Source organism: Oncorhynchus keta, chromosome 13 (genome assembly GCF_023373465.1).
Source record: "Oncorhynchus keta strain PuntledgeMale-10-30-2019 chromosome 13, Oket_V2, whole genome shotgun sequence".
Classification (NCBI taxonomy): Eukaryota; Metazoa; Chordata; class Actinopteri; order Salmoniformes; family Salmonidae; genus Oncorhynchus; species Oncorhynchus keta.
The window spans coordinates 38,019,557-38,072,440 of NC_068433.1; the positions used below are offsets into that span (position 1 = coordinate 38,019,557).

The 52,884-nt window shown below is 43.4% G+C and overlaps 2 protein-coding genes across 3 annotated transcripts; one reads left to right on the forward strand and one right to left on the reverse strand.

Moving 5' to 3' along the window:
* Positions 1 to 1,288: 1,288 nt before the first annotated feature.
* Positions 1,289 to 21,904, forward strand: LOC118392773 (transportin-3). Its single transcript, XM_052460090.1, has 23 exons — positions 1,289 to 1,563; positions 4,634 to 4,834; positions 5,198 to 5,271; positions 5,491 to 5,647; positions 6,195 to 6,338; positions 6,593 to 6,768; positions 6,983 to 7,121; positions 7,207 to 7,353; positions 7,556 to 7,663; positions 7,769 to 7,860; positions 8,043 to 8,182; positions 8,455 to 8,646; positions 14,871 to 14,962; positions 15,098 to 15,174; positions 15,326 to 15,386; positions 15,654 to 15,794; positions 18,657 to 18,773; positions 18,887 to 18,981; positions 19,184 to 19,340; positions 19,618 to 19,785; positions 20,083 to 20,195; positions 20,795 to 20,886; positions 21,056 to 21,904. Exons 1-22 carry the CDS (start codon positions 1,450 to 1,452, stop codon positions 20,853 to 20,855), a joined length of 2,766 nt encoding a protein of 921 aa, XP_052316050.1. The 5' UTR covers positions 1,289 to 1,449; the 3' UTR covers positions 20,856 to 20,886; positions 21,056 to 21,904.
* A 2,352-nt stretch (positions 21,905 to 24,256) lies between these two features.
* On the reverse strand, positions 24,257 to 34,698 carry LOC118392283 (interferon regulatory factor 6-like). 2 transcript variants are annotated; one of them, XM_035784102.2, is made up of 10 exons: positions 34,300 to 34,698; positions 30,978 to 31,211; positions 27,293 to 27,479; positions 27,072 to 27,097; positions 26,925 to 26,952; positions 26,316 to 26,777; positions 25,770 to 25,825; positions 25,436 to 25,646; positions 24,930 to 25,051; positions 24,257 to 24,850 (listed from the first exon to the last, which is right to left on the reverse strand). In XM_035784102.2, the coding sequence occupies exons 2-10, from the start codon at positions 31,149 to 31,151 to the stop codon at positions 24,680 to 24,682; spliced, it is 1,437 nt and encodes a 478-aa protein (XP_035639995.1). In that variant the 5' UTR covers positions 31,152 to 31,211; positions 34,300 to 34,698; the 3' UTR covers positions 24,257 to 24,679. The 2 variants fall into 2 exon arrangements, with proteins under 2 accessions (XP_035639995.1, XP_035639994.1); XM_035784101.2 differs by having other exon boundaries at positions 25,436 to 25,825; positions 34,300 to 34,695.
* Positions 34,699 to 52,884: the final 18,186 nt, after the last annotated feature.

Consider the following 52,884-nt stretch of genomic DNA (forward strand, 5'->3'; position numbering starts at 1 on the left):
AGCCGCGAAGTGGTAGATCACCATGCATAATGCCAAGCGTCTGGAGCAGTGGAAACGCATTCTCTGGGGTGATGAATCATGCTTCACCATCTGGCAGTACGACGGACGATCTGGGTTGGCTGATGCCAGGAGAACACTACATGCCTGAATGCATAGTGCCAACTGTAAAGTTTGGTGCAGGAGGAATAATGGTCTGGGGCTGTTTTTCATGGTTCACACTAGGCCCATTAGTTCCAGTGAATGGAAATCCTAACGCTATAGTATTCTATGATATTTTCGACAATTCTGTACTTTCAACTTTGTGACAACAGTTTGGGGAAAACCATTTCCTGTTTCAGCATGACAATTACCCCATGCACAAAGTGAGGTCCATACAGAAATGGTTTGTTGGAGAACTTAACTGGCCTGCACAGAGCCCTGACCTCAACCTCATCGAACACCTTCAGGATGAATTGGAACGCTGAGTGCGAGCCAGGCCTAATCACCCAACATCCGTGCCCGACCTCACTAATGCTCTTGTGGCTGCATGGAAGCAAGTCCCCGCAGTTGTGGCTGTTGTAGGAGCAAAGGGAGGACCATCTCCATATTAATGCCCATGATTTTGGAATGAGATGTTCGACAAGCAGCTGTCCACATACATTTGGCCATGTAGTGTACTTACACCCATGAAACATGCCAATAGTTGCCAGGAGTTTTTCTAACCATGTGACCTGACCAGGAACAATTTGGGGTCCAATGTCTCCTTTGCATCAGGTTACTCTCCTGCAGGGAAACTATTGACAATTGCTTCAAGGACGCAAACCTGTAATGACCCACTATCTGGTTTGATTGTTGTAAGTGGTTTTCAACCTTTTTTGGTTACTATAATCACATCTCGCTCAATCTGAACTGAAGTACCCCCTCATGTCCATCTGATAGTTAAGCAAATGTTATTATGCATATTCCCAAATACCCCCTGTGGATTGGCCAGTTTAGGTACCCTCAGGGGTACTCCTAGCACAGATTAATAGGCATTTTTGGTACTAGTACCGCAGTTTGAGAACAACTGTAAATCATGCGCTTTGCTGACATCTAACGGTCTTTCGGTGTATATTGGGGTTCTCTTACAATTTTTTTTGTACATACCGCATAGCAACATAGTTATACATTGTAACCATTCATTAAATTCAATTGATATGGTGTTTCTTGTTTTTACAATAACAGTAAAAGAGACCCGCCCATTGTGTCTCTCGAATATGTGAAGCTTTTAGTGTGTACAGCTTTTAGTTCCTGTATCTATATTTCTAGACGGGGGCGTTTGTCGGCGACACACGGGGAGCCTGTGTTCGATTGAGATGGCGGTCGGAACAGCGAGCACAAGGAACGAATAAATATTACCCCGTCTAAACATAATCTGTGGAACCTGTAGCGCCTTCACATTTACACTAAACTGTAACGTAGCATAGCGCTATGGAGAAACCGACAGTCGCACTTGTGTATCAAGCTGTGCAGGCTCTTTATCATGATCCGGACCCCGCCGGTAAAGAGCGAGCTTCGGTGTGGCTGGGGGAGCTACAGAGATCGGTAAGTAAACTCGAGAGATGGGGGGGACTTGGAATGGGCCTAGAACAAGACATGGCTAGGCAGGTCGTGTGAGGCCGAAAACAAAACATTGCATCAGAATGCGTAATACCATGGTGATAAACATGTATTTGTATATGCTAACCCAACTATGAATGAATGAACATAGATTCACACGCTAGCTAGCAACAAACTGCATAGCATTATCTAGTTAGCTTAGTTAAGCTAGTTTGGTAGATAGCTAGCAAACTAACTACTTAGCATTAGCCGCACAGTTGCTCTTTCCACTACTAGCCTGCTCGTAACTGTTAAATGGAAACTGGTATAGATCTATGGGGATTCCTATGTGCAACGAAGATAATAAAGCTAACACAAGCTAGCTTTCTCTCGCGTGTAACGTTAGTCCTTTAAACAATCCATGGCGTTTGACAATGCTAGCTAGTTAGCCACACAGCAGATACAGTAACTAGTTTAACATCCATGTATTGCTATTTAGCTTATGTAGTTGCCTCGGGTTAACTAAACTACAATCTTGACATAATCAGTAGCTCGCGCTAATGACAGTTACGTTAGCCGGCCATAGCACAGGAAGAGCGCGAGGCAAGGGTGGCCACCATGCTAGCGTCCATTACTTGCTAGCAAACTTGCCGTTTTAGCCACATAAGGCTAAATTGCTTAGTAGAGGGGCGTGTTGCCTCGCTAGCTAAAGTTAGCTAGCGGGCTAACGATATTGCCAGGGGGGCTTTTGCATTGAGTTAGTCAGCGAACGTTAACCTGGCTAGCTACACGAACAACTTCCATTTGTGTTGATTATGTTGGTTAAATGGTGTGCCACTTAAAGTTGTTTGCTGTTGGTTAACGTTAGCCGTTTTATTTCCGCATTTGTTTTTTGTTTTTTTTCCTCCATTGGTGCTGCGTCGGTCTGGTTTCCGCATATTCATTGGTTACTGCCTTAACTACTGCAGGAAATGTAATCGTTGTCTGTCATCGGACAATCAATTATCTGAAATACGGCCCACTTCATGTTGCCGCTACGTATTCCTACCAACTTTAACGTATTATTGTGATAACTTCTATGATAATGGCCTTCCTACAGGTTGCATTGAGAGACACAGCCTCAGGACAGCTATTTCTCCCCACTATCATGCAGTTCCCACAGAAAGGCCTCACAAAGCCATGTGTTGATACCCTAAGAAAAAATGAAATGTTGCATAACATGTTTTAAAACACTTTAGACTGTGACAAGCAACTTCCTGAGTTTGCTGGCACTTGGATCTGAACAGTCTAAATTGGGAGAGTAGGAGCCATCTGAGTGATGAGCACTGTGTGTGTGCTCTGTGCTGTCAGCAGCTTTTTCACCCTGGCTGCCAGGACATACTGGACACTGATGAACAAATGGGGAAGGGGCTTGGCTGTTTCACTTTGTAATATAAATTCTCATACACATTTTTACCAGGTTTTACTTTATACCATAATCCAGGATATCTAATAGCTGGCCAACTGTTGGTTAAGGCAACAACGTCTATGAAGGCAGCTAGCAACAGACACCTGATGGTGTTGCATAGGAAGGATATCAGATTTGGCCTACTGCATTTTTTAAATGGGCCTACTCCCTTTGGGTGTTTGTGTGATTAGTGTGGTTTTGAAATAATTTGAGTAGGTTGGAACCCAACCCTGAGAATGTAAGCAAAGTAATCCATTTACTGGGAGGTGCTTTTTTTTGTGACTGTTCAAGTTCTCACCTTATTTTTTTCCCCATTTGAGAACAAAATATCTTAAATTGTTTACATTTTTATGTAGGACTATGCCAACAATGCATAATGTATCATAACCATTACATATAACAATTCCTAATTTAAAAGCAAGTGAAGTTATTGAAACCTTAATGTCAACTGATTATATTGTGGAACACAATCTTCAAAAAGGCAGTAACCTCAGCAGTGGCGCTTACTTGTAGAAGCCTATGGCTGTGCAATTGCATAGCCTTGCATTGTTAATTTAGCAGACACAACACTTTTTCCCCCGAGCCCTTATCACAGTCAAGACACTTATTTTTATTATAAAAAAAAGACAACAACAAAAAACATGAATATAACAGAATTTTAAAAAAAAGTTGCTGGTGCGATGTGATGCGCATCTGAAGTCTGCAACAGTTATCCTCAGTGATCATTTGAAACTGGGCTCTATTTGCTTCGTTGAAAGACATTTTTCCCCCCAGGATTATAGACCAAAATCTGTCTTTTTGATATAAAGATGTTCAATTTAGTTTATTCTGCCTTTTCTTTGGAATTTTCTAAATGTATTAACAATTCCATCTCTTTTGTGAGTAGGTCTTTTATCAAACTAATGATTGTGTATTTTCAGTGTGGATCCAGTCTGTTTAGGGGGTTATAGCCTAGGCTAATGGAGTGGACAAACATGGACAGGTAGCCTACTTTTTGTAGTGAATTTTTTTGGACAATCGGCGTAACATGTCTGACTATTTTTAGGGGCCTAATAGATAAGACATGCCATTTTAATGCCAATAATGTATTACCATTTAATGTGGCATGAACACAACCAGTCATGATTTCTTCTGATTGTCAACCAAATCACATGAAAAAGTACTAGATTTTTAGAAATAAATCTAAAACTGTGCACTGTGCACCCATTTGATAAATGGAAAGAGACGTATGTTAAAAAAAACACCAAAAGGTGTAATAACAGTCGGTGATTGTCATGAGGTCTACATTCTTGTAGCCTGAATTAATTGATGCGTCTCGCTGACAAAAGGTCCTTTTTTGTAGAAAGAAATGACGTGACACTTGAAAAGGGCCTGAAATACGGCACTGTCGGGATGACAAGTGCAGCCACATGGGAAAATGGTTTAAACAATGAAACGGAGGTGGGTTTATTTGCTTCATTTGGAATGGGCTTTGAGTTTCATATTTACCGCTGTAGCAGGGGCACATCTCTCATTCAGGACGGTTCCGCACCAGTATCCCTGTTTTTGACTTCCTTGTTTCTGTAACCTTCCTGCCTGAATAAAGTTAAAGTTGGCGCTAACTGTTCTCCCCGTATCCCCTCCCCACAGATGTACGCGTGGGAGATGGCAGACCAGCTCCTCCAGCTGAAACAGGACGTGGAGTCTTGTTACTTTGCCGCCCAGACCATGAAGATGAAGATCCAGACGTCGTTCTTTGAGCTCCCCCCAGAGACCCACATCGCCCTCCGAGACTCCCTGCTCTCACACATACAGAGCCTCAAAGACCTCTCCCCCATCATCGTCACTCAGGTAATGGCCTCCTCGCACATTGATATAACCTAGGGTAACGCTCCTTCCATCCAATTATTGTCCATCCGGTATCCCCCTCTGTCAGTGACCACTGACTCTCTCGGATGACTTGGATTTCTGTCTTAGCCTTTATGCTCTTAGAATGCTCTCGAGGAATGTCCCACTGACCATCGAAATGTCCCAAAGGCTTAGCAATGCACATGGCACAGTAGTAATAGAACTCTGGCATTTACCCCAATGTACCACCACAGGGGTGTAGCTGTGGTACAATTTAACAAGTACAGTATTACGTGGCATTAAGATACTCTAATCCTTACAAGTTGTTCCTGATTTCTTGTCTAATTTCTCTCCTCCCTCTCTCAGCTTGCTCTGGCCATTGCAGACCTCGCCCTACAGATGGCCTCCTGGAAGGGCTGTGTCCACACCCTCATTGAAAAGTAAGACCCCTGTCGTTCAACCACTCATCTCAGATCACACCTGTGGGTAACAGAATGCCAGAGTTACAGGATATTAGACTGGGTGGTTCTATAAAGTCAAACGCCATTGTAAATAGTTGTTATTTTTGAGGTGACGTTAAGCTTCAAATACATCTCCTTCATGCTAATTTTCTCATTACTGACTGCTTCCGTCTCTGCTCCACTCTCCTTGCCTCTCAGGTATAGCAATGATGTCAGCTCCATGACGTTTCTGATAGAGATCCTTACAGTGCTCCCCGAGGAGGTCCACAGCCGCTCCCTACGCATCGGAGCCAATCGCAGGACAGAGATCATCGAGGACCTGGCCTATTACTCCAGTACTGTGGTCACCCTACTGGTGAGAGTTCTCTCTCTGTCCGACACGCACACTATCCATTCATCTTTCTCTCGCCAATACTCACATACTAGCCTATTTTACCCACCTGATTTCAGCTGGTCTAAACTAGAGCACCTGTCACCACTCCCCCTTACTGGTTAAGCAGACACCCCCCATGGGTTCATCCTCTCATTATAAAACCCTGTGATGTACAGCCTCATTATCACAAAGCTATTCAGCTACTACCACTACCTTAAGAGGGACAAACTGAACCACTCACTTTGTAGTATAATTTTCTCTGCAGTGATCCAAGTTTGACTGTAGATGTTTTTGAGGATTAAGTGTAAGGATGTATGAGTTGTCCTCCCAAAACCAACAGAAAAGAGACAGAACTATACTGCTTGTGTTGGGGGTTACCTCAACCTACAATCAACAATTTTCCTTGAGTCAATAATACCTGTCGTGACTCCTGTTTCGTTGGGTGAACTTCCTCGTGCGTTTGGCTTCAGACACAGCGTTGTGTTTTTGATAAGGATCAGTGTTGTTAGTGCAAGTGTGTTGTCTCTAGATGACATGTGTGGAGAAGTCTGGCAGCAATGAGAAGATGCTGATCAAGGTGTTCCGCTGTCTGGGAAGCTGGTTCAACCTGGGAGTCCTGGACAGCAACTTTATGGCCAACAACCAGCTCCTGATGGTCCTTTTCCAAGTGCTGGTATGTCTCTTCCTCTCACTCTCTCTCATGGCATTTTGGAAGCACAAATGAACAGTGCTAGTGACAAACTCTCCCAAATTCTCTCGAAATATTAGAGCAGCATTCGTTCCAAACCCTTATTTGTGCAACATCCATAGGGGGCGGGGCAATAATTTATGCCGGTTTTAGAATGCTAATCGCTTGTATGCATAATGCATGGGTTTCAGCCACCGAACATCTCTTTGGCATACTGTTATTTTTTGTCTGTTTGGCAGCAAAGAGACGAGACATCCACTAACCTGCACGAGGCTGCGTCCGACTGTGTGTGTTCTGCACTGTACGCCATCGAGAACGTGGACACACACATGCCCCTGGCCCTGCAGCTTTTTCAGGGCGTCCTCACGCTGGAGACGGCCTACCATATGGCTGTGGCACGGGAGGACCTCGACAAGTATGAACACACTACTCCCCTTTACATACATACACCAAGATCACCTATCCAATCACCACACTCCTTCCTGCCCCAAACCTATCCTTCCTCCATTGCTCTTGATGTTGAACTCGTCTGACTCTTCCCCACTGTCTGTGGAAGAAAATAATGATAACTTTTATCCACAACTCTCTCCTTCCTTAACTCTCTCTCTCCTTCTCCCTTGTTCTGTCAGAGTGTTGAATTACTGTAGGATCTTCACTGAGTTGTGTGAGACGTTTCTGGAGACCACAGTCAAGAGTCCAGGCCAGGGCATGGGAGACCTGCGAACGCTTGAGCTGCTGCTCATCTGTGCAGGACACCCCCAATATGAGGTACACAACACAAGATATGCCCACACACACACACTCTGTTTTTGGTGAATTTCAAGTGTGTGCGTTCTCTTCTGGTGAATCTCAGGTTGTGGAGATTTCCTTTAACTTCTGGTATCGTCTGGGAGAGAACCTGTATAAGACCAACGACCCTGCCCTCCACGGCATCTTCAGACCCTATATCCAGAGACTGCTGCACGGCCTGGCCCGCCACTGCCAACTAGACCCCGACCATGTAAGGACCACCAACACATGACAAGGAGTCCTTAACCAATTCCAGTGATGCCAACCATACTCCCCAACACTCTGCTTATGTCGTATCTGATTGTAGAATCCCTTAACCATGTGCACGTATTACCAAGTACTTCAGTACATCATTTGGCTTTGGTAGTAGAGTATCCTTCACTCATGGTCTCCACTTTTGTGTTGATCCACAGGAGGGCATCCCAGAAGATACAGATGACTTTGGGGAGTTCAGGATGAGGGTGTCTGATCTTGTGAAGGATGTCATTTTCCTTGTGGGCTCCATGGAATGTTTCTCCCAGGTAGCAACCTTTTGGAAATTGCAAGTTCAAATGATGTCATTTAGATGACAAGATATACCGACTGTCTTCTCCTGTTTTTCCTCTTTCTCCCTCTCACTCTCTCAGTTGTACTCCACTCTAAAAGAAGGCAACCCTCCCTGGGAGGTGACCGAGGCTGTTCTCTTCATCATGGCCGCCATCGCCAAGAGTGTAGACCCGTGAGTGTCCTCTGCACGTCATTCCTCATTAATAGAATGAATTATGACTAAATCCCTTCCCCTCTGTGTAGAATGTGTACAACTGCTGTAGATTTGTATATTCCCCCCCAGGGTGTTTGTGTAACGTTTCAATCTTTAATTTGTGCGTAATGTATAACGTGTTAATGCTTTCCCCTTGTCAGTGAGAACAACCCCACCCTGACAGAGGTGTTAGAGCAGGTGGTGCTGCTGCCAGAGACTGTCCATATCGCCGTGCGCTACACCAGCATTGAGCTGGTGGGGGAGATGAGTGAGGTCGTTGACCGCAACCCGCGGTTCCTAGGTAGGTTCAGTGTTCACGTTACAGTCAATTGCTTAACTCGGGACCTGAGTGATTGAGTTAATAAATTTGGAGGTTCATCTTCATCTGTGTGTTAGTGTGTATAACTCTAGTTTTGAGCACGTCTGTTTCCTTGTAATTTTTAACTGTTTTCCATTCCTTTTTCCGTCCTGTGTCAAATGCCTGTTTCACTCTGTTTTGTTACACCTCTGCCTGTGCCCCTCTTGGTTGTATACTCTGGATGTGTGTATGACCTTCGCCACGCTCTGACACAGACCCTGTGCTGAACTACCTGATGAAGGGCCTGAGGGAGAAGACCCTGGCTTCCGTGGCGGCCAAGGCGATCCATAACATCTGCTCTGTGTGCCGGGACCACATGGCCCAGCACTTCCAGGGCCTGCTGGACATCGCCCGTGCCCTTGACTCCTTTGCCCTGACCACCGAAGCCGCCGTAGGCCTCCTCAAAGGTAACGTTATGCCACCCTTATTTTTGACACTTTTTATGGGGTAGATCAGTTTTAATATGGCAGATTGTGGCTTCTATCAGTGTCGTCTGCATTTTCAATCCCACTTTTTATTTTATTTTTATGTTTCTTATTTTCCCCCTAAACCTACTACCCCTCCCCTAATTGGAGTAAACTAATGGACCAAAATATTTATGCTTCCACTTCCATCTCATAAATACTATATATATATATATATATATATATGTATATGTATATGTATATATATATATATATGTGTATATGTATGTATATGTATATGTGTATATATATGTATATATATATGTATGTGTGTGTGTATATGTTTTACGGACACAATTATATTTTACATGGCTTATCTTTTGTTTATTTTAGTCCCATCCTTCAACTACTCTCAACCCCTCCCATCTATCTCTGAAGACCATCTAGTTTTGATTTCTAGCTGCCATATATTTTTCCACTGGTGTTTCACAAATGTTTTGAAACTTTCTATTCTTGTAATTACTACAGATTGTAAATTTAAAGTTAAAAAACCTTTGCTAAGAGTATTATTTGACTGACTTACAAAATTTGTGGAGTTAGATTCCAACATTTACCTGGAGCTTTCAGCCATTCCTGAACCTGCGACCAAAAACAAGCAACAGTACATATGGGCAGTACCAAAACAAGTGATCTAGTGATTGGTTCTTCACAGTCGAGTCTGCAGAGCTGGGATGGTTGTATCTTGTGTGTTTTTTTTTTTTGTTGTTTTTTTTACACAATGAGTACCAGTCAAAATGTTTGGACACAACTATTTATTCAAGCATTTTTCTTTATTTATACTTTTTTCTATGTTGTAAATAGTGAAAATATAAAAACTATGAAGTAACACATGGAATCGTGTAGTAACCAAAAGTGTTAAACAAATCAAAATATATTTTATATTTGAGATTCTTCAAAGGAGCCAGCCACCCTTTGCCTTGGCAGTTTTGCACACTCTTGGCATTCTCTCAACCAGCTTCACCTGGAAGGCATTTCCAACAGTCTTGAAGGAGTTCCCACATACTGAGCACTTGTTGGCTGCTTTCCCTTCACTCTGTGGTCCAACTCATCCCAAACCATCTCAGTTGGGTGATTGTGGAGGCCAGGTCATCTGATGCAGCACTCCATCACTCTCCTTCTTGGTCATATAGCCCTGACACAACCTGGAGGTGTTTTTGGGTCATTGTCCTGTGGAAAGACAAATGATAGTCCCACTAAGCGCAAACCAGATGGGATGGCTTATCGCTGCAAAATGCTTTGGTAGCCATGCTGGTTGTGTGCCTTGAATTCTTAATAAATCACTGACAGTGTCACCAGCAAAGCACCATCACACCTCCATGCTTTACGGTGGGAACTACACATGCAGAGATCATCTTGTCTCATTAGACCAAAGGACAGTTTTCCACCAGTCTAATCCGTTGCTTGTGTATTTTGGCCCAAGCAAGTCTCTTATTTTTGGTGTCCTTTAGTAGTGGTTTCTTTGCAGCAATTTGACCGTGAAGGCCTGATTCATGCAGTCTTTTCTGAACTGAAGCATTTATATGGGCTGCAATTTCTGATGCTGGTAACTCTAATGAACTTATCCTCTGCAGTACAGGTAACTCTGGGTCTTCCTTTCCTGTGGTGGTTCTCACGAGAGCAAGTTTCATCATAGTGCTTGATGGTTTTTGCGACTGCACTTGAAGAAACATTTAAAAGTTCATAATGTTCTGGATTGACTGACCTTCGTGTCTTAAAGTAATGATGGACTATTTCTCTTTGATTATTTGCACTGTTCTTGCCATAATATGGACTTGGTCTTTTGCCAAATAGGTTTATCTTCTGTATACCAGCCCTACCTGGTCACAACACAACTGATGGGCTCAAACGCATTAAGAAGGAAAGAAATTCCACATTCACTTTTAAGAAGGCACACCTGTTAATTGAAATGCATTCCAGGTGACTACTTCATGAAGCTGGTTGAGAGAATTCCAAGTGTGCAAAGCTGTCATCAAGGCAAAGTTTGGCTACTTTGAAGATTCTCAAATATAAAATATATTTTGGTTTCACACTTTCTTGGTTAAAACATGAGTCCATATGTTGTCTTCACTATTATTCTACACTGTGTAGAAAATAGTAAAAATAACCCTGGAATAAATAGGTGTAAACTTTTGACTGGTACTGTGTGTGTGTGTGCGCACTATCGCAATTTTATATAATTGAAATTCTATGTTTTTAATCTGGTGTCGTTTTGTCTATCAGTTCACTAACCATGTGCCAGGGAATCGGTACATCGCAAATCTCCTGACTACTTTGTCAACTTGTATGGCGCAGCTGTAAATGATTTTGGTCTTCATGTAGGGACAAAAGACAAGTTCCTTACCTTCTTCCACTTGACTCCTCCATTTGTGCAGTAATGCTGCAATCCGTTGGTTGTGATTTTGGTTAGAGCAAGACATTTCCATATGTTTTTGTTAACTGCCAGTGCGAACTCCACCATTCATATTTATATAATTTAGAAGATTATACATTTTAAATTATTTTTCTCCAAAAACACTTTTTTAATCAATTTGTGTATTGGAGTTTAATGATAATATTTGTTCTGTCTCTTCTGGTGGATTAAACTGAAATTGCCAACAGTTTTCTATGTCTTGTGTTAAAAATAACCAAAAGTGAGAGGTTGTAATCTGAATGAAGAGAAAAAGGCCATTCTTGAATACTAGGTGAGCCATTCTTACTAATCTGCTAAAGAACCAGTTTGGATATATGTAGTTTTTGTATGATTTGAAGCATTTAAGTGAGAGGTCTAATGCTTTAATATTTAGTCATTTCTGCCCTCCGAATTCATAATCATTATATGTATAGGCCCATTCCAAATAAAGTAGAATAAAATATTGTTAGAAAGTTGTGTAGGCAGGGCCATAAGTAGGTTGCAGTTATTATTTAGGTTGTAGTTATTATAGGACTATTTCCCTCTCTACCATTTGTATTTCATATACCTTTGACTATTGGATGTTCTTACATTTACATTACATTTAAGTCATTTAGCAGACGCTCTTATCCAGAGCGACTTACAAATTGGTGCATTCACCTTATGACATCCAGTGGAACAGCCACTTTACAATAGTGCATCTAAATCTTTTAAGGGGGGGGGGGGTGAGAAGGATTACTTTATCCTATCCTAGGTATTCCTTAAAGAGGTGGGGTTTCAGGTGTCTCCGGAAGGTGGTGATTGACTCCGCTGTCCTGGCGTCGTGAGTTTGTTCCACCATTGGGGGGCCAGAGCAGCGAACAGTTTTGACTGGGCTGAGCGGGAACTGTACTTCCTCAGTGGTAGGGAGGCGAGCAGGCCAGAGGTGGATGAACGCAGTGCCCTTGTTTGGGTGTAGGGCCTGATCAGAGCCTGGAGGTACTGAGGTGCCGTTCCCCTCACAGCTCCGTAGGCAAGCACCATGGTCTTGTAGCGGATGCGAGCTTCAACTGGAAGCCAGTGGAGAGAGCGGAGGAGCGGGGTGACGTGAGAGAACTTGGGAAGGTTGAACACCAGACGGGCTGCGGCGTTCTGGATGAGTTGTAGGGGTTTAATGGCACAGGCAGGGAGCCCAGCCAACAGCGAGTTGCAGTAATCCAGACGGGAGATGACAAGTGCCTGGATTAGGACCTGTGCCGCTTCCTGTGTGAGGCAGGGTCGTACTCTGCGGATGTTGTAGAGCATGAACCTACAGGAACGGGCCACCGCCTTGATGTTAGTTGAGAACGACGGGGTGTTGTCCAGGATCACGCCAAGGTTCTTAGCGCTCTGGGAGGAGGACACAATGGAGTTGTCAACCGTGATGGCGAGATCATGGAACGGGCAGTCCTTCCCCGGGAGGAAGAGCAGCTCCGTCTTGCCGAGGTTCAGCTTGAGGTGGTGATCCGTCATCCACACTGATATGTCTGCCAGACATGCAGAGATGCGATTCGCCACCTGGTCATCAGAAGGGGGAAAGGAGAAGATTAATTGTGTGTCGTCTGCATAGCAATGATAGGAGAGACCATGTGAGGTTATGACAGAGCCAAGTGACTTGGTGTATAGCGAGAATAGGAGAGGGCCTAGAACAGAGCCCTGGGGGACACCAGTGGTGAGAGTGCGTGGTGAGGAGACAGATTCTCGCCACCTGGTAGGAGCTACCTGTCGGGTAGGACGCAATCCAAGCGTGGGCCGCGCCGGAGATGCCCAACTCGGAGAGGGTGGAGAGGAGGATCTGATGGTTCACAGTATCGAAGGCAGCCGATAGGTCTAGAAGGATGAGAGCAGAGGAGAGAGAGTTAGCTTTAGCGGTGCGGAGCGCCTCCGTGATACAGAGAAGAGCAGTCTCAGTTGAATGACTAGTCTTGAAACCTGACTGATTTGGATCAAGAAGGTCATTCTGAGAGAGATAGCGGGAGAGCTGGCCAAGGACGGCACGTTCAAGAGTTTTGGAGAGAAAAGAAAGGGATACTGGTCTGTAGTTGTTGACATCGGAGGGATCGAGTGTAGGTTTTTTCAGAAGGGGGTGCAACTCTCGCTCTCTTGAAGACGGAAGGGACGTAGCCAGCGGTCAGGGATGAGTTGATGAGCGAGGTAAGGTAAGGGAGAAGGTCTCCGGAAATGGTCTGGAGAAGAGAGGAGGGGATAGGGTCGAGCGGGCAGGTTGTTGGGCGGCCGGCCGTCACAAGACGCAAGATTTCATCTGGAGAGAGAGGGGAGAAAGAGGTCAGAGCACAGGGTAGGGCAGTGTGAGCAGAACCAGCGGTGTCGTTTGACTTAGCAAACGAGGATCGGATGTCGTCGACCTTCTTTTCAAAATGGTTGACGAAGTCATCTGCAGAGAGGGAGGAGGGGGGGAGATTCAGGAGGGAGGAGAAGGTGGCAAAGAGCTTCCTAGGGTTAGAGGCAGATGCTTGGAATTTAGAGTGGTAGAAAGTGGCTTTAGCAGCAGAGACAGAGGAGGGAAAATGTAGAGAGGAGGGAGTGAAAGGATGCCAGGTCCGCAGGGAGGCGAGTTTTCCTCCATTTCCGCTCGGCTGCCCGGAGCCCTGTTCTTATAGGCACTTTAGTATTGCCAGTATAACAGTAGCTTCCGTCCCTCTCCTCGCTCCTCCCTGGGCTCGAACCAGCAACACAACGACAACAGCCACCATCGAAGCAGCGTTACCCATGCAGAGCAAGGGGAACAACTACTAGAAGGCCCAGAGCGAGTGACTTTTGAAACGCTATTAGCGCGCGCTAACTAGCTAGCCATTTCACTTCGGTTACACCAGCCTCATCTCGGGAGTTGATAGGCTTGAAGTCATAAACCGCGCAATGCTTTTGACTCACAACGAAGAGCTGCTGGCAAAACGCACGAAAGTGCTGTTTGAATGAATGTTTACGTGCCTGCTTCTGCCTACCATGCTCAGTCAGATGCTTGTATGATCAGTCAGATTATATGCAACGCAGGACACGCTAGATAATATCTAGTAATATCATCAACCATAACTAGTGATTATGATTGTTTTTTTATAAGATAAGTTTAATGCTAGCTAGCAACTTACCTGGGCTTACTGCATTCGTGTAACAGGCAGTCCCCTTGTGGAGTGCAACGAGAGAGAGGCAGGTCGTTATTGCTTTGGACCAGTTAACTGTAAGGTTGCAAGATGGATCCCCCGAGCTGACAAGTTGAAAATCTGTCGTTCTGCCCCTGGACAAGGCAGTTAACCCACCGTTCCTAGGCCGTCATTGAAAATAAGAATGTGTTTTTAACTGACTTGCCTAGTTAAATAAAGGTGTGTATATATATATATATATATATATATATATACTTTTTTTAAATTAGCGCCCAAAAATACCGATTTCCGATTGTTATGAAAACCTGAACTCGGCCCTAATTAATCAGCCATTCCAATTAATCGGTCGACCTCTAATGGCAATAGTTGACGTGTTTTAACTCCTTTTGACAATTTTAATACTTTCTGAGAAGTGGCCATTATTTACTATTATACATAACTTTAACCCATTTGTATAAGAGATTCTCCAAAATGAATGTAGTCCAGGCATGTATACATACCATGCCACTCCATTTCTTTCAGCAACTTGTTCTCTCTGGACTGTGGGTCCAGTTTTTATTTGATTACCTAATGAGTTTTATTTGTATTAAACAGTGGTGTTGCTCTGTCACCATGGTAATGCTTGTTGTTTTGCAATACAGGTACAGCCCTGGTCCTGGCTCGTCTGCCCCTGGAGAAGATTGCTGAGTGTTTGAGTGACCTGTGTGCTGTGCAGGTCATGGCCCTCAAAAAGGTGTGTTTTTCTGCCATTTGTTTACGTGCAAGTTTGGTTGTAGGTTGTGTGTAACCCACTACAATAGTAGTAGTTTTGTGGATTGGGTATTTGTGTGATTACCAACAGGTTTGCTTATTTGTCTCCTATCTTCAGCTTCTCTCTCAGGACCCCAGCAATGGGAAAGCCGCTGACCCCACTGTCTGGCTGGACAGACTAGCAGTAATCTTCAGGTACACTCAACTAATTTATAACACATTGTGCTATATATACATATCCTGGTTGCACAGGCCACGAACTGTCTAATGTAGCTATACTGATATGATTTGGGCTGATTAATATTTTAAGCAGAAATGTTTGGCTTAATGTTTTTTTCTCCCCCAGACACACAAACCCAATTGTAGAGAATGGACAAACACACCCATGTCAGAAAGTCATCCAGGAGGTAAAGCAACTGGCATTTTTTTTTTCTTCGCCCTCTACATTTGAGATTTTTGTTGTTGTATTTGGACGAAGCTACCATTTGCATACAACCTGCGTTCAACACATTAATTGGACTAAGTTGTTTTAATGAACTATTTTGGTGCTCAACTACCTTGGTGCTTTTCTCCTTTTCAGATTGTAATTTCAATTTGAGGCCATGATTGCGTACAGACATTCCCACAGTTTCTCATGCTAAACCTATATTTGGTGTTTCCTTGGTTCTCTGTAGATCTGGCCGGTCCTGTCACAGACTCTAAACACACACCAGGCTGATAACCGCATTGTGGAACGCTGCTGTCGCTGCCTGCGGTTCGCTGTGCGCTGCGTGGGCAAGGGCTCTGCCTCTCTACTACAGCCACTCGTCACACAGGTGCGTGTTCCTGTGTTTGGGTCACAATACGCCCCATATGCAGATGGGTTAATCTTTGTTGGCGTGTCTGTTATTTGTGTATACAATGTCCATCGCCACTGGGTGCTTGTTGAGTCCAGGGCAGGCAGCTGGTGACTTATGACAAAGTTAGGCTGAATGTACAGTATAGGGTTGCAAAATTCCAGTAACCTTTCAAAACTCCTGGGTTGACAGAATCCCTTGTTTCCTGATTATTCCCTCTTCAATCTAGATTTCTGTGAATCTGTGAAAAGTTACTGGACATTTTTTGACCCTAATATAGGGTCACTCGTGACTGTTGGGCTGAGCAGCCTAAACTTTAATGACAATCTTTACAGTTTTTTTAATATACTAAAGATGCTTAGTCATGGCTGGTTCCACCCCTCCCAAAAAAGGTTGGGGGCACCATTAGCCACTTTGGATTTATCCTGTGGTCATCCGCACAGTTTTTATTTTAACCCCCAACCCGGCTTAGTTTCCCAGATGCCTGGAAGATAAGACAATGAGTGATTGTTCTAAACTCTTCTAGGCGATCTCTATCTGGGTTACACACACCACATCTCGTCTATGGAATGCCGGCTTTAGGTTTTTATCACCAAGTCATTGTCAGCTCAAGCAATCTCTAGCAAAACCCATTTCCCTTACCATACTCTCATATTAACTGCATGAAGTTAGTGGAAACCATCCCTTCACAGAAAATCAACATTTAAAAGAACAGAAATGTCTTACTATAGTTAAGTATATCATCGTTAACTATTAATATCAAACAAATCAGGTAAATATGTAATTCTATCACATAGGCAAAGTGGTCAATCAATCAAGTCGCAAGATGTGTTTTTGAGGTCTAAGGGATCCGCGTTTGCACATTTGTTGACGATAATTGCTAGTAAGCTATTTCCCAGTTATAGCACATTTTTGGTCAACAATAAGAATCCTGTGCATCAGCTGTGTGCCAGTTTCCAGAGGGAGGGAGAGCGAGACTGAAGTACATTTGCAAAATAATGATATGCAGAAGACTAACTAGATAACCAGCCAAACTACACTGCTTTGAATTTCAATCTCGCTAGTTAACTGTAAGTATGCATTAAATGTCATGTCCGACCAACTAAAATAACTTTCCACAGGAACTTGTGTATTGCCGCAAATGGCAAAAACACATTTTGATATGGGTGCGCAGTTGATGAAACTGATACTTCATACTCCGGTTGTAAAACCATCTCTACAGCGCTCAATTGGCTAGGATTCTCCTCTATTCAATACTGGCCATGTAATTCTGACAACGTTAACAAATCTTCTTAGAATAGCCCAATTGACAAGTAACTCCTTTGCTGTAATGATCTCCCCTGAACACTGAATATTTTAACCTTACAAATAGAAACTTTTTAGTAGGCTACCTCGCCCACCTTAATCATTTTAATCCCTGGTTCATTAAATGAGTGAAATTATTTTATAAAGACATAAGGATTTGGTTGTAATTAGTGATACACCAAAATTACATTTTTGGCAGATTACGATATTTTCCTTGCCCAAAAGAGATTTTTGGTGCCTTTTATGCATTCTAGTACAGTTAAATAGTTCACACACACACAGCGGTCTAAGGAACTGCATCTCAGTGCGAGAGGCTGTAATTGGGAGTCCCATATGGCGGCACAAAATTGGCCCAGCGTTGTCCGGGTTTGGCCATCATTGTAAATAAGAATTTGTTCTTAACTGACTTGCCTAGTTAAAGGTCACACACCATACGGACCAAAAAAGTTATATTGTCGGCATTTACATATGTCCCCATTACCAGTAAAACATAATCAAAACCTATTTCTCTCACCTACTTGCTGTGCTGTTTCGTAAAGTTGTTTCATTCTCAACCAGGATTTCTATGGAATGCCATTTTGGGTCTTTGCGTGTCATAAAAGATACGTGTCAAATAACACTTTTTGACCAGTCAGGACCTGAATATGACCATCACATTTAACACATTCATACTTTTTAAAAACGTAGTTATTACACATTGATTACTCTACCACTCTCTTATTTCATATGTCACAACGATTCATCGATACGTAACTTACCTACAGTGCTAGCTAGCTGATGGATGCAAACATAGCAAAACGACATCTGTTTCAGTAGCGTTTGTTAGCTAACCATCTAGCTAGGTGTCATCTAAAATAACCCTAATTTATAAGACCGTTCTTATTTGATTAATGGGGGTCGGACCCATCTTTGTGAAGCTAGCCACAATAGTGGACTTTGCAGTTAGCCTTCAAAATAAAAGTATGACATTGACAGTGATGCAAATGAATAGTAGAATAATGCTATTATTGAATAGATCATGCGAAACGAGGTTGGAATGTTGGAATAAAATCAACAAAATACCATTTTGTTAATTTGACAAATCTGAAATCACACTGGATGTATTAGACTTTAGAATTGCATTGGAGGCATACTTATTTCCCTGTACAGCCTTACCCCATGTAATTTGATCCACAATCCATAGGTATCAGTCTACTAATTGATACCCAGAGAACATTAGCGTCGTAGCTCTTATTGTGGGACTCAAACTACTGTGAATTGAGCCACATTTATTGTCACAACCTATGTGTATTGAACACTATTCCAGAGGAAAAACATGAAGTGTGTGCCTTACTCAAGGCACAACGGCAGGAGATATATAATACAAAAAATTCAGTCCCAAAAGTCAGGCCCTTGTCAGTGTGTGTACCAGGTGTGAAGATTTGAAATGTGTGGTGTTTCTGATGGCCAGTGCACTAGGTGTAAAGATGTTAAATGTGTGGTGTTTCTGATGGCCAGTGCACTAGGTGTAAAGATGTTAAATGTGTGGTGTTTCAGATGGTCAGTGTGTATCAGGTGTATCCCCACTCCTGCTTCCTTTATCTGGGCAGCATCCTGGTGGATGAGTACGGCATGGAGGAAGGCTGCAGACAAGGTCTACTAGACATGCTACAGGTAGGACAAACACACCACTTTCATAGGTACTTGTAGTTCACTGGAGTGGCAGTGGAACTCTGGTTTGTTCTATTGGTTTGGAAACTGACCTTGTCCCTTCTCGCTCCCCGTAGGCTCTGTGTATGCCCACCTTCCAGCTTTTGGAGCAGCCCAACGGTCTCCGTAACCACCCAGACACAGTAGATGACCTCTTCAGACTCGCCACCAGGTATGATCAACTGGAACACAGTTCAAGCAGTTGCTCCTCTCCCTTGAAATAATAAGTTCACTTTTAAATGTAAACTCGATGGGCTTTGTCTGAGGGGCAAGAATGAAAAATAACCATTGCTGGGGACCTGACACAGGCATACTTGTTTTACAGCAGCATTTAGGTTATAAAGAAGATTCTCTCTTGCTTCTTCTCTCTGCAGGTTTGTCCAGCGTAGTCCCGTCACCCTGCTCAGCAGTGGCATCATTGTCCACATCATCCAGTGTGCTATCGCGGCCACCACACTGGACCACCGGGACGCCAACTGCAGTGTCATGAAGTTCGTCAGAGACCTCATCCACACGGGCGTCAGCAACGACGTGAGTCAGCCCCAACAAAGTCAAATCTATTTCAACAGTCAATGTTTGTTTGTCTCTGTTGCAGACTGCGCAGAATCACTGATCTACAAATACATTTATATCCCAAATTATTCTTTGTCATCAAGATGAGCAAATCTGTGCCTCGCCTTGCTCAAACTGACCCCCTCAAGCATGGGGATTCACTGTCTGACGATCAACCAAAAGTCTCCTCTGAATAACAACAATATGCCAGTCAGATTGTCACGTGTTTTTTTCCCCTTTTTTTTCTTTGTTGCAGCACGAGGATGACTTTGAGCTGCGGAAGCAGCTAATAGGCCAGGCCATGGGGCAGCACGGGCAGCAGTTGGTCACCCAGCTCATGCACACATGCTGCTTCTGCCTGCCACCTTACACACTCCCCGATGTGGCTGAGGTGCTCTGGGAGATCATGGTGTTCGACAGGCCGGTGAGTCACATGTATATTGACACGCTCTTAGCTCTACCACTCCTGACAGTACTTGTATAATACATATGCAGTTGAAAGTAGATGTACACATACACAGTCTTCGACAGGTGCTCGCTGTCATACCACAAGAGGGCGCTAAGTGAACATCTTTCAACAGGGACCACAATTCATATTTACACGCACTTCCAATGACATGGGCATGACAGCACTTTTCCTTGTGAGAAAGTGTTGTTGTACTACCATTGCATTGCCTCCTGATGTGTGTTTGATGTTTAACGTTGCAGATATGTTTTCTAGACGTTCTGCCGCTGGCTGGAGAACGCGCTGAAGGGGCTTCCTAAGGAGACGTCAGGCGGGGCGGTGACCGTCACACACAAACAGCTCACAGACTTCCACAAGCAGGTCACCAGGTGAGCATATCACAGCCACGCCCCTTCCATGCTTCTCAAGTGGAATCTGGTGCATTCTTTTCTGCCAGAAATGATCTAACTAGCCACGTGTTCTTATAGGTTCAGGAGTTATGTCAGGGGAAACTTTGCATCTTCCCACTGGAAAACAGCTAGCTGTTTATGTTCTGACTCTGGGAAGAGCTCATGTGTCACTAGGCATGCTCAAACAAGCTGCTCCTGCAGCAGTGGAACGCTGGAAAACCGGAGTAGGGAAACCTCATTGATTCCCTGCCACACGTTCAGGCTCGCCTAGAAGCATCCCTTCCCCAGTTTTCCAGCGCTCTACCCTCCCTCACATGCGGTCTCTCTGAGGGAATGGGAGCTTCAGAAAGATGACCGCTAGATAGCAATTCTCAGGGAGCACCTTGAGTTCAGTTGGAGTCTTGTGAGAGACCCTGCATGCTCGACGTGGGTTAATTTCAGATTCATTTAAAGTGACCTTGAATAAATGACGAGCTTGAATGTGTTGAATTACCTATTTCATTTGAAATAACCTTCACCATGTAAATGCACCACATTAATAACGTTGCCCTTTTCTCGCTCTTCCCCTCTTTCTCCAGTGCGGAGGAGTGTAAGCAGGTGTGCTGGGCTATCCGGGAGTTCACCAGATTGTTCCGATAGCCACGCCCAAAGAGCTCTGCCAGAACACCAGGTTAGGCATCAACACAGAAACCTAAACAGCCCCCGCACTGGGGTCTGCAGACTCATCTCACCCCATGTCTTTTAGATGGTTCCAAAAAAACATCTGATCGTATTTAGGTTGGCAAGTGTCAGTAACATCTCCGTTGATTTCTTGTCATTTAAATGTTTTTCTTCCTCAGGTTAAATATTTTGGTCGAACATTCAGAGGTGACGGCAAAGAGGCTGAAGACCGCAGCAGACGAGAATCTAAAGGGATCTCCTACTGGACAGATGGGCGGGACTTGGCACTGTGGAAAGCCAATCAAGACGCATCGCAAGGATTGGAGTGACAGGGTGAACCCGCAAATGAAATGCGCCTTTGGCTGTGTGAGAAGACGCCCCCCCCCTTCCGATCCCTCTCGCTCCCCTGCCTCACTGTCACCACAGTAACAGGTGGCACGAGGGTTGAAAGGGGGCGGGGCAGGGGGGCATGTCCGAGGAGGGAGAATTCACCGACTCAAAGAAATGGGATTAGTTCTGCGTCAGTTGGATTTCTACAGGATCCGTCTTCAAAAAGAACAAGTGAAGGGAAGGGGGGGAAAAAAACAAAGGATGTGCCTGGTTGCTAATCATAATGCATCAAAAAAAGACTTGTACGTTTTTAAATTGAGAAATGATTTATTTTCATGGATGTGTCTTTAGAACTTTAACATGGTCTTGCTGTCGGTGCCATATAGAAAAATAAATAGCAAACCCACGAGGCCCTTCACAAAATGGTCACCACTGCTTTGTGGAGGCATTTAGGAAATGGTTGAAGGGAATGCTGGGAGATTTGGCGTCACCTTTGACCTTTTTAAACATGTTGGCTGGAGTTTTACTGTTCTCTATTACCAGGGAAGGAGAGTTGTGACAGGTCGAGTGGGACTCTGGCAAATAGTATATATATTTTTTTTGTTCTTCCACCTCTGGCATCGTCCATTCTTGGAGGTAGACGCCGTCGGCGTTGTAGCCATGTTGTGAACAACAATAAAACAACCGTGAGGAACAAATTTGCTGTTGTCTGTATCATGTTTTAGAGTTTAGATGTTTGTTCATACCAGATCCCTCGCCCCCTAAAAATAACAAGTTGGTCAAGGTTAGAGGTTGACAGACTAATCGGAATGGCCGATTTCAAGTTTTCATAATCGGAAATCGTTTTTTTTTGGACACGGATTTGGCCGAATTTGATTTTTTTTTTTAAAAACCTTTTATTTAACTAGGCAAGTCCGGTAAGAACACATTCTTATTCTCAATGACTGCCTAGGAACGGTGGGTTAACTGCCTTGTTCAGGGGCAGAACGACAGAGTTTTACTTTGTCAGCTCAGTGATTCAATCATCCAACGCTCTAACCACCTGCCTCTCATTGCACTCCTCGAGGAGCCTGCCTGTTACGTGAATGCAGTAAGAAGCCAAGGTAAGTTGCTAGCTAGCATTAAACGTATCTTATATAAAAAAAAAAACAATCAACCACTAGTTAACTACACATGGTTGATATTACAAGTTTATCTAGCGTGTCCTGCGTTGCATATAATCGAAAAAGGACTGTCGTTGCTCCGATGTGTACCTAACCATAAACATCAATGTCTTTCTTAAACTCAAGTATATTTTTAAACCTGCATATTTAGTTAATATTGCCTGCTAACATGAATTTATTTTAACTTGGTAAATTGTGTCACTTCTCTTGCAACAGTCGGGGTACACGCAGCAGTTTGGGCCGCCTGGCTCGTTGCGAAAGGCTTTATTCGTAACAAAGACAGCCAACTTCGCCAAACGGGGATGATTTAACAAGCGCATTTGCGAAAAAAGCACAATCGTTGCACGACTGTACCTAACCATAAACATCAATACCTTTTTAAAAATGAATACACAAGTATATATTTTTAAACCTGCATATTTAGCTAAAAGAAATCCAGGTTAGCAGGCAATATTAATAACCAGGTGAAATTGTCACTTCTGTTGCGTTCATTGCACGCAGAGTCAGGGTATATGCAACAGTTTGGGCTGCTTGGCTCGTTGAACTAATTTGCCTGAATATTACGTAACGTTGAAGGTTGTACAATGTAACAGCAATATTTAGACTTAGGGATGCCACCCGTTTGATAAAAACGGTTCCGTATTTCACTGAAATAAACATTTTCAAAATGATTCCGGATTCAACCATAATGACCAAAGGCTCGTATTTATGTGTTGTTATAATTAAGTCTATGATTTGATAGTGGTCTAACTGAGCGGTGTTAGGCAGCAGCAGGCTCGTAAGCATTCATTCAAACAGCACTTTCGTGCATTTGCCAGCAGCTCTTCACTGTGCTTCAAGCCTATCAACTCCTGAGATTAGGCTGGTGTAACGGATGTGAAATGGCTAGCTAGTTAGCAGGGTGCGTGCTAATAGCTTTTCAAAAGTCACTTGCTCAGACTTGGAGTAGTTGTTCCCCTTGCAGAGCGATGCTTCGGGGGTGGATGTCTGTGTTCCTGGGTCGAGCCCAGGTAGGGGCGAGGAGAGGGACGGAAGCTATACTGTTACACTGGCAATACTAAAGTGCCTATAAGCACATCCAATAGTCAAAGGTATATGAAATAAATGGTATAGAGGGAAATAGTCCTATAAATACTACATTAACTACAACCTAAAACCTCTTACCTTGGAATATTTAAGTCTCAAGTTGCAAGGAACTTAAACGTTAGCTTTTTTACATGGCACATATTGCACTTTTACTTTCCTCAACACTTTGCATTATTTGAGGCATTATATTCAGTATTGTTGTAATGGTCTATTACAAATAAAATCATTGGTATCGGCGTTAATCATAATCGGTCAAGGTGTTCTTTGTTGCAGAGCCACTAGTCTCTCAGACAAAACACACACACATTGATATTATGCATTGAGTGCCATATGTGTTTTCTACTTAGATGCTGACATGCATTTGTCTGGACATTAAGTAGCTTACTGTGTAGCTGCAACTCGGTGGAAATATATCCAGAGACACTTCCACACAACAGCCCCTTGAGCCCATTCACTCATCAAATTTCCAGTGAATGTGTGTAGAACTCCATAGAAGGGTGGTGAGTGACAGCTGAGGGTAATTTGCTGACCGGTTCACCCTCACTGCCAAGTACATGTTTGGATCACGCCCACAATGTACGACCCGGTCTCTGTGTTCAAGTCAAACAGGTTCCCTTCCAGCTGTTAACTGAATAAAGGTAAGCGTTTCTCAATGTTCTAGAATTGCCTATGGAATCTGAGGGTGATGAGTCTGTGTGAAGCGACAGTACCAGTGGATACTGCATCCTTGCCTTGACTTAAACACCCTCTGACAGTTGACTCAAGTACAAAATGGTCTGTTTTGGTCAAGAAATAAATTACCACTTTGCTGATTAATGTATTCATAAAAAATTACAATACTTTTCACATTGTGTGTGTCACATTTTTGGCATCAGAGAGAGCCAGTTACAGTGTTGCAAAAGGAAAATGGATAGAAATTAGTGACAGTTAAGTCATATCTGCCACAACTATATATTTTTTTTTTAAATACTGCAGTGGTAATTATTGTAATTCAAAAAAATAATTTAAGAGACTAAACACATTGAGGATACAGCAGTCTGGATTTTGATGATGTGGTTCTGCCCAAGATCCAGTTAAGACACAGGGCTCTAGGCTGGATGGTATTGAGGGAGGCTCAAAGTTGAAAGAAGGCTAATATTCCAACACACAAAACATTAATGGCAGTTGATTAAGGTTACTTATCCAGGACAGGCCCTGTTTAAGACCCAGAAAGAGGCCCCTGACTCAGGGTCCCAGGCCATGCTGACTCTGGAGAAGCCTCTGGAGTTCCTTGAACTGTTCCACCGTCTGATCCTTCAGGTCTGGGTTGGAGATCTGCAGCCGGATGCTGTCTGTGGACCAGGACAGGTCTCCGGAAAACATCTCTGTTAGGATCCGCGCCACCACAGGGACCACCTAGACATGGAGGGTCCCTGTTATGTCATGTGTGTGTACTGGATCTGTCAAGGGTATGGGGTCAATTCGTTCGGCTCACCTGCACAACGATGAGCTTCTTCTCCTTGGGTTTCCGTTGATCTGGCCAGTCCTCCCCAAAGCAGAAGTAGAGCTCAAACGGTGGTGGGGTGGGAGTTTCACCCTTCTGGAACAAGATGAGCCCTGTTGTTGGTATGTGTGTGCATGAGAGGGAGGAATAAAGGTTATCTCCTGTAATATCTGTTCTACAGCTAATCCATTTGGATGCCTGGTCTGTGCAACAATAGCAGTACAAGCAATAAGTACTATTCAAGAGCTTACTCACAGAAAGGGCATGTGACTGAAATATTCAGGGATCAATTGAAACTCAGACAGCCTCAAGTTAACTGAAAAATCATGGCAATGGAGTCCAGCATTGTCATCTGACAGGATAATTTGGTGTTATGTGATTATTGAATCTCAATCGAAAAATAGGGTGTTTTGAGGGATCAGATGGGGATTCAAACACTATGAAACTTGTGCCGAAGATGACAAATACCCAGCAATAAAATGGATTGACCGACTCACCGTGCAGGAAGTTATTGAGGCTGAACACTTTGTACTTCCTCTCCCTCTCCATAGGGTTGGGTGGCCCCTGCTCGTCAACACCCGGCCCAGACCAATACACCTTGCACTGACACAACCTGATAGCGTATATATCCTGCTCCCAGATCTCCAGGATCAGGCCTCGGTCCATCACATCCAGCAGGTGCTCTGTGTAGAACCGCTGCTTCTCGTTCTGGATGTCGGCCGAGCCAGGGAAGAGAACTTGGTTGAGGTTGACAGGGCCGAACAGGTCCACCTGCTCCGGGGTGGGCTCCAGGTGGCCGTAGTACAGCCGGCAGCCTTGGTGGTTACTCACCGTCAGGGAGCCCATCTTGCGACCCCGGTACTGGAACTTCATGTCTAGGTCAGTCACTGAAACCAGAGTCAAATAATGTAGTGTTAGAATGATTGTGGGCACTTCAAAAAGTCAAAATTGAATAAAGCTCTTTCTAATCATGCCCAATAGTATTCTGATACCAAGTTGTCATAAGACTGAATAGGGGTTAGAATCAATGAATAACACATAATCGCTTTAGCCATTAAAAAGGACCTGTCTTACCATCCCCCACACTTTCAGACAGCTGCCGGTGTGTTCCATTTGATGGGTGTGACAGGCAGGTATTCCAGACTGCTACACTAATGCCCGATAATCCATCGAATGAGTCAATTTAAGTGAATGAATTGTAATACCAAATAAAGTTGAACACCCTGTTTTTATGGTAGGGGAATTGCAATGAATGATTTTTTTGGATAAGATGCAAGGAACTATTGCAGAAGTCCCTGACTGCGAAAGTAAAGCCATTGTACATAAAGCAGTATTCTTCTCAACACAGCATGGACCTATAGGTTCTATTCCACTCACATGGCAGGCTGTTCAGCAGGTCATATTTGTAGGGTGGCACCGCCTGCCCTTCTTCCTGGTTCTGGACTCCTGACATGGCCTCCATGGGGTCGGCACCTGGGTTAGGGTCAACCGGAGCCACAGATGCAGCAGAAGGAACCATGGGGGATATCTCGGTGACCACAGGAGGCTGCATGCTCCCTCCACCCATCCCCAGGCTGTCGGAGGGTCCTACGGGTCCAGGGTGCACAAAGACCCCATGTTCCAACTTCACCACCAATGGAACGTCGGCAGAAGACTCCGGGGGAGCCATGGTTGGCTGAGGGAGATGCGCTGCCATGGTAATGCTCCCGTTGGGATTGGAGTACATAGGGGTGTGGTGGGGGGTGCCATATCTGTCATTGAGAGCGGAGCTGAAGGGAAAGTCTATCCTATGTGCAGTAGGGAATGTCTGAAAACTGTGTGGGTCACTAATTCTGGGGTCTGGGAGAGACAGGAGAACACACACACACACATAAGACGTAGCATAATGTCAATAGTGGCACATTTCAAACGGTTAACCTTTCAAGCGATTTCTGCCCAATTCACCCATGGCTCAGTAGCAAAGGTGTATTGACAGTATACACTTACCAATGGAGAGTCCAACAATATTCGGCATCTGAAAAAGACAAGATTTAATGTTTGTGTAAAAAAGCTGATATATGGGTATTGTTCTCAGATTGTTTTGAGATAACACATTGTTCTGAAATAATGGAAAAGTGATTGTCTACACCTTACCTCCTCCTCATCTTCATCAACTGTGTCTGAAACCAAATCAAAAAGGAATATGCCATCAACATGGGGGATAAAATCTCATTAGTTTCACAAAACATTCATATCTTGAGGTTAGACAAGTTCAACAAAGTTATTCTAAAATAACTAATTTAAATTTGAAGACAGACAATCAGATAAGACTTGCAAAGCTGCCAATGAGCCTGCATGCGTACACACACTCTTACCTCCATTGCAGGGCTGGTCACAGACCTCGTAGATCTTGTAGGGCTGGACGGGTGTCTCCTTGGTGCCGTCATATTTCAGTTTGAACTCCCGGCTCTTGTTGAGGGCACAGCGCAGGTTGGCCTTCCACTTGGCTGGGTCAGGCTCATCCAGACCCTCCTGGTACTTCCCTGTCTCCAGAGCCCAGGCCTGGGGGAAGAGAGGGGTAGGCAAGGAGGAGAATGAGGTTACATTTTAATGAATGGGAGAAGGGGTCACATCTGGATGGAATCAAATGGGTGAGGGTTAAATTAAATTAAAATCAAATTCATCCCCATCAAATTCATCCCCAAGGGGCAATTATTAAGGGTAGCAGTGCTAATTGAAGTGCCCTGGAACAAATGATGAATAAACTATTTAATTTCGGCATTATGTGCCTGTAAAAAGTTGCCCACTGCCGAGTATTTAACTTGTTGTTTCATAAGCTTACAGGGGTCATGGTTGGGTTACTGCACTGCCATTAACCAACCACATTTAGTCACAACTAGGGTGCATTCAGAAAGTATTCAGACGCCTTGACTTTTTCCACACTTTGTTACATTACAGCCTTATTCTAAAATGGGCTAAATAGTCCCCCCTCATCAATCTACACACAATACCACATAATGACAACCCAAAAACAGGTGTTTCGAAATTGTAGCAGAAATATCACATTTACATAAGTATTCAGACCCTTTACTCAGTACTTTTCTGAAGCACCTTTGGCAGAGATTAAAGCCTCAAGTCTCCTTGGGTATGACACTACAAGCTTGGCACACCTGTATTTGGGGAGTTTCTCCTATTTTTCTCGGCAGATCCACTCAAGCTCTGTCAGGTTGGATGGGGAGCGTCGCTGCACAGCCATTTTCATGTCTCTCCAGAGATGTTCGATCGGGTTCAAGTCCAGGCTCTGGATGGGCCACTTGAGGATATTCACAAGACTTGTCCCAAAGCCACTCCTGCGTTGTCTTGGCTGTGTGCTTAGGGTTGTTGTCCTGTTGGAAGTTGAACCGTCACTCCAGTCTGAGGTGATGATTGCTCTGGAGCAGGTTCATCAAGGATCTCTCTGTACTTTGCTCTGTTCTACTTTCCCTCGATCCCGACTAGTCTCCCAGTCCCTGCCGCTGAAAAACATCCCCACAGCATGATGCTGCCACCACCATGCTTCACCACAGGAATAGTGCCAGGTTTCCTCCTGATGTGACGCTTGGCATTCAGGCCAGATAATCTTGTTTCTCATGGTCTGAGTCCTTCAGGTGTCTTTTGGCAAACTCCAAGCAGGCTATCATGTGCCTTTTACTGAGGAGTGGCTTCTGTCTGGCCACTCTACCGTAAAGGCCAGATTGGTGGAGTGCTGCAGTGATGGTTGTCATTTTGGAAGGTTCTCCTATTTCCACAAAGGAACTCTCTAGACCTCTGTCAGAGTGATCATCAGGTTCTTGGTCACACCCGAACTAAGGCCGTTCTCCCCCGATTGCTCTGTTTTGCCGGGCGGGCAGCTCTTCCTAGAGTCTTGGTGGTTCCAAACTTATTCCACTAAAGAATGATGGCCACTGTGTTCTTGTGCACCTTCAATGCTGCATAATTTTTTTGGTACACTTCCCAGGATACACCGGAGTCTCAGAGCTAAAAGGTCTGAATACTTACGTAAATAAGGTACTTCTGTGTTTTTTTGTGTTTTTTTTTCTACATTTGCAAAAATGTCAAAAAACGGTTTGCTTTGTCATTATAGGGTATTGGTATAGACTGATAAGGGAAAAACGTATTTAATACATTTTAGAATAAAGCTGTAACGTAATAAAATGTGCAAAAAGGGGTCTGAATACTTTCCGAATGCACTGTAAATGGAGAACAGGGTAATGGCTAATGAGGAAATGACTCCAGCCAAAATAGGCAGGGAGTAGGCAATTACTGCTGTTGGTGCAGTGGATATCATGTGGACATCCTTATACACGAGGTCAGGAACACCCAGAGAGGTTTGACACTAGAGAAGCAGTGGAAATGAAACTAAGGCTCTTTCAGTTCACTAAAACAGTTGATGCATTTATCGCTGAATGGGATAAGGAAGTGTGTGGATGACAAACAAAAAAAGAAAGATCCCTTTTCCAGGGCCCTGTCGTTCAAAGATAATTCGTAAAAATCCAAATAACTTCACAGACCTTCACAGGGTTTAAACACTGTTTCCCATGCTTGTTCAATGAACCATAAACAATTAATGAACATGCACCTGTGGAACGGTCGTTAAGACACTAACAGCTTACAGACGGTAGGCAATTAAGGTCACAGATATGAAAACTTAAGACACTAAAGAGGCCTTTCTACTGACTCTGAAAAACACCAAAAGAAAGATGCCCAGGGTACCTGCTCATCTGCGCGAACGTGCCTTAGGCATGCTGCAAGGAGGCATGAGGACTGCAGATGAGGGCAATACTGGGGGCAATACTGGCCATACTGTGAGACGCATAAGACAGCGCTACAGGGAGACAGGACGGACAGCTGATCATCCTCGCAGTGGCAGACCACGTGTAACAACACCTGCACAGGATTGGTACATCCGAACATCACACCTGTGGGACACATACAGGATGGCAACAACTGCCCGAGTTACACCAGGAACACACACAAACCCCTCCATGAGTGCTCAGACTTTCCACAATAGGCTGAGAAAGGCTGGACTGGACTGTTGTAAGGCAGGTCCGCGTTTAACGTCGAAGGAATGAGCGTTACACCGAGGCCTGTACTCTGGAGCAGGATCGATTTGGAGGTGGAGGGTCCGTTATGGTCTGGGGCGGTGTGTCACAGCATCATCGGACTGAGCTTGATGTTATTGCAGGCAATCTCAACGCTGTGTGTTACAGGGAAGACATCCTCCTCCCTCATGTGGTACCCTTCCTGCAGGCTCATCCAGCATGACAATGCCACCAGCCATACTGCTTGTTCTGTGCGTGATTTCCTGCAAGACAGGAATGTCAGTGATCTGCCATGGCCAGCGAAGAGCCCGGATCTCAATCCCATTGAGCACGTCTGGGACCTGTTGGATCGGAGGGTGAGGGCTAGGGCCATTCCCCTCAGAAATGTCCGGGAACTTGCAGGTGCCTTGGTGGAAGAGTGGGGTAATATCTCACAGAAAAGAACTGACAAATCTGGTGCAGTCCATGAGGATGAGATGCACTGCAGTACTTAATGCAGCTGGTGGTCACACCAGATACTGACTGTTACGTTTGATTTTGACACCCCCCTTTGTTCAGGGACACATTATTCCATTTCTGTTAGTCACATGTCTGTGGAACTTGTTCAGTTTATGTCGCAGTTGTTGAATCTTATGTTCATACAAATCTTTACACATGTTAAGTTCGCTGAAAATAAACGCAGTTGACAGTGAGAGGACGTTTCTTTTTTTGCTGAGTTTAGTAGCAGAGTTCCCTAGAAATACTTTTTTGAAACGTGCTACTTGAAGGGAATAATGTCTGTGCTGTTTTGATTAAACACTTCTGAAAATGGTTTAGCTTTTGACAAATGTCTGTTCCTCGACTTGCTAGTAGTGATCAAAGAAAAAGTAGATCTAAGACAAAACTTTGATCTAACTACAGTTTGATATCCAAATGACGGCATACAGAGTCTAAGTATTCAGATCTGTCATGCCATTCTCAGCATGGACCCCCCTCTCACCTTGAAGATGGTGTTCTCTTCCTCAGAGGTGGGCAGGTGTCTTGTGGCGTGTCTCCAGGGGATCTGGAAGATCCGGTGGTCCGGGCTGAGCCACTGCAGGCCTGGGTACCTCCCGCTGTTCACCTGGGCTAACAGCCAGGGCTTTAGGCGGATCCTCCGAGGCTGCGCACTCATCGTGGGGCAGAGCACCACACAGGGAGGAGAAATGGGCTTCAGATGGGGTGAGTGAAGAGGCTGGAAAGGTGAAGGGAAAAGTAATGGTTCAGATGGGTGATGAGGCAATGGGGGTAATGTGGGGAGGGTTGAAAGAAGATACTCCCTACCATTTTCAGTAAGAGGGCTGGGGAAAATGGAGAGAGAGGATGGGTTGGGAAAAGAGAGGTATGAGGGTGGAGAGAGTAGTAAACAAGTCCGTTTTTATTTATGATGATTTACACATCATGTAACAGTTGTAGACTATTCCTTAATCCTTTACGCCATTCCATGACAGAACCACATTTGCTTTTGTCATCCTAAAATGTTGGATTTGATACTATGACAACAAGCCTAGGCCCTCCGGGCACAGATGCAGGGTCCACTGTCAAATAAGTGTATTGTATAAGATCACAGAGGATCATATGAACACAGAGGAATGCAGGTAACTCCTTTACAGCCAAAGACCAACTTCCATCTCAAGCAGCACATCAGAGGCAAATACAAGGCATCTTCCTCTGGACGTGCTGAGACAGACAAACTAATGCATCTGGATAGAATATGTCCTCTTCCCGAGGCTCCCACACATGTCCTTCTGAGCCCTTGAACCAACACACACACACACACACACACACACACACTGAAAAAGGCAATGTAACTTTAAGGAGTTTGTAACACAGAACAACAGCTGGGTGCAGAGGAGTCATGCCCATAGGGTGCACAGCCCCCTCAGATTTGTCCCGTTTATATTTGGCTTTAAATAGTCCAGATGGGTTTCCAATTTTCCAACCTCATAACTAGCTACCAATAAGTTATTTCAGGCTATCAATCAAATTAGAGTAGCTAGCTTGTCTACCTAGCTTAGCTGGCATGCCTGCTGGCAAGGTTGTTAAGAATTTAGAAAGGCAAGCAATTACAAAATGTATTGAATGCCTCAGGACTACCTGACATGATGACTCCTTGCTGTCCCCAGTCCACCTGGCCGTGCTGCTGCTCCAGTTTAAACTGTTCTGCCTTATTATTATTGGACCATGCTGGTCACTTATCAACATCTTGGCCATGTTCTGTTATAATCTCCACCCGGCACAGCCAGAAGAGGACTGGCCACCCCACATAGCCTGGTTCCTCTCTAGGTTTCTTCCTAGGTTTTGGCCTTTCTAGGGAGTTTTTCCTAGCCACCGTGCTTCTCCACCTGCATTGCTTCCTGTTTGGGGTTTTAGGCTGGGTTTCTGTACAGCACTTTGAGATATCAGCTGATGTACGAAGGGCTAAATAAATCGATTTGATTTGATTGAATAAGAACCACATTCCTTTTAATCTTCTGCCCAGATTTTTTCAGAAATCCAGAGAAGCATATTTAGTTTCTTAAAATAAATAAAAACACCAGTCAGGAGGACACAGGCAGCTCAGGATACTATATATATATATATTTAAGAATAATGATTTAAGAATTAAGAATAATGATTATGGCTCTATAGATTGCAGGAAAATACTGTTTTAGGTGTTTGAAAAATTATAAATTCTACAACTTGCAGACAGGGGGGACTAGGCCCCCTCTGGAGCACACCCCAGCCATCCTTGCATACAGATTTTTGGGGTGCATGACACCCCTCGCTAGGTGAACTGAGATGTCTTGTGATGCAGTACACAACCACACATTTATTTTGAGTTATTCATTCAACACATTGTGAATGAAAAACATGTCATGCTATAGGCTCCCTCCCAGTGAGCAGAGGTGGTGAGGTGAAAATTGAGTTTGACTTAATTTAAGGAATGAGTTAATAACAGGTGGCAGAATAAAAGCTCAATGGGATTCAACTATAAGCACTTCAGCAATACATAATGAATTTACTTTATACCGGTAGGCCCCTATGCACTTTTTGCTGGTGCTTAAAGCACTTTACATTATACTGTACCTTCAGAAATGATTCACATCCCTTTTCTTTTTCCACATTTTGTTGTGGATGTAATTGTATTTTTTTCCTCAACGATCTACAAAAAATACTGTAATGTCAAAGTGGAAGAAAATCTCAAACATTTGTAAAAAAAAAAATAATTACAAAAATTTTAAAAAGTGAAGAAAACCCCCCAAATATTTCATGATTACATAAGTATTCAACCCCTGAGTCACTACATGTTAGTCACTTTTGGCAGCGATTGCAGCTGTGAGTCTTTCTGGGTACGTCTCTAAGAGCTTTGCACACCTGGATTGTACAATATTTGCGCATACATTTTTATTTTCATTCTTCAAGCTCTGTCAAGTTGTTGTTGATCATTGCTAGACAATAATTTTCAAGTCTTGCCATAGATTTTAAAGCCGGTATAAGTCAAAACTGTAACTAGGTCTCCCAGGAACATTCAATGTTGTCTTGATAAGCAACTCGTGTATATTTGGCCTTGTGTTTTAGGTTATTGTGCTGCTGAAAGGTGCATTTGTCTCTGTCTGTTGGAGAGCAAACTGAAGCAGGTTTTCCTCTATGATTTTGACTGTACTTAGCTTTATTCCAGGTCTTTTTATAACCCCCCAAAAAACTGCCTAGTCCTTGCCGATGACAAGCATACCCATAACATAATCCAGTCACCACCATGCTTGAAAGTGGTACTCAGGGATGTGTTGTATTTGCCCCAAACATAACACTTTGTATTCAGGATATTAATTTTGTTTATGCAGTTTTACTTTAGTGCTTTATTGCAAACAGGATGCACATTTGGTATTATTTTGTATTTTGTACAAACTTCCTTCTTTTCACTCTGTCATTTAGGTTAGTATTGTGAGTAACCACAATGTTGGTGGAGACATGGTGGGGATAAAAAGGGGACTTCCCATTAGTTTCAAGAACTTAACAATTGCACAAGTCTGGATTCTATTGTCTAGACTCCATAGATAGTATGTTTAAATGAAAATTGTTTTAAAACAGGAATAGGTTTACTAAGTTAAATTCAGGGTGTGCAGAAGGCAGGTTGAGAAAAAAAAGTGAACAAAAAGCGACAAAAACTGAAAAATAGGCCGCCTGACACTGACATGAGTATGTACACAATCTTCAAACGATGAGTTAATCGGTCTGAAAACAGGCTCAGTCGGCTACTATAGTTGTTTTAGGAAATAAGTACAACTTTAAGCGGCACCCACCTTTTAACGATGGGTCTTCTCCACAAAATGATTTCGCTCCCTTGTATCGAAGAGTTCTAGTACGCTGACTGTAGGGATCCCTCCTTCCACAAACAGAAACCGGCCAGGCAGAGAGTATGCGCGCTGCCACAGGTAAGCTTTTTACTAGGTAGGCGAACTGACAAAAACCTTGCCCAACACCGTCACAAGTTCAATGACTGTGTGGGAAAATGACAGTCAGATAGTCCAAGGCTTATTCAGAAAACTTTCCACAAACAGTGGCCAAACATGATTTGAGGTTAATTAAACATGAACAAACGTGGGTGGTGCCACCCTGCCGGTTGATAGACAGCGCTCTAAAGTAGACAGAAGTATATGAAAAACATTGTTTCATTTTCGACAGGCTCCTAGCACTAGCCTAGTGGTTGTTAAGATGCATCTATTTTCAGTGGTGTAAAAAGTACCCAATTGTCATACTTGAGTAAAAGTAAAGATACCTTATAGAAAACGACCCAAGTAAAAGTGAAAGTCACCCAGTAAATTACTATTGAGTAAAAGTCTAAATGTATTTGGTTTTTAATATACTTAAGTATCAAAAGTAAATGTAATTTCTAAAATATTCTCTCAAGTATCAAAAGTAAAATTACAAATAATTTCAAATTCCTTATTGTAGGCAAACCAGATTGCATTTATTTATTTATTTGTATTTACAGATTGCCAGGAGCACATCATTTACAAATTAAGCATGTGTGTTTATTTAGTGAGTCCACCAGATCAGAGGCAGTAGGAATGACCAGGGATGTTCTCTTGATAAGTGTGTGAATTTAACATTTAACGAGTACTTTTGGGGTTCAGGGAAAATGTTTGGAGTAAAAAGTACATTACTTTCTTTAGGAATGTAGTGAAGTAAATGTAAAAGTTTCAAAAATATAAAGTAAAGTACAAATACCCCCCAAAACGGACAAAAGTTGTACTTTAAAGTATTTTTTACACCACTGTCAATGTTGATGCCTACATCTCTGGAGAGATCTGAAAACAGCTGTGCAGTGATGCTTCCCATCCAACCTGACAGAGCTTGAGAGGATCTACAGAGAATAATGGGAGAAACTCTCCAAATATAGGTGTGCCAGGCTTGTATTGTCATACCCAAGAAGACTCGAGGCTGTAATCACTGCCAAAGGTGCTTCAACAAAGTACTGAGCAAAGGGTCTGAATACTTATGCAAATGTAATGTGTCAGTATTTTGTTTTTAATACATTTGCAAAAATGTCCTAAAACCTGTTTTTGCTTTGTCATTATGGGGTATTGTGTGTAGATTGATGAGGGGTAAAAACAAACAATTTAATCCATTTTAGAATAAGGCTGTAATAAAATGTGGAAAAAGTCAAGGGACCTTAATACTTTCCAAATGCACTTTAGGTGTTCACGTCTGGCCACCACCACACCTGCACCACTGGGTAAGATTGAAGCTGGCAGTGTTGACAGTGACACTACAAATATAGGCAGGTACAACACTTCTGCCATCCCCTGCCTTGCATGGTAGGGCTTTGTATATACTAGAGCCCTCAAACTACACTCTGGACCTTGAAGCCAGTTCCACCTCATTTTTTCATTGATCCCCTCTAATCAGGGACTGATTTAGACCTGGGACACCAGGTGGGTGCAATGAATTATCAGGAAGAACAGAAAACCAGCAGGCTCCAGACCTCATAGGTTAAGAGATGAATACACCTGTACTAGAGTATGACATATTTCCCTCAGTTTTTTGAGAGGGACAGGGACACTGTGTAATATGAGATTAACTAAATTGACTTTGTATTTGACTCGCTGTGTGTAGAATCTTCATTCTCCCTTACAATCCCTCACATCCTACACATGTTCAGTAGAGACAAACATCCATAGGCATAGCAGCTAGTCCACTTCCTACAGATAACACATACACAGGAATGGATGAGCACATACAGACATACACATGGTAATCATTTTCACATAGAAAGGCTTAAAGTCTACACTGAGAATCTTATGAGATGTGTGTGTGTGTGTGTGTGTGTGTGTGTGTGTGTGTGTGTGTGTGTGTGTGTGTGTGTGTGTGTGTGTGTGTGTGTGTGTGTGTGTGTGTGTGTGTGTGTGTGTGTGTGTGTGTGTGTGTGTGTGTGCACCTGTGTCTGTGTGGTGTGGTGGAGTGGAGTGAGTGTTTCCTGATGTGCTTTGTTAGAGGGTATGTATCTGAAGGCTCTAACCTGTGTGTGTGTGTGCATGTAGGAAGTGAGGTGGCAGACTGTGTCATACCCTCTTTCCTCTCTGAAGGGGTTAGTGAGCGAGGGCTCTATCCTGCTGCTTCTGATGCTGTTCCCTCTGAGGAAGAACGTTCAGAAAAACATGACTTTCCTCTCCTTTCACCAGGACACACACATCTTAACCTCCACAAATGTGCGTGTGTACGTATGCATTTGTATCTATTATGGATCCCCATTAGCTGCTGCCAAGGTAGCAGCTACTCTTCCTAGCAAAATGAAGGCAATTATACATTTTAAAAAACATTACAATACATTCACAACAGATTTCACAACATATTAAGGGTGTGCCCTCAGGCTCCTAGTCTAATAACACATACAAAAAAGTATTTTGTCAGCCACCAATTGTGCAAGTTCTCCCACTTGAAAAGATGAGAGAGGCCTGTAATTTCCATCATAGGTACACTGAAACTATGACAGACAAAATGAGAGAAAAAAATCCATAAAATCACATTGTAGGATTTTTAATTAATTTATTTGCAAATGATGGTGGAAAATAAGTATTTGGTCAATAACAAAAGTTTATCTCAATACTTTTTTATATACCCTTTGTTGGCAATGACAGAGGTCAAACGTTTTCTGTAAGTCTTCACAAGGTTTTCACATACTGTTGCTGGTATTTTGGCCCATTCCTCCATGCAGATCTCCTCTAGAGCAGTGATGTTTTGGGGCTGTTGCTGGGCAACACAGACTTTCAACTCCCTCCAAAGATTTTCTATGGGGTTGAGACTGGCTAGGCCACTCCAGGACCATGAAACACTTCTTACGAAGCCACTCCTTCGTTGCCCGGGTGGTGTGTTTGGGATCATTGTCATGCTGAAAGACCCAGGCACGTTTCATCTTCAATGCCCTTGCTGATGGAAGGAGGTTTTCACTCAAAATCTCACGATACATGGCCCCATATATTCTTTCCTTTACATGGATCAGTCGTCCTGGTCCCTTTGCAGAAAAACAGCCTCAAAGCATGATGTTTCCACCCTCATGCTTCACAGTAGGTATGGTGTTCTTTGGATGCAACTCAGCATTCTTTGTCCTCCAAACACGACGAGTTGAGTTTTTACCAAAAAGTTATATTTTGGTTTCATCTGACCATATGACATTCTCCCAATCTTCTTCTGGATCATCCAAATGTTCTCCAGCAAACTTCAGACGTGCCTGGACATGTACTGGCTTAAGCAGGGGGACACGTCTGGCACTGCAGGATTTGAGTCCCTGGCGGCGTAGTGTGTTACTGATGGTAGGTTTTGTTACTTTGGTCCCAGCTCTTTGCAGGTCATTCACTAGGTCCCCCCGTGTGGTTCTGGAATTTTTGCTCACTGTTCTTGTGATCATTTTGACCCCACGGGGTGAGATCTTGCGTGGAGCCCTAGATCGAGGGAGATTATCAGTGGTCTTGTATGTCTTCCATTTCCTAATAATTGCTCCCACAGTTGATTTCTTCAAACCAAGCTGCTTAACTATTGCAGATTCAGTCTTCCCAGCCTGGTGCAGGTCTACAATTTTGTTTCTCGTGTCCTTTGACAGCTCTTTGGTTTTGGCCATAGTGAAGTTTGGAGTGTGACTGTTTGAGGTTGTGGACAGGTGTCTTTTATACTGATAACAAGTTCAAAAAGGTGCCATTAATACAGGTAACGAGTGGAGGACAGAGGAGCCTCTTAAAGAAGAAGTTACAGGTCTGTGAGAGCCAGAAATCTTGCTTGTTTGTAGGTGACCTGACATGACATGATAGCCAACGCGTCTGACTTACATGACATAATACCAACACCTTACTAACGTCTGCGTGACACCTGCATCGATGCGCGTGTTAATTAAAGTGTTAATGAAAGTCATGATGTGCAAAGTTTATATTTATTCAGTCTCAACCATAAATGTTAGAAATGTACATTTTTTTCCCGTGCAAGCAGGCACTCTATAGTGTAGCCTCAGGCTCATGTATTTTCTGTTATCACTAATGGCCTAGAAAAGATGATGTCCAATTTATAGATAATCTGTCTTTCCCTCAACACCTCAGGGCATGGTATGTTATCTTATCTCGCTGTATACAGATCTAAATGTTGTTAGCCAATCACAGACTGTGTTGTTCCACATCAGACAACCAATAAGAGTTGTGTCCATGGCTTTCAGAGGAGTTCATAGCTGCTATTTGGCATCCTTGGGATGTCCTCTCAGTCGAATAGAGCCGTTCATAGAATTTCCCAGAGGATCCACGCTATTTGGGATCCTTGGAATGTTCACACCTCTATCAAATCGAATCAAATCATAGTTTACTTGTCACTTGCGCCGAATAAAACAGGTGTAGTAGACCTTACAGTGAAATGCTTACTTACAGGCCCTAAACAACAGTGCAATTTTTAAGTAAAAAATAGGTATTAGGCGAACAATAGATAATTAAAGAAATAAAAAACAACAGTAAAAAAAGACAGTGAAAAATAACAGTAGCGAGGTTTAAAAAAGTATTGAGGCTATATACAGGCACCGGTTAGTCGGGCTAATTGAGGTAGTATGTACATGTAGGTATGGTTAAAGTAACTATGCATATATGATAAACAGAGAGTAGTAGTAGCGTAAAAGAGGGTGGGTGGCGGGACACAATGCAGATAGTCCGGGTTGCCAATGTGCGGGGGGAACCGGTTAGTCGGGCTAATTGAGGTAGTCTGTACATGAATGTATAGTTAAAGTGACTATGCATATATGAAAAACAGAGTAGCAGCAGCGTAAAAGAGGGGTTGGGGGGGACATAATGCAAATAGTCCAGGTCGCCAAGTATAAATGTAAATTGATTAAGTTTAGTGTTAGTTTAGGGCAAGGACGTCCCAATGAATCCGGATTGCAGTGACCGTTCATAGAGTGAGAGACTGGCATTGTATTTGAGAGCTTGGCCGCGACACAGACATTCATTTGTTTTTTACAAGCGGCAGAAGCGACTTTCGAGTGTCTGCGCCAGATAGTTTCCTTATTCGAGACAATGAAAACAATGAATAAGATGTCCTTGATCCAAATGAGGAGTAAGTAGGCTATATTTAAGTTGCGATATCGCTAGGAAATATTAAGTATTAAGGCAAATTTTGTTTATTTGAAAATAATATTTTGTTTAACGTATTGTCGAAAGAACGTAGGCAATATTATTTACTGTGTCGATAGATTTACTGTGTCGATGCTAGTGTACAATAACGTAATTTTATGTGCTAGTATTATTTATTTCATGGATTAATTAAATTGTAAATTAAATAACTATTTTTCACTGAAGGGAAACGAGGTACAACATGCAACCTCGATTGAAGACCTAAAATCATGCCTGACAATATCACAACGGTATCCTAATATAGTGTGGATACAGCAGTAGCCTATTCTTCAACAATTTAACTGTATGTGCTTGCTAGTATTATTGATCTAATTGATCAATTAAATTGTAAATGTGGATGGGTACGCTATTTCATTCAATGTTTCCGTTATTGTACAAGGTAGATACAGGCATAGTCTCTATAGTCTACAATAGTAATGTAATTGAATGTGCTATAGTATAATTTCTTTCTTTGATGAATACAATTGTAAATGGGGATGGGTAGGCTACTTCATTCAGTGAATACTGAATATATTGCTGTCTCTGGGAGTATGTTAATGACGGCTTTTCAGCTGTTGAACTATGGCAATTTCTAAATAATTTCTAAATCTCTTTCTTTTAGTCAAGATGTGATGAGCCAGAGCAACCAATCAGCTTCACTGCAACTGTTCTCCCTCCACAAGTAACCACATCCTCTTCTCCTATTCAACTACTTTGCCACCACTCTAAAAATGACTGTACATATACCCCTGTGCCCTTCTGTGTAACATGTTCCATCCAAGGCCTCAGCTGAATGCCTAAAATGTGAGAAATGTAAGCAAGATGCTATAGTGTGTGTGTGTGTGTATGGGTGGAGTTCCAAGTAAAGACTTGATAAGATGGCAAAGGAGATAGTGATGAGAGTGAGATTATACAGTATGAAAATAAAGACCCATTGGGATCTAAAATGAGTGTGGGGTGCCTCTTGTGTCTCCTTTTTGTCTGTTTGAGGATACTAGTCACCCCTAGTGGACGTTCTTGGAACACTGTGATTTAAGTCTGAGCAGACGTTGACAAAAACCTTCAAAGGTGGTGGTGCTACTTTTTGGTTCCAGGTAGAAGTATTTTTGGTTCCATGTAGAACCTTCTGTAGAATGGAACCCAAAAGGGTTCTACCTAGACACAGAAGGGTTTCTACCTGGAAACATAAAGGGTTATCCTATGGGGACAGCGGAAGAATCCTGTGAGTTTGTAGATAGTAGCTTTTTATATGTGTTTAGTCCTATATTGCAGTCGTGGTTCCGTGGATATCTGAAAAATAAAATTCATTGGTGGTGGTAAATTAATCAGAAATACTATTAAACATCCCCACTTTTAGCACACATTTGCAAGCAGGCAAAGTAACCTATGTGTGCTAAGACATGTGTGATCACTCAACATATACAGGACCAACAAAAATACTTGGAACTCCTGAGAGGCGCAGCAGTCTAAGGCCCTGCATCTCAGTGCTAGAGGCATCACTACAGACCCTGGTTCGTTGCCAGGCTGTATCACAACCGACCATGATTGGGAGTCCCATCGGGCAGCGCACAATTGGCCCAGCGTCGTCCGGGTTAGGGTTTGGCCGGGGTAGGTCGTCATTGTAAATAAGAGTTTGTTCTTAGCTGACTTGCCTAGTTAAATAAAGGTTCAATAAATAAAAAACATGCAAACAAAATATGACGTGTCTAACTTTCACCGTTATGCAATTATTAGGAGACTAGATCTACTGCTGCTACATTGACCCCCTCCATTTGTTTTGTACAATGCTACTCACGGTTTATTATCTATGCATAGTCACTTCACCCCTACCTACATGTACAAATTACCTCAACTAACCTGTACCCCTGCACACTGACTCCACCAGTACCCCCTGTATATAGACTAGTTATTGTTATGTGTTTTTTATTTTAATTACATTTTTTACTTTAGTTTATTTGGTAGATATTTTCTTACTCTTCTTGAGCTGCACTGTTGGTTAAGGGCATGTAAGTAAGCATTTCACAGTAATGTCTACACTTGTTTTATTCGACGCATCTGACAAAGTTTGATTTGATTTGAAATAGCTATTCCTGGCTACCAGTGTTCTAGTATTCATTTATTGAGGCAAGCAGATCAGAGATGTCAAGGTTGTACTCAAGCATATGCCATGTGTATGTGACACATATGTATGGTCATATTTGTTATGTTTTATTTGGTTTATTTTGCCTCCCAGGTATTTGCATTTAATGTCTGTTTATAATTACTGCCTCTAGGGGAGCTGTGACGTCAAGGAAGTGAGTTAGTGAGATATTTAACATTATGGAGTCATTATGGAGAATGACTAGTTCTGAAAACGAACGTTTCTCTGTCTCGTCATTTTACCATATCATTTTTTATTTTTAAATTTGATTTATTTCACCTTTATTTAACCCGGTAGGCAAGTTTATTTAACCAGGTAGGCATTTACAATTGCGACCTGGCCAAGATAAAGCAAAGCAGTTCGACACATACAACAGAGTTACACATGGAGTAAAACAAAAGTACAGTCAATAATACAGTAGAAACAAGTCTATATACGATGTGAGCAAATGAGGTGAGATAAGGGAGGTAAAGGCCAAAAAAGGCCATGGTGGTAAAGTAAATACAATATAGCAAGTAAAACACTGGAATGGTAGATTTGCAGTGGAAGAATGTGCAAAGAGAAATTGAAGTAATGGGGTGCAAAGGAGCAAAATAAATAAATATATACAGTAGGGGAAGAGGTAGTTTGGGCTAAATTATACATGGTCTATGTACAGGTGCAGTAATCTGTGAGCTGCTCTGACAGCTGGTGCTTACAGCTAGTGAGGGAGATAAGTGTACCCAGTTTCAGAGATTTCTGTAGTTCGTTCCAGTCATTGCCAGCAGAGAACTGGAAGGAGAGTCAGCCACCAATTGTGCAAGTTCTCCCACTTAAGAAGATGAGAGGCCTGTAATTTTCATCATAGGTACACTTCAACTATGACAGACAAAATTAGAGGAAAAATCCAGAAAATCACATTGTAGGATTTTTAATGAATTTATTTGCAAATTATGGTGGAAAATAAGTATTTGGTCACCTACAAACAAGCAAGATTTCTGGCTCTCACAGACCTGTAACTTCTTCCTTAAGAGGCTCCTCTGTCCTCCACTCGTTACCTGTATTAAATGCACCTGTTTGAACTTGTTATCTGTATAAAATACACCTGTCCACAACCTCAAACAGTCACACTCTAAACTCCACTATGGCCAAGACCAAAGAGCTGTCAAAGGACACCAGAAACAAAATTGTAGACCTGCACCAATTGTAGACCTGCTGGGAAGACTGAATCTGCAATAGGTAAGCAGCTTGGTTTGAAGAAATCAACTGTGGGAGCAATTATTAGGAAATGGAAGACAAACAAGACCACTGATAATCTCCCTCGATCTGGGGCTCCATGCATATCTCACCCCGTGGGGTCAAAATGATCACAAGAACGGTGAGCAAAAATCCCAGAACCACACGGGGGGACCTAGTGAATGACCTGCAGAGAGCTGGGACCAAAGTAACAAAGCCTACCATCAGTAACACACTATGCCTCCAGGGACTCAAATCCTGCAGTGCCAGACGTGTCCCCCTGCTTAAGCCAGTTTGCTAGAGAGCATTTGATGAGAGCATTTGGATGATCCAGAAGAAGATTGGGAGAATGTCATATGGTCAGATGAAACCAAAATAGAACTTTTTGGTAAAAACTCAACTCGTCGTGTTTGGAGGACAAAGAATGCTGAGTTGTATCCAAAGAACACCATACCTACTGTGAAGCATGGGGGTGGAAACATCATGCTTTGGGGCTGTTTTTCTGCAAAGGGACCAGGACGACTGATCCGTGTAAAGGAAAGAATGAATGGGGCCATGTATTGTGAGATTTTGTGTGAAAACCTCCTTCCATCAGCAAGGGCATTGAAGATGAAACGTGGCTGGGTCTTTCAGCATGACAATGATCCCAAACACACCACCCGGGCAACAAAGGAGTGGCTTCGTAAGAAGTGTTTCATGGTCCTGGAGTGGCCTAGCCAGTCCAGATCTCAACCCCATAGAAAATCTTTGGAGGGAGTTGAAAGTCTGTGTTGCCCAGCAACAGCCCCAAAACATCACTGCTCTAGAGGAGATCTGCATGGAGGAATGGGCCAAAATACCAGCAACAGTGTGTGAAAACCTTGTGAAGACTTACAGAAAACGTTTGACCTCTGTCATTGCCAACAAAGGGTATATAACAAAATATTGAGATAAACTTTTGTTATTGACCAAATACGTATTTTCCACCATAATTTGCAAATAAATTCATTAAAAATCCTACAATGTGATTTTCTGGATTTTTTTCTCTCATTTTGTCTGTCATAGTTGAAGTGTACCTATGATGAAAATTACAGGCCTCTCTCATCTTTTTAAGTGGATAACTTGCACAATTGGTGGCTGACTAAATACTTTTTTGCCCCACTGTATATGTACCTAAATATTTAATATCCATATTATTTATGATTATTTATTTGAATTGCGCGCCCTCCAGTTTCACCGGAAGTTGTCCCGCTAGCGGGACACCTATCCTTAATTAACGCACTAGTATAAATTCCATGTCGGCTTTGTGGGGAAAAACTCTGATGTTGGGTGCTGGGCGTTCCCCCGTGTGTCCCCAATTTAAACAATGCTAGGGTAATGCTGCGTTCACAGTAAGTGGAAAACTCGTAAAATATCACTTGTAAACTGGGAGGAACGAGTTGTCTGCGTTCTGTGCATTCACATGCTTTGAACTCGTCGAGAACACCAATTGGCTGCTGAGACAAACATAAACTAAAAGTACAGATATTATGCAGGCAAACCAATTAGTGTTAAAAAAACATATGAATAGATACTTTTTTATAAATAAGGTTTTGTTGCATTTAACTGCAGAAAATGCTGTTATCGAGGTAATTTACTTAGTATGTGACTTCAGAGTTAAACATGTAGGAGAAGTCAAGAGTTCAGAAATGATAGACGAGTTTCCCACTAGTAATTACCAGTCATATGCTGGTATTTAGAATTTACGAGATGTTATGAACGCAGCATTGGGGTCAGACAGAGTCAGGGTTAAAGTTCTGGTCTTACCTCTTGATCAGGCCGTCAACAACAAGGTGGTTAGAAGTGATGCTTAACACCGCCACGGTCTGAGATCAACTTAGCTCTGACGGGGTAGGGGTTAGGTTAGTCACATTACACAGAGGCCCAATCCCAAATGGACCCCTATGCACTTGTCGAGATCGGAGAGGATTTGAAAAATGTGAGCAATATGATAATAGCTCCACTTGCTCACTGAAAGGCTTGGTGGAAGTTTAACCATATTTCAGATACCTATCAAATCCTGTCAGTCCATAGGGAATTTGGGCTTGGGCTACCGAAGATCCATAAGGACCTGACGAATTAAGAATAAAGGTCAAAACAAACAGTTCCATGTCCGGACCAATCACCTGTCAGAGTTGAACTTCCTGAGGATGTAATTGGTCTGTCTCCAGTCTCTCCCGGGGGTGTGTGATGTCTGAACTGGGCCAGGTGATGGCGCCACACACCCTCCACTTACACACACAACATTCTTCTGCTCCACCCCGTTAAACTGTCCTCCATTCTGAAGAGAATTTGACTGAAGTTAGGGTCTCTCACTCCATCCCTAAGAAAGAGAGATTCAAATTAAGAAGTGTTCATCAACACCCCCATTCATTCAGACAAGTCACGTTCAAATACAAACAGGTTGTTCTACCAATTCTGTGCCTTTTGAGAAGTGTAACTTGGTCAATTTGGGGGGGGATTTCAACTAATTTTAACATTCTGTCAAAAAATGTGGATTGACCAGATTGTTGACTTTCTTCCTCTTGTAAAAGCTCAATTATGACCTTCAACAAGAGACTACCCAAGGTCGGTCTCCACTACTCAACTATATTTCAAACTGGACAGAGTGAATGTGGTGATTTAAGGAAATGTGTCTGTATACATGATGTGTAAGGGGCTATAAAACTAATGATGTTCTCGTTATCTCAGCTAAAGCTGGAAATACCTAACATGATCGCTAATAGTGCTGCTGCAAATTTGTTTGTTTAATTTGATTTTTTATTCTATTATGTCTGCCACATTTGTGAATGTGTATTGTGTTTTCTTTGTTGACTGAAAAACAAAACTTAAATCTTTAAAAAAAAAAAAAAATACTCTTTCACATCTCAAGAAGTACAATTTTTTAAGGACTATAGTAAGTGCCTATAATTAAGTGATAATGCCCGTGTTTGGAGGATATATCAGCATGGGTGTTAGGCCCGAGAGAAGCCTCCCACTAGACTACTATGGGACAGCTGGAGGTCTAATTTGAATATTGAAACAATGTTGCAAATGTCGTTGAGACAGACAGCAAGGTTTATACAAATCTCCGCCGTTCAAAACAAAATGTTAGTCTAAAAGAAATGTGAAATATTGTTTAGATCTTTATAGTGGAGATCAAGTTTATATAGTGCCTAGCTGGGCTGATGAGACAGTGGATTGTGCAGTCTGATGGAACAGAGTAAATAGCATTTTAACGTCATAGATTTATCCGGTTGTAACTTGTGGAATAGACTGGCTGGAATGCGGTTTTAAACAGTTACCATTCAGGATTAGAACCATCTGCTGTAGTGCCAAATAAAGTAACATGGTTGACCAGTTGACTACATCAACCATAGATTCCCTTGTGACATGGGGAAAGGAAGCTATTTGTGAGCAACTGAGAGTGGCAAATGAATGCAAGCTTCACACATAAAATGTTTTATGAGTAACAGGGCTGACGTGTTATACTCGATCCGCTCAGTTTTCCACCACAAAACACCTGCATATGGCCAAAAAGAGTAGAATCAGCTCACCTGCTTTTACACTATGATTTGAGTATGTTCAATGTTTCTTTTGAAAAAAAAGAAGTTTCACCATATTAAAACGAGAGTTCAGTTCATGGAACAGGATTGAACTTAAAATGAGGGACTCCCCCCAGGGCGGTACCACTTGACGGGCTGTCCCCAGGTGGTAAGGGTAGGTAACAACACATCCGCCACGCTGATCCTCAACACGGGAGCCCCTCAGGGGTACGTGCTCAGTCCCCTCCTGTACCCCCTGTTCACTCATGACTGTACAGGCAGGCACAACTCCAACACCATCATTAAGTTTGCCGATGACACAACAGTGGTAGGCCTGATCACCGACAACAACGAGACAGCCTATAGGAAGGAAGTCAGAGACCTGACTGTGTGGTGCAAGAACAACAACCTCTCCCTCAATGTGATCTAGACAAAGGAGATATTGTGGGCTACAGGAAAAGGAGGACAGAGCACCCCCCCATCCTCATCGTAGGGGCTGTAGTGGAGCAGGTTGAGAGCTTCAAGTTCCTTGGTGTCCACATCACCAACAAACTAACATGGTCCAAGTACACCAAGACAGTTGTGAAGAGTGCATGACAAAACCTATTCCCCTGAAAAGTTTTGGCATGGGTCATCAGATCCTCAAAAGTTTTACAGCTGCACCATCGAGAGCATCCTGACGGGTTGCATCACTGCCTGGTATGGCAACTGCTCGGCCTCCGACCGCACGGCACTACATAGTGCGTGGTGCGTACGGCCCAGTACATCACCGGGGCCAAGCTTCCTGCCATCCAGGACCTCTATACTAGTCGGTGTCAGAGGAAGGCCCTAAAAAATGTCAAAGACTCCAGCCACCCTAGTCATAGACTGTTCTCTCTGCTATTGCACGGCAAGCGGTACCGGAGCGCCAAGTCTAGGTCAAAAAGGCTTCTTAACAGCTTCTATCCCTAAGCCATAAGACTCCTGAACAGCTAATCAAAGGGCTACCCAGACCCCTCTTTTACGCTGCTGCTACTCTCTGTTTATTATCTATGCATAGTCACTTTAACTCTACCTGTATGTGCATATTACCTCAATTACCTTGACTAACCGGTGCCCCCGCACATTGGCTCTGTACTGGTACCCCCTGTATATAGCCTTGCTATTGTTATTTTACTGCTGCTGTTTATTTTTTTGTTACTTTTATTTTTTACTTATCTATTTTTTACTCCACTTTTTTTCTTAACTTAAAGCATTGTTGGTTAAGGGCTTGTAAGTAAGGCCAGTGGTTCCCAAACATTTCACTGTAAGGTCTACAACACCCGTTGTATTCGGCGCATGTGACAAATGCAATTTGATTTGATTTGACAATCCTGCAATAAAGAAGTGGAATCTGTCTGTAATTTGTCTGTTTCTGTGTTGTATTCTCAAATGAACAGGACCTTTTTGTGAAGTCATAAGCTCTCCAATTAGTTTGACTTGATTGTCACAATTATTTCAGCTATGTGAACCAATTTTGCAGCTGATAATGGCATGCAACGCCAATGCAGCCATAGGCTTACAACAGCGGTTCCCAATGCAGCCACAGGCTTACAGCAGTGGTTCCCAATGCAGCCATAGGCTTACAGCAGCGGTTCCCAATGCAGCCATAGGCTTACAGCAGCGGTTCCCAATGCAGCCATAGGCTTACAGCAGCGGTTCCCAATGCAGCCATAGGCTTACAGCAGCGGTTCCCAATGCAGCCATAGGCTTACAGCAGCGGTTCCCAATGCAGCCATAGGCTTACAGCAGCGGTTCCCAATGCAGCCACAGGCTTACAGCAGTGGTTCCCAATGCAGCCATAGGCTTACAGCAGTGGTTCCCAATGCAGCCATAGGCTTACAGCAGTGGTTCCCAATGCAGCCATAGGCTTTTAGCAGCGGTTCCCAATGCAGCCATAGGCTTTTAGCAGCGGTTCCCAATGCAGCCATAGGCTTACAGCAGCGGTTCCCAATGCAGCCATAGGCTTACAGCAGCGGTTCCCAATGCAGCCACAGGCTTACAGCAGCGGTTCCCAATGCAGCCATAGGCTTACAGCAGCGGTTCCCAATGCAGCCATAGGCTTACAGCAGCGGTTCCCAATGCAGCCATAGGCTTACAGCAGCGGTTCCCAATGCAGCCATAGGCTTACAGCAGTGGTTCCCAACTCCAGTCCTCCAGTTCCCCCAACAGTACACGTTTGTTGTAGCCCCAGACAAACATACTTGATTAAACGCATTGAGGGCCTGATGATTAGTTGACAATTAGAATCAAGTGTGTTTGTCTGCGGCTACAATAAAACTTTGCTGTTGGTGGGTGGGGGGGTTACTCGAGGACTGGAGTTGGGAACCACTGGCCTACAGTATGATGGCATTAGAGATGATTTATGCTTGATCTGAAAATGTGGTCGGAGGCGACGTATGGATGGTGTGACGCTGAGGCCAAATTGAAGCAGAGAATAGCTTAACCCTTGTGTAGTCTTAACATTCTGTATCCTAACGGTCCAAAATGACCCGCCTTCACTAAGCCCCTAAAATAAAGCAACTTAATTGAATTTTAAACCCCAAATCTATTTTGCATGAAGAAACAACCAGTCATTCATCACAAACTTTAAATATCTGGGTTTTCCCTCTTCACAATGCAGAAAGACTGCATTTGATCAGTTAACACCCCTCGTTTTTATTACAACACACCTGTCATAATTGTTTTCTTTACTAAAATAGAGGTTCATTATTATTATTGCTAAAGGTACTGCATAGGTGTAAACATATTTTTTTAGCAAGAGATAGCACTTGTATAGCCTAAGAAATTAGTAGAAATCTGCAGAAAGTAGTTTTGAATGCATTTTATTGAAGGGAAACAATAACAGTCTTTAATTTTTTTGGCAACGTGGTGATATATACTGTACAATGAGGAATTCAACTACAAAATACTAGTCTTCTCTTATTTTTTTAAACCATTGCCACCACCCCCACCCCCAAGGTGTGTAAACAACAACAATAAATAAGAATAAAATAAGATAATAGATACAAAACAAAAACGTGAAGAACATAAATCAATCCACTCCAATTAGCACATGTAGGACAGTATGCAAGTGTGTCTGCATGGACTTTGCAGATGTATTTCTCACATGTGCAGCACATAGTATTTGTTTTACAGTTATTCTTTGGGGGAAGAATTGGCATCTCCTCCTCTTGCCTGCCCCAGCTGCAGCCTAAGGTGGATCAGGACAAGATTCAGCCCCCTGAACAGCTTTCAAAAGCGCTGCAGAGGCTGCTGTGCGAGGGAGGCCATCCCTATTTTCAATGTGTGGGGTTACAAGTGCCTTTCTCAGCTGCTCTAGGAACACCCTCCCCTTGTTCCGCTTATCAGGCATCCAGGTAGGGTTGATTTTGTTCCATATCACGAAGGCATTGTATGAGGACACATCAATGATATTATGGAACATGACCAGGGGCCAGTGGGCAGTCATCCTCCTGCAGCTGTAACTTCCAATTACCTTGTCCAGGTTGTCAATATTGTCTTTGTTGTGGTTGTAGTCCAGGATGATGGCTGGCTTCCTGTCCTCACGATCACTGATCTCAGCCATTGTGTGCTCAGGAGGACCACATTCTTCTTCCTCTTAGGGAGGTAAGAAACTAGAATTGTGGTGGGGGTGAAGGCAAACTTTGATGAGAAGGATTTTCTCCCCCTTGTTGCAAGGAGTGCTGGGGGGAGCTCAGACTTGTTCTTTCTAACTGTGCCGACCATGCTGATCTTCCTCTTCAGGAGCTGCTGACTGAGTTCATAAGAAGTGAAGAAATTGTCACACATGACATTGTGTCCCCTCACATCATTGTGTCCCCTCACATCAAGCACAACCCACAACCCCTGGTTCTTCTCTGGCCACCACTGGTCGGCTTCCCTGTGTAGACTGGCATCTTCCAAGCGTAGCTGGATTGTGCGTCACAAGCCACCCATATCTTGATGCCATACTTTGCTGGCTTGCTGGGCATATACATATAGATTACTATCACTAATTAGTATCAGTGTCACATAAAACAATCACATAAATCAATGATATTACAGAAATACATTATAAAATGAACAGTGAAAATCACTTACATTACAGATATGAAAATAAAAATGTACCTCTGAATGGAACCAGTTGCTCATCCACTGGTACTTCAGGCCCAGGGTTGTAGAGGTATGGCAGACGCTCCACCCACTTTTCCCAGTCCTCTCTTATGGCCGCCAGTGTCTCTCACTGGCGACCATAAGAGAGTCTTGACTCACTGTTATCAAATCGCAGCATTCTTGAGAAAGTGTGAAAGACTTTCAGTGGCATCGAGGTACGGAAAATTGCATCCAAAAGACTCCATGTAGCCTCGTCTCAGGACCTATACACACCAGTTGAGGTTAGCAGCCCTATGTAGGCACGCAGGTCAATCTCATCCATACTTTTCCAGTTGTCTCCATATTTACGGAAACCCTCCAAATTTGTCATCTCCAGGATGAATTTTTTTGATGGCTGGTGTGATGAACATGTACAATGTTGAGGCGATGACCTGGACATGGGCAACTGCATGTCTTGTAGTCCCTGGGGTCAACCTTATGACATGTTGTGCTGCCATCCTGCCCTGGGTGTCATGTGGTGACAAGGACTATGTTGTTTTGCTGTTCTTTGACAAAATGTCTCTCTTTCAGCTTGGGGATTTTCTTCTTCATCTGAGGATGATGGATCGTGCTCTGGGTTGATCGTGCTCTGGGTTGTTCCCCATCTTCTTCTTCAGATACCTCCTCTTCAAAGTCATTGTTCTCTTGTTCCTCCTGGACATCTGAAATAAATCAGATCTACAATCTGTTGGCCACTGAAATGTGCACTCATGGCTTCAGCAAAGAGAGAACTGTGGGGGGACTGTCATCTGCAGCACCTTTATAGCCTCTGGGCAGCCTCTCTCACTGACACCGGAGCCTCAAACTTTTCTCACCTCTACAACGAATACCTCCAGACTGAGGCAGACGGCGGATTGTTGCTCCCACACAACCGTGGCTCAGGCGAGTGCCCCCCGGACATCAGCTTAATGATGTGCGCTATCCTCGAGCGGTCCGAGGGGAATGAAAACAGATGCAGCTCGAAAACAAGGGAGCACTGGGAGAGAAAGGCCTGGCAGATTCTGGATTCTCCATCGTAGAGCTCCTGGGGAGGTAAGCAGGGTTCCAGGGAAACCGGGATGATGGCACTGCAACCAGCAGGGTTACTGAGGGGCTGGGATGTTACCGGCATGGTCGGCTGCCTAGTAGGCACCCCACGGAATTGCTCCCGCAATGCGTCCAATGCTAGGCCATGACATTCGGCCACGTCCTGGAACCCTTCCACCAGACCGCAAAGCAACTCCTCGTGCCTACCAATGGTGGCTCCTTGGGAGGAGATGTCGTTGCGGAGATGGTCCAAGTCTGCTGGGTCAGTCATGGCCAGTTTGTACTATCAGTTCGTACTTCAGGTAAGAACCAAGTGCAGACTGTATTGAAGTAACAATGTTTATTACAGCAACAGGGGCAGGCAAACGACAGGTCAAGCCAGGAAGGGGTTGAGAATCCAGAGTAGTGGGACAAAGGTACAGGACAGCAGGCAGGCTCAGGGTCAGGTCAGGCAGAGGTCGATAATCCAGAGGTGGGGCAAAGGTACAGGACGGCAGGCAGGCTCAGGGTCAGGGCAGGCAGAGTGGTCAGGCAGGCGGGCTCAGAGACAGGACAGGCAAGGGTCAAAACCAGGAGGGCGAGAAAAAGGGAGACTGGGGAAAAGCAGGAGTTCAGACAAAAACGCCGGTTGAAATCCTTGTCTCATCGCGCACCAGCGACTCCTGTGGCGGGCCGGGCGCAGTGCAAGCTAACCAAGGTTGCCAGGTGCAAGGTGTTTCCTCCGACACATTGGTGCAGCTGGCTTCCGGGTTGGTTGCGTGCTGTGTTAAGAAGCAGTGCGGCTTGGTTGGGTTGTGTATCGGAGGACGCATGACTTTCAACCTTCGTCTCTCCCGAGGCGGTACGGAAGTTGTAGCGATGAGACAAGATAGTAGCTACTAAAATCAATTGGATACCACGAAATTGGGGACAAAAAGGGGTCAAATTCAAAAAAAGAAAAGAAAATAAGGACAAAGTAAAGTTGTTTAGACTGATTTGCATCATGATTTGTCAACCTCGTGCACAATTTATCTTTGCTTCAGTCTGATCAACGGTAGCCTACTGATAACAACCACAGCTGCAGGTAGAGAAGCCTATTAAGCGCTAATCCCCTCTGGCCAGGGGAAAATAATCAGTAACGTCATGTATTTGTTGCCTAAGCTGTGTATTTATAGCCTAAAATGGGCCTATTTATTT

Excerpts from the sequence above, each read along its gene's own strand:
- LOC118392773 (XM_052460090.1), top strand. The coding sequence starts at position 1,450 with ATGGAGAAACCGACAGTCGCACTTGTGTATCAAGCTGTGCAGGCTCTT. Across the intron at positions 4,835-5,197 it reads CCCCCATCATCGTCACTCAG|CTTGCTCTGGCCATTGCAGA; the intron begins GTAATGGCCTCC and ends TCCCTCTCTCAG. Across the intron at positions 5,648-6,194 it reads GTACTGTGGTCACCCTACTG|ATGACATGTGTGGAGAAGTC; the intron begins GTGAGAGTTCTC and ends TGTTGTCTCTAG.
- LOC118392283 (XM_035784101.2), bottom strand. The coding sequence starts at position 31,151 with ATGAGTGCGCAGCCTCGGAGGATCCGCCTAAAGCCCTGGCTGTTAGCC. Across the intron at positions 27,480-30,977 it reads AAGAGAACACCATCTTCAAG|GCCTGGGCTCTGGAGACAGG; the intron begins GTGAGAGGGGGG and ends CTCTTCCCCCAG. Across the intron at positions 27,098-27,292 it reads TGACCAGCCCTGCAATGGAG|ACACAGTTGATGAAGATGAG; the intron begins GTAAGAGTGTGT and ends ATTTGGTTTCAG.